Raw genomic sequence first — 72,089 nt, 5'->3', positions numbered from 1 at the left:
TGTCAAAGTACCTAAACCTCTGAGTCAGAGTTGGACTCTCTGTCACGGTGCACAGCTCTCTCACTCTAGGAGAGCTAGGCAGAGCTAGAGCTACGTCACAGCTGCACCCCTCCTCTTCACAGCAGATGCTCTAGATATAACTTTGTGGAATAAATTATTTACATGGCCTCCATCATTCTTAAATGGAAGAAGTTTGGAACCACCAAGACTCTTCCTAGAACTGGCTGCCCGGCCAAACTGGAGCAATCGGGGGAGAAGGGCCTTGGCGGTTCCAAACGTATTCTATTTAAATATGATTGAGGCCACTGTGTTCTTTGTTAACCTTCAATGTTGCAGAAATGTTTTGGTACCCCTTCCCCAGATCTGTGCCTCGACACAATCCTGTCTCGGAGCTCTACGGACAATTCCTTCAACCTCATGGCTTTGTTTTTGCTCTGACATGCACTGTTAACTGCCTTCGACCAGATGAAAGCCCCTCCTCAGTAAAAGGCACATGACAGCCCACTTGGAGTTTGCCAAAAGACACCTAAAGGACTCTCAGACCATGAGAAACAAGATTTTCTGGTCTGATGAAACTCTTTGGCCTTCATACCAAGTGTCACGTCTGGAGGAAACCTAGCACCATCCCTACGGTGAAACATGGTGGTGGCAGCATCATGCTGTGGGGATGTTTTTAAGCGGCAGGGACTGGGATACTAGTCAGGATTGAGGGAAAGATGAACAGAGAAAAGTACAGAGAGATCCTTGATGAAAACCTGCTCCAGAGCACTCAGGACCTCAGACTGGGGCGAAGGTTCACCTTCCAACAGGACAACGACCCTAAGCACACAGCCAAGACAACGCAGGAGTGGCTTCAGGACAAGTCTCTGAATGTCCTTGAGTGGCCCAGCCAGAACCCGGACTTGAACCCGATCAAACATCTCTGGAGAGACCTGAAAAATTACTGTGCAGCGACGCTCCCCATCCAACCTGACAGAGCTTGAGAGGATCTGCAGAGAAGAATGGGAGAAACTCCCCAAATACAGGTGTGCCAAGCTTGTAGCGTCATACCCAAGAAGACTCGAGGCTGTAATCGCTGCCAAAGGTGCTTTAACAAAGTACTAAGTAAACGGTCTGAATACTTATGTAAATGTCATCATCCCGTTTTTTTTGTTTTAAAAAATTTGCTAACATTTCAAAAAAACTGTTTTTGCTTTGTCATTATGGGGATTATGACATTTACATAAACGGGATTATGATGTTTACATAAGTGTGTAGACTGATGAGGGAAAAAAAGGCTGTAACGTAACAAAATGTGGAAAAAGTCAAGGGGTCTGAATACTTTCCGAATGCACTGTATCATAATATATTAATATAATATGCAATTTAGCAGACGCTTTTATCCAAAGCGACTTACAGTCATGCGTGCATAATTTTTTTTGTGTATGGGTGGTCCCGGGGATCGAACACACTACCTTGGCGTTACAAGCGCCGTGCGCTACCAGCTGAGCTACAGAGGACCACCCATTCACAAGGATCATATTTGTGCCTCTGTAACTTTCTCACTCATCATTATTCACGATTCATTCAGGATTATCTGTAATCATGGTACCATCCACATTAATGTAGAAGTGTTTAGAAAAAGATTATACTCTTATTTACAATAAAAGTGACTCCAAAATGACACTAAATTATTTAACATGAATTTCTATTGGGCACAAAATAATCTGAAACACAACCAAACAAACAGCAAATGCATCCAACGAATGTGTAGAGTCACAAGCTTGATGTAGTCATTGTGTGCTATGAATATTGGACCAAACACTTAACTTTTTGCTACTTCAATAAACATAAGTGAATTTGTCCCAATACTTTTGGTCCCCTAAAGTGGGGGGACTATGTACAAAAAGTGCTTTAATTTCTAACTGGTTCACCCAATATTGATGAAAATACCCTCCAATTAAAAATGACTGTCTGCACTTTAACCTCAGTAATTGCATCATTTCAAATCCAAAGGGCTGGAGTACAGAGCCAATACAACAAAACATGTTTTTCCACTTTGACATTACAGAGCATTGTGTAGATCATTGACAAAAATGATAAATCCAAAAGTCAAGGGGTGTGAATACTTTCTGAAGACACTGTATAACTTTATGAGCTGGATTGCCTGGCTTTGCAATTCATTTATTTTGATTTGCGCTCGTTCACGTACTTAGTTAGCAACCTCCATGGAAATGTACTATTACTTGTGCTATTTTTTGTTTATTTGTCTTCTTGCGTCCCTTTGTGTACTAAGCCGGTAATACCCTACATCCCGGGATGAGAGAAAGGCGGTATATCGATATGAAAATCTGAATACTGCTCAACCCTAATTGGTTCAGATTAGGTCCCGTCTGGACGGGCCGTGGTTTCAACGTCCACAGACGTCAGGACCGGATCAAATCTGAACCAGTCATAGATGTCTATGTTTCGGCCAAATCGAGGTCGGTCCGGACAGGACCAAACCTGAACCAATCATAGATGTCTATGATTTTGGAGAAATCGAGGCCGGACCGGACAAAGTCTGAATCAAACATATTGTGTAACACTTTACTTGACACCCAGCGTCATAACACGTTATGACACGATCATAACCATGTCATAATGTCGTAACAGCTAGCATAACTTGTCATAGCCTCTTATAATATGGTCATAACACTGTCATGACATATACTTAGACCTGTTGTGACATATTTTGCGTTATTTTATGGCTGGTTAAGACACCTACATAAGAGTGTCAAAACCCACAAAACCTACCACGGTAGTTATTTTATGGCTGGTTATGACACCTACATAAGAGTGTCAAAACCCACAAAACCTACCATTCCATTACACCATAGCCTACGCGTCAACAGTATGTTTGTTATATATCTTTTTTTAATTGACCATGTTCAATTATCATTGTAATTGCGCACACATTGATGTCAGACATGCACCGACCCCAATGCTCTGTTGCTGATGTCTAGGATGAATGCAGGAGCAGATTTCAGGAGTAGGACAAGACACCCTCTTTGTGACTGATGACTGATATAAGGGCATGTACATGATAGGCATATCTAGCTTATATGATTATGATGGTCATAATGCATCTTGACAGTGTCATAAAGTGTATTTTCTTAGTCCAAGTAAAGTGTCACAGGATGGTCATAATGCTTCATGAGTGTCAAAGTGCATTTTCTACAAGTTATTTAAAATATGATGAAAAATCATGACTAAAGAATTAATTACAACAACAACAAAGATATATGAAACAAACTCTCAAACGAAAGGAAACTTCTTGGCAGGGAAAAACTAATTTGAATAGAATAATACAATATATGTCACAACAGGTATAAATATATGGGTCATGACAGTGTTATGACCATATTATGACAGGTTATGACCGTGTCATAACGTGTTATGACTCTGGGTGTCAAATAAAGTGTTACCACATGTTGTCTATTATTAGTTCAGATTTCGTCTTGTCCGGACATCGGTGGACGTTGAAATCAAAGCCAGGGCCGACGGACCAAATTTTATCGTTCATGGATGTCGTCGGACGGTGCTCTCTGGGTATCTTTGCATTACCCAGACCTGGCACCAGGATAAAGTGACTAAGGGAGCAGTTGAAATTGGTGAGGGGGCACAATTTTGGGGGTTCTTGCACTGGAAATATATAGAATTCTGCTTATTTTTACATTTCTTAGTCATTTAGCAGACACTCTTATCCAGAGCGACTTACATACGGTAGGTGCATACATTATTTTTGAATTTTTCATACTGGCCCCCCTTGGGAATTGAACCCACAACCCTGGCGTTGCAAACGCCATGCTCTACCAACTGAGCTACATCCCTGCCGGCCATTCCCTCCCCTATCCTGGACGACACTGGGCCAATTGTGCGCCGCCCCATGGGTCTCCCGGTCGCAGCCGGTTACGACAGAGCCTGGATTCAAACCAGGATCTCTAGTGGCACAGCTAGCACTGCGATGCAGTGCCTTAGACCACTGCGCCACTCGGGAGGAGCTTATATCACGCTATACCACAATAAACATGAAGATCAAATGCAGAGACTCCGAGACCATTGATTGAGTGCTTTTGAAGTGACATGTTGACGTGAAATCTGTAGCCTATCTCCGCTGCACTGTATCAGCACAATAGATAGCGCCCTACACAGTAAAGCAAGGCTGGTTTGGTAATGAAGATAGGCTACAAGATAGATAGGGTAATTCACCTATTACAAATAGCCTATGTGAATGCAGCTGTACACACAGCTGTCTTACCAAAAATTATGCAAACTAAATGCTGAAAGTAGTAGCCTAGTTATCCTCTTAAGGATCGGATCCTTTTTTTCAATTTTCGCCTAAAATGACATACCCAAATCGAACTGCTCAGGACCTGAAGCAAGGATATGCATATTCTTGATATCATTTGAAAGGAAACACTTTGAAGTTTGTGGAAATGTCAAATTAATGTAGGAGAATATAACACATTAGATCTGGTAAAAGATAATACAAACAAAAAAACATGCTTTTTTATTATTATTTTTTGCATCGTCTTTGAAATGCAAGAGAAAGGCCAGACAGTGATGTAGGATTTCTATATGTAATTTAGATGTTGTCCACTGGATGGCAGCAGTGTGTGTGCAAAGTTTCAGACTGATCCAGTGAAGAATTACATCACTACACAATATTTTGTATCAAGTCTGCCAGGAGTTTTCCTAAATGTACCGAATTGGTTTCCAAGTACAAAACTATAGAGAACATACAAAAATGCTATGGGAATACAAAATTTTAGTTTGCACACTCCCAGGAATGTCATACATGATGGATCATTAGCTTCCCTACAGAAAAGACACTAACCGTCACACATCTAGATGGGTGTGTGTGTGGAGCCAGAGGTCAAACTGTAGAACCCAGTTCCTACATTTTTCAAACAAAACTACACTACATTTTATCTCTGGGACCCTCAGGATGACAAATCAGTGCAAGATTACTGAATGTAAGTACATTATTTACCTTCAGAGGTGAATGTACCAAACCAGTTGCCGTGATAAAAGTGTTTTGTTGTTGTGCACTATCCTCAAACAATAGCATGGTATTTCTTATCTGTAATAGCTACTGTAAATTGGACACTGTAGTTAAATGAACAAGAACTTAAGCTTTCTGCCCATATAAGACATGTCTATGTCCTGGAAAGTTGTTTGTTGTTTACAACACCATTCAAGTCACATATCGCATATTGAGCAGCAACCGTCCCATATAAGGGACACCGATCATGTTTCATCATCAGGTTTTTCATGCATGCAAACAAAAATACTGAATAGCAGCTTGGCTTAGAATACCGACACAACTGCAAATGCGAACAAATGAATGCGAACAGAACAAAACGGTGGTACCAAGTAGGCCTAGTAAACTAAATATCAGATCGATAAAGGCATGACAAAATCTATATTTAGGCTAGTTACATTAACAGTAAACAAACGCACTAAAAAACTAAAGGCGAATGGAGATCCAAAAAACCAAAACATAGCCTACTACAGTGAGATGCAGCCATGCACAGCTGTCTCGCCTAATAAATAGGCCTATAGGCCTGCTTCAAACATGGAAAATAATGGCGCTCATGAGTTCAGCAACACATTTTGATATGGCTCAATCCACTTCTGTGGATCACATTAGACCCACATAATCAATTAAGCAATACCAGCCTACCGTAAACACATTTCCAATACTTACAGTTCCATTTACAACCACGGAAACCAATAGGCTACCAAGAAAACCATAATAGAATGTATCCATTTCTATGATGAAACACACTGATATGTAGCTATACCCAGGGGCGTCATTTGGGTTCTTGCATTGGAATTATTTTGAATTCTGGTTAAATCACGCTATACCACAAATAAAATAAAAGTTCAAATGCCGAGACCATTGAGTGCTTTTGACCAAGAAGTGACAGGTTGGCGCCAAATCTCTATCAGCAACATGGACAGCGACCTACACACTAAAGCAAGGCCGTTGGAAATCTAGGCTGGTGGCTAAGGAAGTGATTTTGCCATTCCATACCCTAGGTTTTTGCTGAAATGACCCCACTGACTATACCACTAAGATTTTGATAAAAACCAACCAGCTAGATTGTTTCTCACCTTTTCAGAAGAGCTGTAGCCTGCTTGATGCCAGTGGTGTGTATTCATGGATGCCAAGGGAAGCCAGGCTTCCCCAAAAAATTGAACAAGAAAAAAAGAAAACAACAAATAATGTATCTTTCGTCTCTGTGTTTTATACATTTCCTTCACTTCGCAAGAGGCTGAATGCCTCCAAGATGGCGTAGTAGTGCAGTCCTGTTTTTGTCGTGTGTCTGTAAATAGCCTGTAAATACCCTGTTTTTTTTGTATTTTTCGTTCATATTTCCCTATCAGACTTTTCATCCTTCTACAAAATATACTTTCCTGCAACCCGCCTCACTCAATGTGGAACGGATTCTATTATTGACTTACCTTTTATCTAGAATCTCCAGTCGAAACTAGCTGGCCAGCTAACTAGCTACTTGCTATTAGCCACAGTTAGCGGTATTTCACCCAGAACATTGGATTTTTTCTGCGAGAATAATTCAATCACTGGACATTAATCACCGGATCGCAACTAGCTAGCCGCAACCGAATGGATGTTGCTGTCTGGCTAATCACCACTGCCCCCGATGCAAGCACCAGTTAGCCTCGAGCTAGCCTAGAGCAAGGCTCATATCTACCTCTAGGTCTACCGGACGGGAGTAGCCAGCTAACTAGCTACTTGCTATCAGCTACCGTTAGCGTTTTTTCACCATTGTCCGTGCCTGCACCACCCACCAGCCAGCTCTAGTCTGGACTATTATTCGGCCAGTCTGCACTGTCTGCACAGCGCGTTATCGACCCAGAACATATCAGTTTTTCTGCCGGAATCACTGAATCACTGGACCTTTAACTCCGGATTCATCGCTACCAGCTAGCTGCAACAAAATGGACGTTGTGGTCTGGCTAATCATCCTGAGCTAGGCCCATCTCCCGGCTATCTACCTCTCTGTCAACCGGACGGGACCACCTAGTGTTGACACGGAGCCCCGCCGATCCTACACGACTGGTCTGCCGACGAAATCGTCTGGTGTGGTTACAACAGGCTTCCCGTTACGACGTCGACCACGAAGATTCCATCTGCTAGCCCCGGCCCGCTAGCACACGCTAGCCGTGGCCTGCTAGCTAGTGCTATAGCTACTCCCGAACTATCCTATTGCTGTTCACCGGACCTTATGATAACTCAGCTATACAGCTGATGTCTGCTGGACTGTTCCTTTTTACGGTACCGCATCCTGTTTATGTTTTAGCCTCAGCCCAAACTGTGTCGTCATTACCAGCTGTTGTCTTAGCTCTCTCAAATTACACCCGTGATTGCTTTATGCCTCTCTCCCATCTCAATATGCCTTGCTTATTGTTGTTTCGGTTATTTCTAATTGTACTATTTCACTGTAGATCCCCCAGCCCAGCTAAACCTGCCTTAGATAGCTCCTTTGTCCCACCCCCCATACACGCGGAGACCGACTCAATTGGTGCCTCCAGTGATGCTATCTCTTTCATTGTTACCCAACGCTTAGGTTTACCTCCACTTTACTCATATCCTTCCATATCGTTGTCTGTACATAATGCCCTGAATCTTTTCTACAACGCCCGGAAATCTGCCCCCCTTTATTCTATGTACCCAACGCACTAGAAGACCAGTTCTTAAAGCCTTTAGCCGTATCCTTATTCTAGTCCTCCTCTGTTCCTCCGGTGATGTAGAGGCTAACCCAGGCCCTGCAGCCCTCAGTATCACTCCTACTCCCCAGGCGCTATCATTTGCTGACTTCTGTCATCGCAAAAGCCTTGGTTTCCTGCATGTAAATATCAGAAGTCTACTTCCTAAGTTTGAGTTATTCACTGCGTTAGCACACTCCGCCAACCCTGATGTTCTAGCAGTGTCTGAATCCTGGCTTAGGAAGGCCACCAAAAATTCTGAAATTTCCATCCCCAACTATAACATTTTCCGTCTAGATAGAACTGCCAAAGGGGATGGAGTTGCAATCTACTGTAGAGATAGCCTGCAGAGCTCTATCATACTATCCAGGTCTGTGCCCAAACAGTTTGAGCTTCTACTTCTAAAAATCCACCTTTCCAGAATTAAGTCTCTCACTGTTGCTGCTTGCTACAGACCCCCCTCAGCCCCCAGCTGTGCCCTGGACACCATATGTGAATTGATTGCCCCCCATTTATCCTCAGAGTTCGTACTGCTTGGTGACCTAAATTGGGATATGCTTAATACCCCGGCCATCCTACAATCCAAACTAGATGCCCTCAATCTCACGCAAATTATCAACGAACCTACCAGGTACAACCCTAAATCCGTAAACATGGGTACCCACATAGATATCATCCTGACTAACTTACCCTCTAAATACACCTCCGCTGTCTTCAACCAGGATCTCAGCGATCACTGCCTTATTGCCTGCGTCCGTAACGGGTCCGCGGTCAAACGACCACCCCTCATCATTGTCAAACGCTCCCTAAAACACTTTAGCGAGCAGGCCTTCCTAATTGACCTGGCCCAGGTATCCTGGATGGATATAGATCTCATTCTGTCAGTAGAGGATGCCTGGTTGTTCTTTAAAAGTAATTTCCTCTCAATCTTAAATAAACATGCCCCATTCAAAAAATTCAGAACTAAGAACAGATATAGCCCCTGGTTCTCCTCAGACTTGACTGCCCTTGACCAGCACAAAAACATCCTCTGGCGTACTGCATTAGCATCTAATAGCCCCCGCGATATGCAAATTTTCAGGGAAGTTAGGAACCAATATACACAAGCAGTCAGGAAAGCAAAGGCTAACTTTTTCAAACAGAAATTTGCATCCTGTAGCACTAACTCCAAAAAGTTTTGGGACACTGTAAAGTCCATGGAGAATAAGAGCACTTCCTCCCAGCTGCCCACTGCACTGAGGCTAGCAAACACTATCACCACCGATAAATCTACAATAATCGAGAATTTCCACAAGCATTTTGCTACGGCTGGCCATGCTTTCCACCTGGCTACCACTACCCCGGCCACCAACTCTGCACCCTCCGCTGCAACTTGCCCATGCCCCCCCCGCTTCTCCTTCACACAAATTCAGACAGCTGATGTTCTGAAAGAGCTGCAAAATCTGGACCCCTACAAATCAGCTGGGCTAGACAATCTGGACCCTTTCTTTCTAAAACTAGCCGCCGAAATTGTCGCAACCCCTATTACTAGTCTGTTCAACCTCTCTTTCGTAACGTCTGAGATCCCCAGAGATTGGAAAGCTGCCGCGGTCATCCCCCTCTTCAAAGTGGTTGACACTCTAGATCCAAACTGTTACAGACCTATATCCATCCTGCCCTGCCTTTCGAAAGTATTTGAAAGCCAAGTTAACAAACAGATCACCGACCATTTCGAATCCCACCGTACCTTCTCCGCTATGCAATCCGGTTTCGAGCTGGTCATGGGTGCACTTCAGCCACGCTCAAGGTCCTAAACGATATTATAACCGCGATCGATAATAGACAGTACTGTGCAGCCGTCTTCATCGACCTGGCCAAGGCTTTCGACTCTGTCAACCACCGCATTCTTATTGGCAGACTAAATAGCCTTGGTTTCTCAAATGACTGCCTCGCCTGGTTCACCAACTACTTCTCAGATAGAGTTCAGTGTGTCAAATCCGAGGGCCTGTTGTCTGGACCTATGGCAGTCTCTATGGGGGTGCCACAGGGTTCAATTCTTGGGCCGACTCTTTTCTCTGTGTATATCAATGATGTCGCTCTTGCTGCTGGTGACTCTCAGATCCACCTCTACGCAGACGACACCATTTTGTATACATCTGGCCATTCATTGGACACTGTGTTAACAAACCTCCAAATGAGCTTCAATGCCATACAACACTCCTTCAGTAGCCTCCAACTGCTCTTAAACACTAGTAAAACTAAATGCATGCTTTTCAATCGAACGCTGCTGGCACCCGCCCACCCGACTAGAATCACCACTCTCGACGGGTCTGACCTAGAGTATGTGGACAACTACAAATACCTAGGTGTCTGGTTAGACTGTAAACTCTCCTTCCAGACTCACATTAAGAATCTCCAATCCAAAGTTAAATCTAGAATTGGCTTCCTATTTCGCAACAAAGCCTCCTTCACTCATGCTGCCAAACATGCCCTCGTAAAACTGACTATCCTACCGATCCTTGACTTCGGCGATGTCATTTACAAAATAGCCTCCAACACTCTACTCAGCAAATTGGATGTAGTCTATCACAGTGCCATCCGTTTTGTCTCCAAAGCCCCATACACTACCCACCACTGTGACCTGTACGCTCTTGTTGGCTGGTCCTCACTACATGTTCGTCGTCAAACCCACTGGCTCCAGGCCATCTATAAATTACTGCTAGGCAAATCCCCGCCTTATCTTAGCTCATTGGTCACCATAGCAGCACCCACCCGTAGTCTGCGCTCCAGCAGGTATATCTCACTGGTCATTCCCAAAGCCAACACATCCTTTGGCCGCCATTCCTTCCAGTTCTCTGCTGCCAATGACTGGAACGAATTGCAAAAATCTCTGAAGCTGGAGACTCTTATCTCCCTCACTAACTTTAAGCATCAGTTGTCAGAGCACCTTACCGATCACTGCACCTGTACACAGCCATTCTGAAATTAGCCCACCCAACTACCTCATCCCTATATTGTTATTTATTTTGCTCTTTTGCACCCCAGTATCTCTATTTGCACATCATCTCTTGCACATCTATCATTCCAGTGTTAATACTAATTGTAATTATTTTGCACTATAGCCTATTTATTGCCTTACCTCCATAACTTGCTACATTTGCACACACTGTATATATATTTTCTGTTGTATTTTTTTTTGACTTTATGTTTTTTACCCCATATGTAACTCTGTGTTGTTGTTTTTATCGCACTGCTATGCTTTATCTTGGCCAGGTCGCAGTTGTAAATGAGAACTTGTTCTCAACTGGCTTACCTGGTTAAATAAAGGTGAAATAAAAAAAGAAACAAAAATGTATCTCACCGGAGAAAGCAACTGAGCGAGAGAAACAGCGCCCCTCTATCTCAGTATGTGTAGCGTATCAATCTGATGCTGTCTGGTCAAGAAGAGTATGACATTGTTGCCGGCCCTAGCGTTGAATGCAAGGGAAGCCAGCGAGCATTTGGCCTCCCTTGATAGTTTTTTAAAGAAAATAATATACAATCAGCGTTGCGCTAAACTGAGTGAGGTCAGCTGTGAATGGTCCTGGCACACCACAAAAAAGTGTCAAGGAAAGCCAGTTTGGATTTGGCTTCAGATCAATCACATCAGAAGCCAAATGTCATTGACAGAAAAAACTTGAATTGTGGCGTCTCGTTGTGTCATTGTCCTCCAGTGGCTAGCTAACTACCTAAAATCGTCCCTTTCCTAAATTAGCCATGGATGGAGATAGGGATTTGGAGTTGTGGTTTTACTTAATTCTCCGTACTGGCCAATGATTATAACGGTGATTCTGATCCAAATATAAATTCATACATTGTGTCCCTGGCCTGAGAGGATGGAAGTTCAACATGTAGCTATTTGTAGTATGCTAATGTTAACTAGCTGGCCTGGCGCATCGTTGCCCATGAAAGGAAGTTAGGCTAGCGAGCAAGCATTTTAGACAGGTAGCCTAGGACAACAAAGACTAAAAGCGTGTACTGTATGATGGAGTCATAGACCGTTTAGGCAACATGAAAGAGGAGGATTGCATTGGCGTTTCTCTACAAGTAGGGTGAGTCATGTTTTTTCTACTTGCAGGCACACCACACACACACACACACACACACACACACACACACACACACACACACACACACACACACACACACACACACACACACACACACACAGAAATCAGTACAATGGACAGCCACATCATATTTAGCTCACGTTGATTGGACTAAATAGTTGTTGGTATCTTTTAGTTGTCACTTTATTAGACTAAGCGTAGGTGATTTGATTATGTTGAAATGTTGAACTTGAAATGGTGCTGGAATAGTGGAGGCAGCTCCTGTTTTCTTTGTGACTTGCAGTAACTCTCCATGGTTCTATACTGAACAACAATATAAACGCAACATGCAACAATTTCAACGATTTTACTGAGTTACAGTTCACATAAGGAAATCATTCAATTTAAATAAATTCATTAGGTCCTAATCTATGAATTTCACATGCCTGGGCAGGCGCACAGCCATGGGTGGGCCTGAGAGGGCATATCAAATCAAATCAAATCAAATTGTATTTGTCACATACACCAGTGGCGGCTCCTGAAAAAATTCTCAGGAGGGGCAATTTTTCTGATGATTTAGGTGACCTACACACATTTTTAAAAATATATGTCCAGCAACAACATGAAGACAGGGGCAGCATATAAGTCAATACCAGAATCATTTATTGACTGATCTCAGGGAGTGCTCCTAATCTCAGCTTGTTACCTGTATAAAAGACACCTGTCCACAGAAGCAATCAATCAATCAGATTCCAAACTCTCCACCATGGCCAAGACCAAAGAGCTCTCCAAGGATGTCAGGGACAAAATTGGAGACCTACACAAGGCTGGAATAATAATAATAATAATAATAATATGCCATTTAGCAGACGCTTTTATCCAAAGCGACTTACAGTCATGCGTGCAGTGGCGGCTCCTGAAAAAATTCTCAGGGGGGGCAATTTTTCTGATGATTTAGGTGACCTACACACATTTAAAAAAAGATATGTCCAGCAACAACATGAAGACAGGGGCAGCATATAAGTCAATACCAGAAGCATTTATTGACTGATCTCAAAAGTGTTGGCTTACCAGGGTTGGTGGAGCCCTCAGTTTCATCTTTGCCTCGCAAAGCTAACTCAAACACTCCGCAAAACTTCACACACTGGATTAGCCGGCTGAGGATGTGGCGGTTCTTGCTAATGTCGTAGTAAATATATTTGTTATAGTGAATATGGAATATGATATGTTGAGTAAAATGTTGTGCTAAGATCTATTTAGGTCAGGAGCTGGTTATAAGTTCTGTTCCTATCCAATAACAATGGACAAAAGGGTCCTATCTTGTCAGCCTTGTCAGTTTCAGTTCTCCAGTAAACTTGTGATTATCAACACTAACCTCATCGTTGTGGCGGCGGACAGCTAGCCTGTATCCCTCATCCAGTTGAGTGGGAATGTTCACTCTCCCCAAAGAAGACAATCTCAAACAGCTATCCATGTGGGTCTTTGACAGCTCATGTTTCTTAATCTTTCCTGAAAGATGGTGCATGTCCGTTACACACCAGTCGCTGTCCAAGCGGTGCTGTCTGCCGTGCCGCCTTCAGGGTGAAAGAGTAAGCAGGGGGTAGCAGAAGACTGCATTAGCTACATCGCAGCCTGCTAGCCAGGTTTTTCGTTCGTACCAATTTTTGGAAAATCCTCGGGTGTAGGACTTCCCCCCTTTAGTAGAAACCTGTTGAATTATTAAATTTGGTCTGGGAGGTCCTAATTGTTTCGTTGCCAATTTATCTTCATTTGTTCGCCGACAAAAATGAACTTATTTCAAAGACACAATCGAGTTGCACTGAAGCCTAGCCATTTTGATAGTAGTAGTGAATTGATTGATGCTGCTACCCGCTCTTTTCTTAGTTACGTTCATGGTTATGTTACGTATGACGAAAGCGCGTAAGTGCAAGCCCTCAGAAACCCATAGAGATTGTATTGAAAGCTCTGATATTTGAAAAAAATAGATTTTACATGGGAGTCTATGACAGACTTCTGGGCGATTTTCAACCTGACTGAAATCGCCCCAAAAGGGGGGGGGCCATTTGAAGCACGACTTTAGCCTGATTGGACATTTAGTGGCACTGTGGCAGATCAGACGTCTAGATTACAACACTGATAACTACTGTTGCCGTGATATAATTGATTAGAAAAAAAATCCCTTCCTTTTCCCGTTTGGCAGTGCGTCGCCCATATCGCCCTATTGAACACACCGCCCCTGGTAGGGGTTATAATGCCTGTATATAAACAAAACACATTAACCACATAACATTGTTCATTGGGTCCACATTAATTAGGTTAAATGTAATAAAGTCATTGACTTGTCAATTCTTTCATGTTAGGCAATTACATAAGCTATAAAGTGGGAATATTGAAACATGATTGAATCTTTCTCATCCTTGGTGTCTTCACATATTTAGACTTAAATCATTTATTTTCTTACATTTATGTGTGTGTTTGTCATTGCCCACAGCATCATAGTCTATATATATTGTATTAAACATTTATAGAACATTTTATACTGCTTGGTAAGAAACCTGATCCCCATTTCTGTACGCAGATCTCGGAATTGCACTGTAATGGCTTTACTTGTGTCTCCTTATGCATTATTATTGAAATGTAAAAAATGAATAGCCTACCCTTATTTTCCCCTCCACACTGTTTGCTCAATCTTGTCCATTGACACACACACAACAGTTCATTTATGGCACTTATCACCCCTCTTAAGGATAGGGCGCAAGCGTGTAAGGGGGGGTGTGTTTAAGTGTGGATCAGTCTGAAACACTTTATGAATACCGGACCTGGCGACTCCTCATGATGAGGCTCATGATTTCTAAGTTAAATTCTTAAAGAATCAATTACTATCTTTAATCAGTGCTTGACTTGGACTAAAATATGTTCCGGTACTGATTTATATTTAGGTGCAGGAGCTCCACAATACTTTTGAACATATCATCTATAAGAGGAACAGGAGCTCCAGCCCAAGTCAATTACTGTCTTTAATTGAAATGACCAATGAACTGCAAGAAATAGAGTTGATTGTGGCTTGAAGCACTCTGTGCAGACTGCAATGTCAAAATCTGAAGCAAATCTGACTATGAAACGTCCACAGCTTGCCCTTTCTGACAAGAGTTCTGCCACCCCCAGAACTAATTTCTAATCTTTGAGTAATATAATTCCAATTTGTTTTCAAATCATATGGTTACCTGAGCTGTACATGTAGGCCTACACATGAATAGAATTCAAATTGTTCTACAACACAAATATGAACTCAAACAATGACTGTTCAAACCTTCACCGGCTTTATTTCATGAATAAATAAGTGCATAAATTAACAAATAGTCAATATGAAAGCCTTGGAATGCTAACCCTACCTAAACTGTACTTAGATAGCTTCTGCTGTCGAGGTACAGCGCTAGGAACATTGCACTCTGCTTTCGAGTGCCATCCATCCATCCATCCATCCATCCATCCATCCATCCATCCATCCATCCATCCATCCATACATCCATACATCCATACATCCATACATCCATACATCCATCCATACATACATACATACATACATACATACATACATACATACATACATACATACATACAACTATAGAGTAGAAAAGTAAATAGACCTATGCATTTAAATTACATCCACCATGCTTACTCTCCTCTGTTCTTACGCTAAACACATGGTTGCCATACACTAGGATGCAGTTTTCACACTGGGAGAGAAAATCACATACAGGATAGAGAATGAGCTAGGGTTAGGCAGTCCCCTGATAAGGTTTAGGGAGAGGAGGGGGATAATAGATGCCTAATTTGGAACATTTCACAAAACATACATAAATAATAGATCTAAGTTGGCTACTTTGGTTTCTTCCTTCTTCTCTATCATCTGGCCTCGTATTGGAGCAGAACTAAGGTGGCGGGTCCAACAGGCTTGACTGAGGGTGGGAGTGGCTAGCCTCGGGACTCCAGAGACCTGTGTTAGGGAAAATAGAGAGAAAAAGAGAGCGAGAGAGAGACAGAGAAAGAGAGAATTACACGAAAAACAGACGTTTGCTATTAAAAGTCTGTTTCTGTTTGTGTGTGAGAGAGTGAGCGTGCTCACGTACTTGCTTGTTTGTGCGTGTGTTTGTGTGTCTGTGTGTTCCCTCACGAGTAGCTTGTGTGCTGCTGGCGTCTTCTGGCGCTCCTCATCTTCTCAAAGCGGGCCTCCATCTCCTCCAGCACCTTGGGCGTGTACCTGACCACTAGTTTCACTGAGCCCTGGGCAGCCTTCAGCAGCTCCACTGCCTTCTCATGGTGCTCCCCCTCCACACTCTGCAATACACACACACACGACCAAAAGTATGTGGACACCTGCTCGTCGAGCATCTCATTTCAAAATCATGGACATTAACATGGAGTTGGTCCCCCTTTGCTGCTATAACAGCCTCCACTCTTCTGGGAAGGTTTTCCACTAGATGTTGGAACATTGCTGCAGGACATTCAGCCACAAGAGCATTAGTGAGGTCGGGCACTGATGTTGGGTGATTAGGCCTGGCTCTCAGTCGGCCTGCCAATTAATCCCAAAGGTGTTCAATGGGGTTGAGGTCAGGGCTCTGTGCAGAACAGTCATGTTCTTCCACACAGATCTCGACAAACCATTTCTTAATGGACCTCACTTTATGCACGGGGCCATTGTCATGCTGAAACAGGAAAGTGCCTTCCCCAAACTGTTGCCACAAATTTGGAATTTAATTTAATTTATTTCACCTTTATTTAACCAGGTAAGCCAGTTGAGAACAAGTTCTCATTTACAACTGCGACCTGGCCAAGATAAAGCAAAGCAGTGCGATAAAAACAACAACACAAGAGTTACATATGGGGTAAAACAAAACATAAAGTCAAAAATACAACAGAAAATATATATACAATGTGTGCAAATGTAGCAAGTTATGGAGGTAAGGCAATAAATAGGCTATAGTGCAAAATAATTACAATTAGTATTAACACTGGAATGATAGATGTGCAAGAGATGATGTGCAAATAGAGATACTGTGGTGCAAATGAGCAAAATAAATAACATGGGGGTGAGATAGTTGGGTGGGCTAATTTCAGATGGGCTGTGTACAGGTGCAGTGATCGGTAAGGTGCTCTGACAACTGATGCTTAAAGTTAGTGAGGGAGATAAGAGTCTCCAGCTTCAGAGATTTTAGCAATTCGTTCCAGTCATTGGCAGCAGAGAACTGGAAGGAATGGCGGCCAAAGGAGGTGTTGGCTTTGGGGATGACCAGTGAGATATACCTGCTGGAGCGCATACTACGGGTGGGTGTTGCTATGGTGACCAATGAGCTAAGATAAGGCAGGAATTTGCCTAGAAGTGATTTATAGATGGCCTGGAGCCAGTGGGTTTGGCAACGAATATGTAGTGAGGACCAGCCAACAAGAGCGTACAGGTCACAGTGGTGGGTAGTATATGGGGCTTTGGTGACAAAACGGATGGCACTGTGATAGACTACATCCAATTTGCTGAGTAGAGTGTTGGAGGCTATTTTGTAAATGACATCGCCGAAGTCAAGGATCGGTAGGATAGCCAGTTTTACGAGGGCATGTTTGGCAGCATGAGTGAAGGAGGCTTTGTTGCGAAATAGGTTCTAGATTTAACTTTGGATTGGAGATTCTTAATGTGAGTCTGGAAGGAGAGTTTACAGTCTAACCAGACACCTAGGTATTTGTAGTTGTCCACATACTCTAGGTCAGACCCGTCAAGAGTAGTGATTCTAGTCGGGTGGGCGGGTGCCAGCAGCGTTCGATTCAAGAGCATGCATTTAGTTTTACTAGTGTTTAAGAGCAGTTGGAGGCTACTGAAGGAGTGTTGTATGGCATTGAAGCTCGTTTGGAGGTTTGTTAACACAGTGTCCAATGAAGGGCCAGATGTATACAAAATGGTGTCGTTTGCGTAGAGGTGGATCTGAGAGTCACCAGCAGCAAGAGCGACATCATTGATATACACAGAGAAAAGAGTCAGCCCAAGAATTGAACCCTGTGGCACCCCCATAGAGACTGCCATAGGTCCAGACAACAGGCCCTCCGATTTGACACATTGAACTTTATCTGAGAAGTAGTTGGTGAACCAGGCGAGGCAGTCATTTGAGAAACCAAGGCTATTTAGTCTGCCAATAAGAATGCGGTGGTTGACAGAGTCGAAAGCCTTGGCCAGGTCGATGAAGACGGCTGCACAGCACTGTCTATTAGTGATCGCGGTTATAATATCGTTTAGGACCTTGAGCGTGGCTGAGGTGCACCCATGACCAGCTCAGAAACCGGATTGCATAGCGGAGAAGGTACGGTGGGATTCGAAATGGTCGGTGATCTGTTTGTTAACTTGGCTTTCAAAAACTTTCAAAAGGCAGGGCAGGATGAATATAGGTCTGTAACAGTTTGGATCTAGAGTGTCACCCCCTTTGAAGAGGGGGATGACTGCGGCAGTTTTCCAATCTCTGGGGATCTCAGACGTTACGAAAGAGAGGTTGAACAGGCTAGTAATAGGGGTTGCGACAATTTCGGCGGCTAGTTTTAGAAAGAAAGGGTCCAGATTGTCTAGCCCAGATGATTTGTAGGGGTCCAGATATTGCAGCTCTTTCAGAACATCAGCTGTCTGAATTTGTGTGAAGGAGAAGCGGGGGGGGCATGGGCAAGTTGCAGCGGAGGGTGCAGAGCTGGTGGCCGGGGTAGTGGTAGCCAGGTGGAAAGCATGGCCAGCCGTAGCAAAATGCTTGTTGAAATTCTCGATTATTGTAGATTTATCAGTGGTGATGGAGTTTCCTAGCCTCAGTGCAGTGGGCAGCTGGGAGGAAGTGCTCTTATTCTCCATGGACTTTACAGTGTCCCAAAACTTTTTGGAGTTAGTGCTACAGGATGCAAATTTCTGTTTGAAAAAGTTAGCCTTTGCTTTCCTAAATGCTTGTGTATATTGGTTCCTAACTTCCCTGAAAAGTTGCATATCGCGGGGGTTATTTGATGCTAATGCAGTACGCCACAGGATGCTTTTGTGCTGGTCAAGGGCAGTCAAGTCTGAGGAGAACCAGGGGCTATATCTGTTCTTAGTTCTGAATTTTTTGAATGGGGCATGTTTATTTAAGATTGAGAGGAAATTACTTTTAAAGAACAGCCAGGCATCCTCTACTGACGGAATGAGATCTATATCCATCCAGGATACCTAGGCCAGGTCAATTAGGAAGGCCTGCTCGCTAAAGTGTTTTAGGGAGCGTTTGACAGTGATGAGGGGTGGTCGTTTGACCGCGGACCCGTTACGGACGCAGGCAATAAGGCAGTGATCGCTGAGATCCTGGTTGAAGACAGCGGAGGTGTATTTAGAGGGTAAGTTAGTCAGGATGATATCTATGAGGGTACCCATGTTTACGGATTTAGGGTTGTACCTGGTAGGTTTGTTGATAATTTGTGTGAGATTGAGGGCATCTAGTTTGGATTGTAGGATGGCCAGGGTGTTAAGCATATCCCAATTTAGGTCACCAAGCAGTACAAACTCTGAGGATAAATGGGGGGCAATCAATTCACATATGGTGTCCAGGGCACAGCTGGGGGCTGAGGGGGGTCTGTAGCAAGCGGCAACAGTGAGAGACTTATTTCTGGAAAGGTGGATTTTAGAAGTAGAAGCTCAAACTGTTTGGGCACAGACCTGGATAGTATGATAGAGCTCTGCAGGCTCTCTCTACAGTAGATTGCAACTCCACCCCATTTGGCAGTTCTATATAGATGGAAAATGTTGTAGTTGGGGATGGACATTTCAGAATTTTTGGTGGCCTTCCTAAGCCAGGATTCAGACACTGCTAGAACATCAGGGTTGGCGGAGTGTGCTAACGCAGTGAATAACTCAAACTTAGGAAGGAGGCTTCTGATATTAACATGCAGAAAACCAAGGCTTTTACGGTTACAGAAGTCAACAAATGATAGCTCATGGGGAGTAGGAGTGATACTGGGGGCTGCAGGATACTAGGGGCTGCAGGAAGCACAGAATCATCTAGAATGTAATTGTATGCTGTAGCGTTAAGATTTCCCTTCACTGGAATTAAGGAGCCTAAACCTTGAAAAACAGCCCCATTCCTCTTCCACCAAACTTTACAGTTGGCACTATGCATTGGGGCAGGTAGCGTTCTCCTGGCATCCACCAAACCCAGATTAGTCCGTCGGACTGCCAGATGGTGTAGCGTGATTCATTACTCCAGAGAACGTGTTTCCACTGCTCCAGAGTCCAATGGCGGCGAGCTTTACACCACTCCAGCCGACACTTGGCATTGCGCATGGTGATCTTAGGCTTGTGTGCGGCTGCTCGGCCATGGACACCCATTTCATGAAGCTCCCGACGAACAGTTCTTGTTCTGACGTTGCTTCCCGAGGCAGTTTGGAACTCGCTAGTGAGTGTAGCATCCGAGGACAGAATATTTGTACGCGCTACGCTCTCCAGCACTCGGCGGTCCCGTTCTGTGAGCTTGTGTGGCCTACCACTTCGCGGCTGAGCCGCTGTTGCGCCTAGACGTTTCCACTTCACAATAACAGCACTTACAGTTGACCGGGGCAGCTCTAGCAACTGTAAGCATACACACACGCACACCACTCCCTCCTCCCAATCCCCCTCTTACCACTCCATTGACGGAGAGCAGTTGGTCACCCCTCTTCAGCCCCCCCTGCCGGTCTGCCACTCCCCCAGGGATGACCCTGGAGATGTAGATTGGGGAGTTCTGCTCCTTGCCCCCCATGATGTTGAATCCCAGGCCCTCCTCTGTCTTGGGCAGCTCCACCACCCGTGGGTGGGCATGTCCCTCGCTGGCCGCAAATGCAGCCACTGTGGCCTGGATGAAAGGGTGAAAGTGAGATTGAACGAGATGTTGGACGCCATTGCGCTAACATGACTGTTACAGGATTGTGATGTTTATTCTTTCCTGGAGTGTACATTTTCTGTATGTGTGCATGTGCGCTAAATGTTTGTTGTCATTACCTTGGCAGTTGCCTGGGCACGAACCTCAGGCCCTCCCACTATGTCAAGAGTGTCATAGAGCTGTTCATACACCTGTTGGGAAAAAGTAGAAGAGGAGAGAACATGAGGGAAACCAAGATAGAGCCAAATCATGGAGATATTGGCACTTCAATGAGTTTCACCCGTTTATAAAACACAGATTATAAAATGTATAAAAAACAGATGATAAAAAAGTAAATTCATAAACAAAGTGAAACCTGACACAATGTATCAAGATGGTGTGACCCACACAGAAGTGAGGTGGAGAGTGGACTGAGATATGTAGTGTAGAGTAGTCTACTTGATGTGAAAGGTATGAAACGTGATACAATGTTTATAGATGTGGGTGTGGTTGGTATGACACAGAATTGAGTGTAGTGAAGTGTATTGTATTGAAGTGTACTGTAACAGCATGCAGGCAGACATACTAGCTAGGTAGGAGATGCAGCAAAGAGTATAACTTGTGTGATACACAGGGTATGTCAATGTTACAGTATTGAATATAGGGTGCAGGGTAAGGGTTTTCAAATATAAACTTTGAATATGGTCTTTAAATAGGCGGTATGGTACCTAAGAATGATCTAATATGGATGTTGTAACTAGGGCTGTGGCGGTCATTACATTTTGTCAGCCGGTTATTGTCATGCAAAAGCCTGCCGATCTCACTGTATTGACTGTTAATTAACATTAACACACTTAGCATCTCAAGGCCACCATGCATACAAGCTGCATACATGCCGCTGATGCACACCATTCGAACATCTACATAAAAAAAAAAAGTCTAATAAATCTGCACTGCTCAAAAAAATTAAGGGAACACTAAAATAACACATCCTAGATCTGAATGAATTAAATAATCTTATTAAATACTTTTTTCTTTACATAGTTGAATGTGCTGACAACAAAATCACACAAAAATTATCAATGGAAATCAAATGTATCAACCCATGGAGGTCTGGATTTGGAGTCACCCTCAAAATTAAAGTGGAAAACCACACTACAGGCTGATCCAACTTTGATGTAATGTCCTTAAAACAAGTCAAAATGAGGCTCAGTAGTGTGTGTGGCCTCCACGTGCCTGTATGACCTCCCTACAACGCCTGGGCATGCTCCTGATGAGGTGGCGGATGGTCTCCTGAGGGATCTCCTCCCAGACCTGGACTAAAGCATCCGCCAACTCCTGGACAGTCTGTGGTGCAACGTGGCGTTGGTGGATGGAGCAAGACATGATGTCCCAGATGTGCTCAATTGGATTCAGGTCTGGGGAACGGGCGGGCCAGTCCATAGCATCAATGCCTTCCTCTTGCAGGAACTGCTGACACACTCCAGCCACATGAGGTCTAGCATTGTCTTGCATTAGCAGGAACCCAGGGCCAACCGCACCAGCATATGGTCTCACAAGAGGTCTGAGGATCTCATCTCGGTACCTAATGGCAGTCAGGCTACCTCTGGCGAGCACATGGAGGGCTGTGCGGCTCCCCAAAGAAATGCCACCCCACACCATGACTGACCCACCGCCAAACCGGTCATGCTGGAGGATGTTGCAGGCAGCAGGACGTTCTCCACGGCGTCTCCAGACTCTGTCACGTCTGTCACATGTGCTCAGTGTGAACCTGCTTTCATCTGTGAAGACCACAGGGCGCCAGTGGAGAATTTGCCAATCTTGATGTTCTCTGGCAAATGCCAAACGTCCTACACGGTGTTGGGCTGTAAGCACAACCCCCACCTGTGGACGTCGGGCCCTCATACCACCCTCATGGAGTCTGTTTCTGACCGTTTGAGCAGACACATACACATTTGTGGCCTGCTGGAGGTCATTTTACAGGGCTCTGGCAGTGCTCCTCCTGCTCCTCCTTGCACAAAGGCGGAGGTAGCGGTCCTGCTGCTGGGTTGTTGCCCTCCTACGGCCTCCTCCACGTCTCCTGATGTACTGGCCTGTCTCCTGGTAGCGCCTCCATGCTCTGGACACTACGCTGACAGACACAGCAAACCTTCTTGCCACAGCTCGCATTGATGTGCCATCCTGGATGAGCTGCATTACCTGAGCCACTTGTGTGGGTTGTAGATTCCGTCTCATGCTACCACTAGAATGAAAGCACCGCCAGCATTCAAAAGTGACCAAAACATCAGCCAGGAAGCATAGGAACTGAGAAGTGGTCTGTGGTCACCACCTGCAGAACCACTCCTTTATTGGGGGGTGTCTTGCTAATTGCCTATAATTTCCACCTGTTGTCTATACCATTTGCACAACAGCATGTGAAATGTATTGTCAATCAGTGTTGCTTCCTAAGTGGACAGTTTGATTTCACAGAAGTGTGATTGACTTGGAGTTACATTGTGTTGTTTAAGTGTTCCCTTTATTTTTTTGAGCAGTGTATTTATATACACCGTCACAATAAATCCATTATTCATTTTAGTCAGGTCTAAAGAAACATTATGATATGAAGAAAATGTATTTCCGAAGAACAGAATATGATCTGGCCTACTGTATGTTATCTGGCTATGCTCCATGTCATAGGCTGTAGGCTTGTTCATTTAGCTGACAAGATATGCTTATAAGTTCCGTGCCATTATTTTTTATTATATGATTTTATAGTAAAAATAATATAATTGAACTTAGCTGAATAATCAAGCTTTGATCATTTTAATCAGCTGTGTAGTGTTAGGGCCAAATCCTAAATGTGCACCCTTTGGGGTCCCGAGGATCGAGTTTGGGAAACGCTGGGTTAGAGGGACAATAGAGCCCTGAGTACCAGGCCATTAGGACCTAATGGTCATTAGAAAGTTGGGAACTACCAAAGCATGTCCAGGGTGCATAAGAGGAGATTACTGTGATTCAACGGTCACGTGGAATTTTACTGCGGCCATGACTCATGACTGCCGGTGTGGCGGTAATACGGTCACCACAACAGCCCTAGTTGTGACCACTGTAAATATGAAACCTTTTCATGTAAATACGTATACAGTTATATGTATAGCTCATGATAATATAATTTTTTGTGACATCACGATAAACCTAGTCTGTTTGGAATTCAGTACCAAAGTATGCATGTTATATACACATCAATAAAAACCAATCTAGAAACAATATAGCTAGATCAGACATTGTGGGTTTAGGTAGCCTGTCCTACCTCTGATGGATATACAGTGGGGAGAACAAGTATTTGATACACTGCCGATTTTGCAGGTTTTCCTACTTACAAATCATGTAGAGGTCTGTAATTTTTATCATAGGTACACTTCAACTGTGCGAGACGGAATCTAAATCAAAAATCCAGAAAATCACATTGTATGATTTTTAAGTAATTAATTTGCATTTTATTGCATGACATAAGTATTTGATCACCTACCAACCAGTAAGAATTCCGGCTCTCACAGACCTGTTAGTTTTTCTTTAAGAAGCCCTCCTGTTCTCCACTCATTACCTGTATTAACTGCACCTGTTTGAACTTGTTACCTGTATAAAAGACACCTGTCCACACACTCAATCAAACAGACTCCAACCTCTCCACAATGGCCAAGACCAGAGAGCTGTGTAAGGACATCAGGGATAAAATTGTAGACCTGCACAAGGCTGGGATGGGCTATAGGACAATAGGCAAGCAGCTTGGTGAGAAGGCAACAACTGTTGGCGCAATTATTAGAAAATGGAAGAAGTTTAAGATGACGGTCAATCATCCTCGGTCTGGGGCTCCATGCAAGATCTCACCTCGTGGGGCATCAATGATCATGAGGAAGGTGAGGGATCAGCCCAGAACTACACGGCAGGACCTGGTCAATGACCTGAAGAGAGCTGGGACCACAGTCTCAAAGAAAACCATTAGTAACACACTACGCCGTCATGGATTAAAATCCTGCAGCTCAAGCCAGCGCATGTCCAGGCCCGTCTGAAGTTTGCCAATGACCATCTGGATGATCCAGAGGAGGAATGGGAGAAGGTCATGTGGTCTGATGAGACAAAAATAGAGCTTTTTGGTCAAAACTCCACTCGCCGTATTTGGAGGAAGAAGAAGGATGAGTACAACCCCAAGAACACTGTCACAACCGTGAAGCATGGAGGTGGAAACATCATTATCTGGGGGATTCTTTTCTGCAAAGGGGACAGGACGACTGCACCGTATTGAGGGGAGGATGGATGGGGCCATGTATCGCGAGATCTTGGCCAACAACCTCCTTCCCTCAGTAAGAGCATTGAAGATGGGTCGTGGCTGGGTCTTCCAGCATGACAACGACCCGAAACACACAGCCAGGGCAACTAAGGAGTGGCTCCGTAAGAAGCATCTCAAGGTCATGGAGTGGCCTAGCCAGTCTCCAGACCTGAACCCAATAGAAAATCATTGGAGGGAGCTGAAAGTCCGTATTGCCCAGTGACAGCCCCGAAACCTGAAGGATCTGGAGAAGGTCTGTATGGAGGAGTGGGCCAAAATCCCTGCTGCAGTGTGTGCAAACCTGGTCAAGACATTGTACATTTACATTTTAGTCATTTAGCAGACGCTCTTATCCAGAGCGACTTACAGTTAGTGAGTGCATACATTATATATTTTTTTCATACTGGCCCCCGTGGGAAACGAACCCACAACCCTGGCGTTGCAAACGCCGTGCTCTACCAACATCCCTGTCGGCCATTCCCTCCCCTACCCTAGACGACGCTGGGCCAATTGTGCGCCGCCCCATGGGTCTCCCGGTCGCGGCCGGCTACGACAGAGCCTGGATTCGAACCAGGATCTCTAGTGGCACAGCTAGCACTGGGATGCACAGTGCCTTAGACCACTGCGCCACTCGGGAGACCTACAGGAAACATATGATCTCTGTAATTGCAAACAAAGGTTTCTTTACCAAATATTAAGTTCTGCTTTTCTGATGTATCAAATACTTATGTCATGCAATAAAATGCAAATTAATTACTTAAAAATCATACAATGTGATTTTCTGGATTTCTAGATTCCGGCCCTCACAGTTGAAGTGTACCTATGATAAAAATTACAGACCTCTACATGCTTTGTAAGTAGGAAAACCTGCAAAATCGGCAGTGTATCAAATACTTGTTCTCCCCACTGTAGGCTACAACTATATCAGACATAGTGGATAAGGTAGCATAATATCTACCTCTCTGATGGCAGCACAGAACTTGCTCTGCAGGACTCTCTGCAAGGCCTGGAGTTTGGGAGGAGGAAGCTCACCGCTTCTCTGCAGCCGGTCCAGCAGCTCTATCACCCTGCACACATCTAGAGAGGAACGAGGAGGAGGGAGGAGAGGGTGAGTTAAAAAAGGGTAGACTACCCCTTCTCCTGGAGAGCTACTGGGTGTCCAGGCTTTCGCTTCAGCCCTGCTCTGACACACCTGATCTGGCTAATCAAAGTCCTGATAGGCAACTGATCAGTGTTGGAGCAAAAGCCTGCATACCCAGTAGCTCTACATACCCCTACTTCCAATGGCTTTGTACATGTCCTGTATGAATGGCCACAAAGGAGAGGAATCTGCACACTGTGATATGCTCCTCAATATGTCTCATGACTAAAACATTGCAACAATTAACACATTTGGGAATATATTACAGTGAGTGGGTCCCTCCATTTTGAGGATCTGTAGAGTTAGAGCACTGGAATACATATTGTAGCCCTTAAATGAACACTAACGTTACTCATAGTGTTACTGTAAAAATGATGTTTCATTCTAACAGTAGTTATTAAACATATGTATTATCAACAGATCAGGTGAATGATGTAGCTACAATGTAATACGTTGTGGCACCATTATTCAATCAAATGTTTCAATGGGAATCCCCCATGAATCGACCGAACAAGGGGGTTCTATGACACACCATCTCAAATCAACCAGAGCTGCATTTATCTGCCTACATTTTGCAGCGCTTTTCCACCCAATTTGGGCATAAAAAGTAATGATATAAAAATGCGCACTATTGGGCATTACAACTTCAGGTGTCATCAGCGTGGTCGTGATAGGGCTATGCTATGCATCTACTATATACACTGATAATGAAAATAATAAAGTACATACACCAAAGTTATGTTAGGCTAAGCCTATATAAAAACGTCAACTATAGCCTACGCTTCGACCGGACGCTAATCCGCAATATTCGTAATAGGACTTCATCTAAATAAACCTACAACAAATGTCCTATAAAACACCAGTGCGTTTATCTCAAGATGCGTCTGATTTTGGTACGATGTAGCGCCCGGGTTGTGCTATTAACACATGCTCTTCTGTGTAGTTACCTCTTTCTAGGCAGAGCGGCTCGGTCATCGTCGCCATGTCTGTTTCCTTTCCCGAATGATAATATGATGACATCATTGAGAGGCTCCTTGTCTGGCACTGCCGTGAAGTGGGTGGACGTTTCTCGCCGACTGGACGCGATTGGGAGAGGGATTGATTTACGGCGTTTTCTTATTCGTCGCACTGGTGGAATAATAGAATGGCGATAAGGCTGTCCAGTCTGACCCGCAGTAAAAACAGATGGCGCGATGCAAGAAAAACACGTTTTCGGCTAGCCCACAAATAACCCAACCGCCTGTGCCAAGTGTCGCCGGAGAGAATAGACTGACATAATTACGCAACCCGCTACGTAAGAACAATGAGCGTTTTGATTCGTCCGCAGTCCAGTCATTCACTGTCAAATCATACAGTAGGGGTTGTGCTATCTGGGGTCCTTGGGACGTCCCTTCCCATCTTTTAGTTCAACGGCGTAGTGACGTCCCAAGGATTCTTGATACCGTGTCTACATTACAACGCCTTAGTTTGACCTGGTAGTTTAGTCCCAGCCCATGTGGGGGTAGAGGGGAACGAGGCAAAAAACCTGATATGGACAGTGATGGTGCAGAGACAAACAATTGAAAGCTAAATGTATAGAATTGTAAACAAAAATAATGACATCAAAAGCAAAACACCAAAACTTGCAAGCAAATAATTTAAAGCGAGAGCAATTTAATTGTTTTACGAATGCAAACATATTTTTCAGTTAAACTTTCCCAACAACCAATCGAATCCATTTTGCCTACGGTCTTGCCTGCATTTTACTACCTTTTGGTTACTCTTATCTTTGCTTTCATGTCTGTTTCTTTGCTTGCACAGCCAGTTTTTTCGATTGGGAGTTTTGGCATTTTATTTTCAGTGAAGGGCGGGGCGGGGTTTAGAGGGAGGCGTAGACAATGAGTGTCCATTGGTTGACTAGTTTTGGAGTGACAGTTCATCTTAACCCAATCAATGAACATAATAGACAGGCTTTTTTTTTCACATTTTGTTATGTTACAGCTTTATTCTAAAATGGATTAAATTACAAAAAAAATCCTAATCAATCTACACACAATACCCCATAATGACAAAGTGAAAACAGGTCTTTAGAAATGTTATAAAATGTATGAAACATAAAAAACAGAAATACCTTATTTACATAAGTATTCAGACCCTTTGCTATGAGACTCAAAATTGAGCTCAGGTTCATCCTGTTTCCATTGATCATCCTTGAGATGTTTCTACAACTTGATTGGAGTCTGATATGACGAATTTTATACAGTATTAGTTTATTTTTTGAATATTGAGAGCTGCATAAGGATTTGGAGGATGAGGACATTCCATGTAAAAAACACAAAGGGATTGTTTGATGTGAGTACCGAAGGATTTCTAACGTTCCATATGGACTATGTGAAGATATGAAAATATGATGAATTTGATATGTGTATAATCGATTACTAGGGAGTTGATAAAGTAATAATTAGAATAATTGTTATATATTAACTTGCTCACCCAAACGTAGACGTACGTCGGGTGGGAAATAATAAATAAAGGTTTTCTGAGTTGGTGCCGTTAATGGATCATTTGATAGAGATAAGGTTTAAGAAATGAACTGCCCATAAGGAGTGGAATTTATTGACGTAACTTATGACAAAGTACAAAGCCAATTTAGGGTTTCCATTAAACTAATTATCATTGCGTAGCTAAGGTGATGAAGTGAATAAATTTCATTTTGTAGCTCAGTTGGTAGAGCATGGCGCTTGCAACGCCAGGGTTGTGGGTTCGTTTCCCATGGGGGGCCAGTATGAAAATGTATGCACTCACTAACTGTAAGTCGCTCTGGATAAGAGCGTCTGCTAAATGACTAAAATGTAAAATGTAAATTTAGATGTTAAGACGACCAACCATTGTAATTGGGCTATTTGCGGGATTTCTTTGTCATTTAAATAGCATTGGGTCAATGGCATAGAGTAAAATCTGGGTTTCTGAGTGTAATTCAACTGTTGGTATGTTTTTCTGAGACAGATACTGCAGCCAGTGTTTGGTTTGGTGATGTAGAATGGACGATTTAGCAGCGTGCTTGGTTCAAATTGAAAGACTCACATATGCCATCGGAATAGTGAGACGATTTCGAGGTAGTCCTTTTTTGAGTTGCCTAATGGTTAGCTAGTTTAAACTACTGTGAATGGAGTCGTAATTTCAATAACTAAATTGAATTTTAATACTATGGATACAAATTGAATATAAGCTTGTCAATTACAGCAAGTGTTTGTTTTACTACCTGTAGCCTAATCAGAAAGGACAGTTACCTAAATCTGCTGACTTCTAATAATGGTGGATTAGTACTTTCATAAGAGCTGTGGCTATGATCTTAGTTGATAACAGGGGAAAATAAGGGTATAGTGCCGAAGCACAGGGAAGCAAGTGTCTTATCTTAATGGGAAGTGAAGCAAGGGAACAAAGAGAATAAAAATAGTATTAAAAAACACCAGGGATAAAAAAGCAGTGTTGGAAAGAAGCAAAGTAGGAAAGATACCATTAACTGAGGAATATATAAACTTTTAGCTGAGATCACTACAGAAATATTACTGACCCAATATCGTAACAGAGACACTGAACCAAACATGAAGCTACAACAGCAATCTAGGACTGTGAAAGTTGTCAAGTTAGTTTTTAACCCTACGATAGAGGTAAATGCAGAACGCTGTTTGAGAATGGGTTTTATTTGTTGTCTGGAGAGTTTCCAGGTGTTGGTCTGCGGGTGTTAGCAACTGGGGCTCGCTGAACTCGAGCGAGCTGTAAGGGACATAATGGTTAAGTTTGGTGTAGCCGGATCACAGGTTGCTGCGGAAAAGGAGGAAGTCAAAGGGGGGTGAGTGTAACCGGTGTGAAATGCAGTGGCGGCTGGTGAAAAATATTCTCGGTGGGGCTGTGCCATACTTTTTTTTTCCTGTAACCATCGCGATATATTTTAACACAAACTGCAGGACAGCAGTGCTCAGTGAAACATTCAGTAATTATTTAATGCCAATATTAAAAAGTTGAGGCATTCTTACACAAAAACATATTACACAAACCCAAGCCTTTCATTTGCATTTAAAGTGAACTTTTCACCATTGGTAGTAAACAGGCAACGCAACAGGCATGCTGTCAGAACAGAGTGGAAAGTGGACAATAACATGAAATTATTATAAAGTTTATAGGAAATCTTACACTGTATAAAAGGATGTATAATATAGAAATGGATATCAAGTGGATGAACTCAAACCTTTGACTGGAAGAATAGCATACAGTATTTTATGATCATACTAAATGTGACTAATTGTTAATGTGCTCCAGAACTGCAACAATTAATTGATACAAAACAACATATATACAGTAATATTAGCAAAGACACTATTAAGACTTTCTAGAGTACCATATATAACTGGATTTTTTATGCTAAGGTCAACTATATACAAAGAAACATGCGGCCAGAGCTGCTCTGTGTGTGTGTGTCTGTCATCTTATTTGTACAGGAATTTTGCCCGTCTGTCCTTCTGAGTGGCAAACCTCTCAATGACCCTTTGATTAAAGTCAGGAATGTCCCTGACAAGTTTCTTCTCCATGGAGAGCATGGCCAGAGCGTTCAGGCGATCCTGTGTCATGCTGTTTCTCAGGAAGGTCTTGATCCTTTTCAGTGTAGAGAAGCACCTTTCTGACTCAGCAGTTGTCATGGGTGTGGTGATGAGGATCTTGAGGAGGCTGGCAGTCTCTGTGAAAGTGCTCTGAAGGTTGTTCTCCATGAAGAACTGGTACAGGGGCACTGCACCACTACAAGCCTTGAACTCACTGTTCTCATAGATGAGGGACAGTTCGGTTTTGAGCTTGGCCTTGTTCAACATGGGGTACGCCTCCACGGTTGTTTCAAGCGCTGTATCGGGGAACTTCACACTGTGTTGTGGGAACAACTCTCCGTGCAATAGTGTTGCGCTGATGAGGTGCTGGGTGAAGGAGAACCTCTCTTTGGCATGACTCAGGATGGTATCACATACCTGTAAAAGATACATCATCAGCTTTAATTTGCAATTAAGCTATTTTGATGCAAGTGATCCTGACTGACACATGCCTATGTCCAACTCAAGTATATGATTACCAAGGTGCTGATTGTTCAGGGTTTTGGCTACATACTACCAGGCCTGAAAAAAGTTCTAGGGGGAAACACTGACAATTACATCACAACTTACCTCTATAGCCAACCTCTGTTGTTCTCCTGGTCCCAGCATCCTCCGTCGCTTGATGGGCTGTTGCTGCTCGTCAGATGCGCTGTCCCCACACAAAGAGGGAATTGAGGCCCTGGGTCCAAAAAATAAAGTTTAATTTGATAACTTGCAATCAGACTTCTTAACTCACTGTAATTCCCCCTCAACACACAACCAGTGACTTTATATATATATATATATATATATATATATATATAGACAGACAGACAGACAGACAGACAGATAGTGTGTATATACACACAAACTATGTCTAGTAACTGCTTTTAACCTGTGATGTACATAATTAACTGATGTTATTACGTTTTAAAGCCTTTTTCTATTACATTTGTGAGAGGGATGCAACATCATTTTGTTCTGCTGTGCACTTAGCAATAAAGTTAATCTTCAATAACAACTAGGCCTCTTCTAGAAATTGACCTGGTGGACACCTGAATAATTATTACAAACTGTGTAGTACTTTCCTGCATTATTATCAACGTCTGATTGTGTCTTCTCTTTCCTTTTAAAATACTAAAACAAATATAATTGTGACGGCTCTATGATAATCACTCACTTTGATGACCAGACACATTTAGGCTTTTAAACTGTTGTAAGTGAACTATTCATCTTTCTAACAACATCTTTATCAGCCAATAGTAAATATAGTTATTTACCTGATTGTTAGCATGCTGTCTGTGAACCTCTGGACAAGTGCTTTAATGAAGACAGGGTCGATGTTCCTCTTCTGCAGCTGGCTGAAAAGCATGTCCACATTTGGCATGATCTTGTGGAACAGTGCCAGGAAAAAACAGAAAGCCTCGTCTTCGAGCATCCTCACAAAGCCCCCCGCCTCTCTGACAGTCGGGGCATCAAAGTTCCCAGAGTCTCTGATGGTCTGGAAACACGTTAGGAGGTCATCCCTGTACTCGTACACAGTGTTTACAGCGCGACTGTGGAAGTTCCACCGTGTTGTAGAGGCTCTGGGAGTCTATGCGCAACCACTTCGTCAAGCACGGTGGTTCGCTTGGGAGACCTGGAGAAGAAAGCAGAAAATCCTGCAAGGTCGGAAAAGAAAGTGCCGATCCTGGGGATGCGTGAAGTAGCCTGCTGCATGATGAGGTTCAGCTGATGTGCATAGCAGTGGACGTAGTGCGCATTTTCGTACACATCCACTATTTTACGCTGCACTCCGCCGGTGGCTCCCCTCATCACACTTGCTCCGTCGTAAGCCTGGGCAATAAGTTTGGCCTTTTGTCCATGTGAGAGTATGGTGCTGAGCCTCTCCAGCAGCGCTGTAGCGATGGTGTCGGCGGTTGCGTTCTCGATCAAAATGAACTCGAAAAAACGCTCTTGGGACGTTACTTTTAGCATCGATGTAGCGTATCACAAGCACCAACTGGCAGTGGGTGGAAAGCGTCAGTCGTCCTCGTCAGCTTGAATGGCGATAAAATCAGCACTCTTTACTTCCTCCAGGATGTAATCCTTAAGCACTGACAGCATACAGTCCAACAGCTCGTTCTGTATCGTCTTTGACGTGCCCTTAAAAACGGTAGCTGTCTTCAGGTGCTCCTCCAGCACACTGTCGAGGGAGGCAACAAAATCCACTAAGCCCCGGAAAATGCCGGGGTTGTCCGAGAGTCAGTCTCCTCGTGCCCACGCAAGGCCAACTCAAAAGCCCCACAGAACTTCACACAATCGATAATTTTGGATAGAATGTGCCTGTTTTTATCCACCTCCTCATTGTGTTTCCTCACCGCAATCCTGTGGCCGTCATCCAGCTGCGTAGCAATGTTCACCCTTCCTAATACAGCTAGCTTTACAGAGTTGTCCATGTGTGCCCTGGTGTTCTCATGTTTCTTTACCTTCTCTGACAGGTGCTTCATATCCCTCACTCCGGTACCTGTCCATGCTGAATCTGACCCCGTCGTTTTTAAAAAGCAAGCACGGAAAGCAAAATAAAGCATTAGCATCAGTGCACCCAGCTAGCCAAGCCTTCCTGGTGTACCAGCTACGGGAGAAGCCGCGCATATACTGCTTCCCTTTCTCGCTAGCCTGCTGTCTGATTGAGAGGTCAGGTTGATCTGGGCCCAGCTCTTTCACCCGAACTTTCTCTGACAAAGTTCTCCTCTCAAACGGATCTTGGAGGAGAGATTTCACCGAGTTAGGGTTGGGTCTTGGAGGAGTAACGTTTGCGCTCGCCATTGTCGTCTAGTAAAAATGGCGCCACTGGAGCCCGGTCCTTATTTTATCAGGGGCGAGCTTGGGGCGATAAAATAATCGCCCTCCTTGGATTCGAATTAAAATCGCTGATTAGCTACATTTTATGTCATACATTCATATCTTAAATTAGCAATTGGCTTAACTGCTACGTAGACCCGCCTCCTCGGGGCACTTTCTGTATCGCCCAGAGCTGACGAGGCGTTTGACAGGCAGAGGAAAGGTTGCGAATATGATTTTCTATCATATCTTACACATATTACTGTGTGCATTCCATATTTCAAACACACAAATATTGACATACTGATGTTTTTATTATTATTATTATTATTTTTATTTATTTTTTATTTTATTTTTTAAAATAATTTTATTTAAGGGGGCGGCGCCCTAGCGCCCTCTATCGGCCAGCCGCCACTGGTGAAATGGCTAGCTACTAAGCGGTGCGAACTAGTAGCGTTTCAATTGGCGACCTCGCTCACTCTGAGACCTTGAAGTAGTTGTTTGCCTTGCTCTGCAAGGGACGCGGCTTTCGTGGAGCGATGGGTAACGGTGCTTCGAGGGTGACTGTTGTTGATGTGTGCAGAGGGTCCCTCTGGTTCAAGCCCATGTAGGGATGGGAGCGAAACGGTTACAGTGATGATGTTGACCCGGATCACTGGTTGCATTGATTAGAATATACGAAAGGGATTGTCCTACCAACCCATGGCGGCCTAGGATAACATGGTAATTAAAGTGGCCTCCCTGTGAATAGATGTTTTGTTTGTTTTGACTATAACTTAACAATAATTTGTCACCTCCTAAAGTAACATTGGATGGAAAGACAAAGGTAGCGGATAATAGAGATTGTAGAGGGTTTTCTGGGTTAAAAGGAAAGTAGGTTAATTGGGAAATGAGAAATGTCGAATTGGATTGTTTGAGTAGACTGGTATTAAAATAATGCTTTCTAGTAATGTGAATGCAAGTATGTTATTAGGTAGTAGTGGTTTGTGGATAGAATTGATTAATGTCATGATTTAGTCAGCGGGTGAAAGAGAGTCGTTCTCGCTGGGCTATATCGGGATGTAAAGGATACGGGATAATGTGAAGCAGAGATCTGAATAGTTAAATAGGAAAAGTTCTTTGACCATTTTAAATTATTATTATTACTCAATTCTATAGTTTTCGTAAGACCAGTGAGTTATGTAGACAGTTAATTCTAAAACGATAATCTGTTTCTGTTACTTTGAAATTAGGGGATGGCAGGTAGTTTTCACCATTACGCTGATGGGGCAGCACTAACGTTTTGAAGGTTCTAGATTTGTTGGTTAACAGGTTTATATTTTTACTAAATCAGTGCAACAAGTTGCGATGATTACATTACCGGAAAGGGGTTATAGGTTTATATTAGAAGGTGTAGTCAACTTAATGAAACGTGGTATTATCTGATGTGTTTTGAGTAGGATTATTTTTTATAGGATTGGTGGAAGTACCCTACAGTATATATGTGTTATGATGTCAGGGCATAGAATCGTGAGGACCGAGGTAGAGTTACGAGATAATTGGTTTGGTTCCACTGAGTCTACATTCCTTATGTCAAAGGAGATTACTGATGTTTAGGATAGCATGATTGATGGACAGGATACTGACTTGGGGCAAAGGGTAATAACAACTGAGAAAGGGAGTGCCTATGATGGTTGCCAGATGTATGTGAAAGGAAGGATAAACAAGAGTATAAAAGCTGTGAGATTTGTGTGTGTGGGCAGTTCAAATGACAAAGGGCAGAGCTATGTCTGTTTGTTAGATGAACCCACGGGCTCGTGATCCAATAAATACTTGGTATAAAATCTCCACAGAATGTCTAAGTACATTCTTACATCTTGAACTTCTCAATACCAGAAACTCGTCATAACAATATGTTAAGGAAGACATAGGAGATCACATCTCAAACACCTTTTTATTAGACGCTTGGGCTCAAATATCACTGATTCTTTATGTGTAGTAATTGATTATATTTGCGAATGACTAAAATATTACATTTAGAGGGGTGACAGGAACAATCTAAGGGGAAACCGATATTACCTATGTCGTTGGACAGTGATCCAGTAACGATACCATGATAATTTGATATGGGATCAAATGGAGCCAATTTTGGGGTTGAATAATCATTGTGGGAATTACTGAGGATGAAGTCTAAAGGGTAATCTATTAAAAATACTCATTGTAAACTCAGAGAAACTTGAGTGGTTTTCATCTTTTGAAAGATTTTATGTAATCTTCTTCTGGAGTAGTTATGAGGAATTAGATTGAAACAAACCATTATTGATGTGAGGTATGACAGTGTATACAGTGGGGAGAACAAGTATTTGATACACTGCTGATTTTGCAGGTTTTCATACTTACAAAGCATGTAGAGGTCTGTAATTTTTATCATAGGTACACTTCAACTGTGAGAGACGGAATCTAAAACAAAAATCCAGAAAATCACATTGTATGATTTTTAAGTAATTAATTTGCATTTTATTGCATGACATAAGTATTTGATCACATACCAACCAGTAAGAATTCCGGCTCTCACAGACCTGTTAGTTTTTCTTTAAGAAGCCCTCCTGTTCTCCACTCATTACCTGTATTAACTGCACCTGTTTGAACTCGTTACCTGTATAAAAGACACCTGTCCTCACACTCAATCAAACAGACTCCAACCTCTCCACAATGGCCAAGACCAGAGAGCTGTGTAAGGACATCAGGGATGGGGCATCAATGATCATGAGGAAGGTGAGGGATCAGCCCAGAACTACACGGCAGGACCTGGTCAATGACCTGAAGAGAGCTGGGACCACAGTCTCAAAGAAAACCATTAGTAACACACTACGCCGTCATGGATTAAAACCTGCAGCGCACGCAAGGTCCCCCTGCTCAAGCCAGCATATGTCCAGGCCCGTCTGAAGTTTGCCATTGACCATCTGGATGATCCAGAGGTCATGTGGTCTGATGAGACAAAAATAGAGCTTTTAGTTCTAAACTCCACTTGCCGTGTTTGGAGGAAGAAGAAGGATGAGTACAACCCCAAACACACCATCACAACCGTGAAGCATGGAGGTGGAAACATCATTCTTTGGGGATGCTTTTCTGCAAAGGGGACAGGACGACTGCACCGTATTGAGGGGAGGATGGATGGGGCCGTGTATCGCGAGATCTTGGCCAACAACCTCCTTCCCTCAGTAAGAGCATTGAAGATGGGTCGTGGCTGGGTCTTCCAGCAAACACACAGCCAGGGCAATGAAGGAGTGGCTCCGTAAGAAGCATCTCAAGGTCCTGGAGTGGCCTAGCCAGTCTCCAGACCTGAACCCAATAGAAAATATTTGGAGGGAGCTGAAAGTCCGTATTGCCCAGCGACAGCCCCGAAACCTGAAGGATCTGGAGAAGGTCTGTATGGAGGAGTGGGCCAAAATCCCTGCTGCAGTGTGTGCAAACCTGGTCAAGACCTACAGGAAACGTATGATCTCTGTAATTGCAAACAAAGGTTTCTGTACCAAATATTAAGTTCTGCTTTTCTGATGTATCAAATACTTATGTCATGCAATAAAATGCAAATTAATTACTTAAAAATCATACAATGTGATTTTCTGGATTTTTGTTTTAGATTCTGTCTCTCACAGTTGAAGTGTACCTATGATAAAAATTACAGACCTCTACATGCTTTGTAAGTAGGAAAACCTGCAAAATCGGCAGTGTATCAAATACTTGTTCTCCCCACTGTATCTGCATCATGTTTTGTGTGTAATTACTATTTTTGGATTGCTGATTATAACTGAATGTTAACGAAATGTATACTTTCTCTTCCAGGAAAATTGGGATTTCCTTATCTCTCATTGGAATGTTTCCAAAGTCTGTGGGCTGGGGGGAGCAGTTAGTAAAATTTGGCAGTCTTATAATTAGGTTGTAAGAGGGAGCTACCAAATTAAATTTTTGTTTGTTGTTTTCCAATATGGTTTTTCAAATAACCACACCCAACCCACCTATTATAATGCTTATATAGGGATTTTATTTTGATTTTATGGGGTTTTAACGGGTTAGAGATGATAAGTCTTAAAGGGGCACACACATGGAATTTTCTGAAATTTTTGTTTTATGAGTGAGTTTTGGGTAAACACGTGATTTATTTTGGGAAGAAATATAATGAGGACTTACTGTACACTTGATACAAAATGTATTACATGTTTTGACTGTTGTTAATGATTAGTTTACTATAGAATGAAACCCTTCTTTGAAGGGTTTGAATGACCTCTGACATCTGTCCTGACTTTCTAGTGTGATTTGATCACCCACACTGGAAAACCGAGAGACATAGGATGAGGAATTTAAGGTAATTTATTATACCGAGTTGAGGGTCATTTATAATACTGATAATTATGAAGAAGTTTATAATTTGGCAATAGTCCTATATATGATTCGGACCATGACATGGACAGAGTGAGAGAGCTAGTCCTGAATGAGGGACACCTGTCGCTAGTCAATTTTCCTATTCCTTGAATAACCTTATGGGATACAATTAAGTTAAGGTATTATCAAAGGTTGTCATTTGAATTTCATTTATTATTTTGATTTAACAGGCAATGTTGTTGTTTTGGTTTTTGAACGCATGAATCACGATATGAGTCATTTGTCCAAAGGGGGGAAGTACTGGTCGCATGGGGCTTTTTGGTAAATATGCAAATTGTATTAAGAATATGAGCAGTAGTAATTCATGTGTTATGGGTTAGATTAAATGTTTTATGTGCAAGTATATTTGTGGTAGGAGGCAGGGTGTAGAGGAGGCCTGTCTCTGAAACTAGTGACCTATAACAAGCTGCAAGATTGAGCACTTCCTAATCTAAAGGTGTCTCCTGACTGATAAGAAGACAGGGTATAGTAGCATACAGTGTCTCACCTAACAATGTTCTTAAGACTTTCTTCAAACGGGTGAAGGCTTCTCTGCCCAACCTAGCAGGAGAATATGAGCGTTGTCTGCGCCCTGGAGACTGGAGGTAAAGGATTACAGAAGTAAGAGCTGAACAGACTCTAGGTGGGGAGGTTAGTACTAGGTGTTGCTGGCTACCTCGATGGAGGGGAAAGTAGCAGAGAGAGATACCTGCATCCATGTGTCCCACTGTAGGAGTGTTCCAACCCAGAGGAGGAAGATGGCACCGCCAATGCGGAGCATTGTTTTCTTTTGTGTCTATCTGTGTCTGTGTGTGTTTGCAGCAGTGACTCTCAACTTCCCTATTGGTACGCTGCCAGAAGGACACACTCCACAGAACGATGTTGATAAATGGAGAAGGACTGATCCGAGACCCTAGTGACGGAAGAAGGTTCAGAGCTAAAGGGACCATACATCATCACCCAGGCTACACCAATGGATGTACGGATAGAGGGGAGATCAACCTGGTATCATCTAAACCACTGCAACAGAGTACTACGAGGATACCGACGAGGGAGCTGAGGACTCTGGAGCTGACCAGAATCAGGTGATGGGAGACGATGGCTAGGGGAATGCTACTGATGAGCAACGTGCTCTGGCTGAGTCCCTCGGCTGAGGGACAGACCTCCAAGAACATCCAAGAACTTCAAGATCTTCCAGAAGTTCAATAATCACCTGACTTTCACACCATTAATTTCTCTGTCTGTGGAGGGTTTCCCTAACAGAAATTGGGGAGTATATTAGAAATTGTTATTAAGAATAATTCGTAAAACATAATAATTTGTCACATATTCAATGCTTATATGGATTTCTTGGATTAGAAATGAACTCAACTAAACTGTTATGTTCTGTCTTCTCTTGAGGTAAATACAGATGGTGTCTTGATGCATAGCAGGGATAATTCGGCCTAGAAAGTTGTAAACCCCCCCAAAAAAAACATTCTAAACCGGCTGAAGATTAACATCAGAGGCGTTGAGGACGTTCCTGTACAGCACCACTTCTACCTGCAACCGGTCTACAAAAGCCAATCGAAGCTATCAACGGATTTTCTCTCATGGCTTTTTTTCTCAGGAATGGGACAGGAGTCCACGAGGAGTGAGGATGGAGAGAGATCTGTTCAAATACAACATTTCTCATGTTGTTGGTATACTTGTTGGCAAATGGACAAGACAGAATGGGGTGTAGAGATGGTGGTGACTCGGATGAGACATTGAAGTTGGGACGTTGTCATGGGAAATTCATTTTGAACTATGAAGTTGTCTGAAGAACATAATGAAGAGACGCCAGAAGATTTAAGTGCTGGGGAAGGAAGGGGTTGGTCAGCTGTGTCCACAATTAATTTGGATATATCTAAATGTATAGTAATTGGGATTAAGAATGCATTGATATAATGATCTGTAGTTATTCTCATGATGAGGAAGGTAATACTAGCATTCTGGATTGTTATACTTTATGTAATATACAGTGGGGGAAAAAAGTATTTAGTCAGCCACCAATTGTGCAAGTTCTCCCACTTAAAAAGATGAGAGAGGCCTGTAATTTTCATCATAGGTACACGTCAACTATGACAGACAAATTGAGAGAAAAAAAATCCAGAAAATCACATTGTAGGATTTTTAATGAATTTATTTGCAAATTATGGTGGAAAATAAGTATTTGGTCACCTACAAACAACCAAGATTTCTGGCTCTCACAGACCTGTAACTTCTTCTTTAAGAGGCTCCTCTGTCCTCCACTCGTTACCTGTATTAATGGCACCTGTTTGAACTTGTTATTAGTATAAAAGACACCTGTCCACAACCTCAAACAGTCACACTCCAAACTCCACTATGGCCAAGACCAAAGAGCTGTCAAAGGACACCAGAAACAAAATTGTAGACCTGCACCAGGCTGGGAAGACTGAATCTGCAATAGGTAAGCAGCTTGGTTTGAAGAAATCAACTGTGGGAGCAATTATTAGGAAATGGAAGACATACAAGACCACTGATAATCTCCCTCGATCTGGGGCTCCACGCAAGATCTCACCCCGTGGGGTCAAAATGATCACAAGAACGGTGAGCAAAAATCCCAGAACCACACGGGGGGACCTAGTGAATGACCTGCAGAGAGCTGGGACCAAAGTAACAAAGCCTACCATCAGTAACACACTACGCCGCCAGGGACCCAAATCCTGCAGTGCCAGACGTGTCCCCCTGCTTAAGCCAGTATATGTCCAGGCCCGTCTGAAGTTTGCTAGAGTGCATTTGGATGATCCAGAAGAGGATTGGGAGAATGTCATATGGTCAGATGAAACCAAAATAGAACTTTTAGGTAAAAACTCAACTCGTCGTGTTTGGAGGACAAAGAATGCTGAGTTGCATCCAAAGAACACCATACCTACTGTGAAGCATGGGGGTGGAAACATCATGCTTTGGGGCTGTTTTTCTGCAAAAGGACCAGGACGACTGATCCGTGTAAAGGAAAGAATGAATGGGGCCATGTATCGTGAGATTTTGAGTGAAAACCTCCTTCCATCAGCAAGGGCATTGAAGATGAAACGTGGCTGGGTCTTTCAGCATGACAATGATCCCAAACACACCGCCCGGGCAACGAAGGAGTGGCTTCGTAAGAAGCATTTCAAGGTCCTGGAGTGGCCTATCCAGTCTCCAGATCTCAACCCCATAGAAAATCTTTGGAGGGAGTTGAAAGTCCGTGTTGCCCAGCGAAAGCCCCAAAACATCACTGCTCTAGAGGAGATCTGCATGGAGGAATGGGCCAAAATACCAGCAACAGTGTGTGAAAACCTTGTGAAGACTTACAGAAAACGTTTGACCTGTGTCATTGCCAACAAAGGGTATATAACAAAGTATTGAGAAACTTTTGTTATTGACCAAATACTTATTTTCCACCATAATTTGCAAATAAATTCATTAAAAATCCTACAATGTGATTTTCTGGATTTTTTTTCCTCATTTTGTCTGTCATAGTTGACGTGTACCTATGATGAAAATTACAGGCCTCTCTCATCTTTTTAAGTGGGAGAACTTGCACAATTGGTGGCTGACTAAATACTTTTTTTCCCCACTGTAAGTGTACATTCTGAGAGTAGTGATATGTGCTAAGTTGAGGGTTAACTTTGATTGATAAGGCCCATGTGAATCACTAAGCATTGCCATTCTAAATTTGGGTTGAATAATTCATTTGTTATATGTTGATGATTTTTCAGTAAACTATAGTTACATTTATTCAAACTCAGTGAACTATAACATCAACATAGTTAATCAGTGAACACTAAGATAGGGTTACATCTATGTTGATATGCAATAACTTAATTGGTTCCTATCATGGTGTTTGGTGTGTGTGACATAGGAATGTTTATGCTATTTTCATCTGATCTGACCTTTTGGTTGAATTCCTCAATCCTAACTAGTCCAAGGCTGTACTGATTTATCTCTCCTCAGGCATATTATGGGAACAGAGTCAGGGTTGAAATATTAGAGAAATGCAGGATGGGATTAGTGATTACAGCTAGAGATGTAACTTAGAAATTGTCATGAATCAAGGTATTTTCTGGGATGATGTCATGAGGTTAGGAATTCATTTGTATGTTTGGTTCAAGTAATGTTATATCTGTGGAATTTTACTTTCAACAGAAAAAGAATAAAAATGGGGGATTGATATTACGTATTTTATACAGTATTAGTTCATTTTTTAAATATTGAGAGCTTCATAAGGATTTGGAGGATGAGAACATTCCATGTATTTATTTCTGTCACTGGTGGGTGCCAGAAGGTATGCGGGCCAAGATAGCTGGGGGGCCACTGGTGCTAATCTTAGAAGGAGTACGTGATGGAATATACTGACTAGGTTGCAACACGATACCATATAGGGGGATGCTATTGTAGGTGATGAGTGACACTCAATAATGGTTGGCAACTGTTGGATGGAATTAGCTTGCAAAACAGTATATAAACTGATATATTTTGTATGCTTTTCATTCAGATGACAATAGGCTACGCCCATACCGCTTGTTATGCTGAATCCGGTACTGTAATATGAAATACTTTGAACCAACTCTCCATCTGGTGTTTAACTATTCTCTTGCAAACTGAATTACTTGATGCCAGAGAAACTCATCAGCGTCCACCTGTGGTAAATTCAATTGATTGGAAATTATTTGGAAAGGCACACCCCTGTCTATATAAGGTCCCACAGTTGACGGTGCATGTCAGAGCAAAACCCAAGCCATGAGGTCAAAGGAATTGTCCGTAGAGCTCCGAGACAAGATTGTGTCGAGGCACAGATCTGGGAAAGGGTACCAAAACATTTCTGCAGCATTTAAGGTCCCCAAGAACACAGTGGCCTCCATCATTCTTAAATGGAAGAAGTTTGGAACCACCAAGACTCTTCCTAGAGCTGGCCACCCGGCCAAACTGACCAATCGGGGGTGAAGGGCCTTGGTCAGGGAGGTGACCAAGAACCCGATGGTCACTCTGACAGAGCTCCAGAGTTCCTCTGTGGAAATGGGAGAACCATCCAGAAGGACAACCATCTCTGCAGCACTCCACCAATCAAGCCTTTATGGTAGAGTGGCCAGACGGAAGCCACTCCTCAGTAAAAGGCATATGACAGCCCGCTTGGAGTTTGCCAAAAAGCACGTAAAGGACTCTCAGGCCATGAGAAACAAGATTCTCTGGTCTGATGAAACCAAGATTGAACTCTTTAGCCTGAATGCCAATCGTCATGCCTGGAGGAAACCTGGCACCATCGCTAGGGTGAAGCATGGTGGTGGCAGCATCATGCTGTGGGGATGTTTTTCAGCGGCAGGGACTGGGAGATTAGTCAGGATCAAGGGAAAGATGAAAGGAGCAAAGTACAGAGAGATCCTTGATGAAAACCTGCTCCGGAGCGCTCAGGACCTCAGACTGGGGAGAAAGTTCACCTTCCAACAGGACAACGACCCTAAGCACACAGCCAAGACAACCCAGGAGTGGCTTCGGGACAAGTCTCTGAATGTCCTTGAGTGGCCCAGCCAGAGCCCGGACTTGAACCCGATCAAACATCTCTGGAGAGACCTGTAAATAGCTGTGCAGTGACGCTCCCCATCCAACCTGACAGAGCTTGAGAGGATATGCAGAGAAGAATGGGAGAAACTCCCCAAATACAGGTGTGCCAAGCTTGTAGCGTCATACCCAAGAAGATTAGAAGCTGTAATCGCTGCCAAAGGTCCTTCAACAAAGTACTGAGTAAAGGGTCTGAATACTTACGTAAATGTGATATTTCTGTTTTTGCTTTGTCATTATGGGGTATTGTGTGTAGATTGATGAGAAAAAACAAACAATTTAATCAATTTTAGAATAAGGCTGTAATGTAACAAAATGTGGAAAAAGTCAAGGGGTCTGAATACTTTCCGAATGCACTGTAACTCATAGCCCATACAACGCTGCCTCTGTTTTATTATACCGCAAGATGGCTGATTTGGCAAGTATACAAAACTGTCCAAAATGGTCTTTCAACAGATAAAGCTTTGTAATATTTGTTGGCATAGAAGGCTTCTTAAGAAAGGTAACCGATTGATCTCCCATGGTATTTGAAGTTGGTCATGTTTGTCTGACTCAATGTGGATAATCCAATGCTTTCTATTCAAAATGGGTTTGAATTATACAACAGCCCAGCTCTTTTTGTATTACACAATCAGTTTCATAATGATATCCTATAGGTCATGTAACTCGGTGCAGCAACCAACAATAAAGCATCAACTGCCCTTGGTTTCTTCCTGGAGTCTGTAGAGAAGCATGGCTTTCCATTAAGGTAATGGCATCATTCCCTCAGTAGTGCTGTGTGGAATCAGGCATTTGTTTGTATATGGACACTATTGGTTGCTTTGTACACTGCTCAAAAAAATAAAGGGAACACTTAAACAACACAATGTAACTCCAAGTCAATCACACTTCTGTGAAATCAAACTGTCCACTTAGGAAGCAACACTGATTGACAATAAATGTCACATGCTGTTGTGCAAATGGAATAGACAACAGGTGGAAATTATAGGCAATTAGCAAGACACCCCCAATAAAGGAGTGGTTCTGCAGGTGGTGACCACAGACCACTTCTCAGTTCCTATGCTGGTGGTGCTTTCACTCTAGTGGTAGCATGAGACGGAGTCTACAACCCACACAAGTGGCTCAGGTAGTGCAGCTCATCCAGGATGGCACATCAATGCGAGCTGTGGCAAGAAGGTTTGCTGTGTCTGTCAGCATAGTGTCCAGAGCATGGAGGCGCTACCAGGAGACAGGCCAGTACATCAGGAGACGTGGAGGAGGCCGTAGGAGGGCAACAACCCAGCAGCAGGACTGCTACCTCCGCCTTTGTGCAAGGAGGAGCAGGAGGAGCACTGCCAGAGCCCTGCAAAATGACCTCCAGCAGGCCACAAATGTGCATGTGTCTGCTCAAACGGTCAGAAACAGACTCCATGAGGGTGGTATGAGGGCCCGACGTCCACAGGTGGGGGTTGTGCTTACAGCCCAACACCGTGCAGGACGTTTGGCATTTGCCAGAGAACACCAAGATTGGCAAATTCGCCACTGGCGCCCTGTGCTCTTCACAGATGAAAGCAGGTTCACACTGAGCACATGTGACAGACGTGACAGAGTCTGGAGACGCCGTGGAGAACGTTCTGCTGCCTGCAACATCCTCCAGCATGACCGGTTTGGCGGTGGGTCAGTCATGGTGTGGGGTGGCATTTCTTTGGGGGGCCGCAAAGCCCTCCATGTGCTCGCCAGAGGTAGCCTGACTGCCATTAGGGACAGAGATGAGATCCTCAGACCCCTTGTGAGACCATATGCTGGTGCGGTTGGCCCTGGGTTCCTCCTAATGCAAGACAATGCTAGACCTCATGTGGCTGGAGTGTGTCAGCAGTTCCTGCAAGAGGAAGGCATTGATGCTATGGACTGGCCCGCCCGTTCCCCAGACCTGAATCCAATTGAGCACATCTGGGACATCATGTCTCGCTCCATCCACCAACGCCACGTTGCACCACAGACTGTCCAGGAGTTGGCGGATGCTTTAGTCCAGGTCTGGGAGGAGATCCCTCAGGAGACCATCCGCCACCTCATCAGGAGCATGCCCAGGCGTTGTAGGGAGGTCATACAGGCACGTGGAGGCCACACACACTACTGAGCCTCATTTTGACTTGTTTTAAGGACATTACATCAAAGTTGGATCAGCCTGTAGTGTGGTTTTCCACTTTAATTTTGAGGGTGACTCCAAATCCAGACCTCCATGGGTTGATAAATTTGATTTCCATTGATAATTTTGTTGTCAGCACATTCAACTATGTAAAGAAAAAAGTATTTAATAAGATTATTTCATTCATTCAGATCTAGGATGTGTTATTTTAGTGTTCCCTTAATTTTTTTGAGAAGTGTATATGTTCTCGAATCAGACCATATGCCAGGTCTGCCTGAGGCCTTGTCTATCAACACAAATATATATTTATGTTGACCAAGTTTCATACACCACATAGAGGAGAGTGATTGAATTACACCTTGAATTATGATGAACAGTTGTCTTGATTATAATCCTAGTGTCTGTGTCTGTCTGTATGTCAACATCTACGGAGAGAGCAGACCAAGGCATGGAGAACGTGGGGATCGCAAGATGCATGTTTCATGTCCATGGTTGTGGCAGGGGAAGCTTTTTCTCTGGTAAAAGTGTTCACAACCAACAGTAATTTCCACTACTATTTGTGTGTGTGCTGAATACTTAGATCATGACCACATGTTATTCAAATTTGACCAGTACTATACTTTCTAGAGTATAGTTAGGCAGGTGGCCTACACCTAAATTATAATCCCTGCACTGGGTCGAGAAAACAAGCTGTGCTGTGTCATGCATAACTGGTATTTAAATGTTTTGCAAAAGAGTGCCTTATCAAAGCAAGGAGTGCCTTGTAGACCAAGTTTCCATTCGTATTTTAAAAAACAAATGAGAAAAGAGGCAGTCTCTAAACCAAAGGAATGTGCTGCTGAAATGTATCAGCGTGCAGCAATGTCCATCAGCCGGTGTGGAGAATGACAAGCCTCCGAGGACAGGCCATTCATTCGCCGAGAACAACGAGTCCCCGTTCGCTGATTCTAGCAGCGAAGAGTGCAAACCGGAGGAGTCCGAGCCATGCACTTCCACTGATGATGACAGCTCTCTGGCTGGACAAGAACAGGTGGTTGCACCAGGCCTAGCCACACCTCCAAACAATGCCGGCGAAGACCCTACTATCTTGGACCCGGACTCAGATTCGTCGCTCCCCGTCCGCAATGACAGTGGTGGTGCTGCTGCTAAATCCAACTCTCAGACAAAAAACATAAAAGATCCCAGTGAGTGGCCAAAATATATGAATGGATATTTATGGGATATGTTAGTGCAGGCTGGGCCACATCAGGATAAAGAGGGGAATTTCCCAAGATAGGAGGATGGCGAACGGGGAGAGAGTGGAGAGACCATGGCTTGTCTATTCCAAGCAAAACAATGCAGCCTTCTGTTTTTGCTGCAAACTTTTTTCACACCGAGTGCAAATCTGCGCTGGTCAGGGATGGAACCAGGGACTGGAAGAATCTGTGCCACCTCCTCAGCTCGCATGAGAAGTCGCATGACCACCTAGATATTTTATGTAATGATGTCATGTCATAGTACTGTGTGGATCAGGGGAGAGTTAGTAGATAAGTGGTTTACTGCCACGGAGTCTACATTCCGTTATGTCAGAGGAGATTACTGATGTTGATCTTAGAAATGATTGATGGACAGGATATATGACGTGGGGGTAAAGAGTAATAACATCAAAGAATGGGAGTGCCCATGTTGGGTACCAGATGTTCGTGGAGAGACTTGTACAGTGGGGGAAAAAAGTATTTAGTCAGCCACCAATTGTGCAAGTTCTCCCACTTAAAAAGATGAGAGAGGCCTGTAATTTTCATCATAGGTACACGTCAACTATGACAGACAAAATGAGATTTTTTTTTCAGAAAATCACATTGTAGGATTTTAATGAATTTATTTGCAAATTATGGTGGAAAATAAGTATTTGGTCAATAACAAAAGTTTCTCAATACTTTGTTATATACCCTTTGTTGGCAATGACACAGGTCAAACGTTTTCTGTAAGTCTTCACAAGGTTTTCACACACTGGTGCTGGTATTTTGGCCCATTCCTCCATGCAGATCTCCTCTAGAGCAGTGATGTTTTGGGGCTGTCGCTGGGCAACACAGACTTTCAACTCCCTCCAAAGATTTTCTATGGGGTTGAGATCTGGAGACTGGCTAGGCCACTCCAGGACCTTGAAATGCTTCTTACGAAGCCACTCCTTCGTTGCCCGGGCGGTGTGTTTGGGATCATTGTCATGCTGAAAGACCCAGCCACGTTTTATCTTCAATGCCCTTGCTGATGGAAGGAGGTTTTCACTCAAAATCTCATTATTTCCTTTACACGGATCAGTCATCCTGGACCCTTTGCAGAAAAACAGCCCCAAAGCATGATGTTTCCACCCCCATGCTTCACAGTAGGTATGGTGTTCTTTGAATGCAACTCAGCATTCTTTGTCCTCCAAACACGACGAGTTGAGTTTTTACCAAAAAGTTATATTTTGGTTTCATCTGACCATATGACATTCTCCCAATCCTCTTCTGGATCATCCAAATGCACTCTAGCAAACTTCAGACGGGCCTGGACATGTACTGGCTTAAGCAGGGGGACACGTCTGGCACTGCAGGATTGAGTCCCTGGCGGCGTAGTGTGTTACTGATGGTAGGCTTTGTTACTTTGGTCCCAGCTCTCTGCAGGTCATTCACTAGGTCCCCCGTGTGGTTCTGGGATTTTTGCTCACCGTTCTTGTGATCATTTTGACCCCACGGGGTGAGATCTTGCGTGGAGCCCCAGATCGAGGGGAGATTATCAGTGGTTTGTATGTCTTCCATTTCCTAATAATTGCTCCCACAGTTGATTTCTTCAAACCAAGCTGCTTACCTATTGCAGATTCAGTCTTCCCAGCCTGGTGCAGGTCTACAATTTTGTTTCTGGTGTCCTTTGACAGCTCTTTGGTCTTGGCCATAGTGGAGTTTGGAGTGTGACTGTTTGAGGTTGTGGACAGGTGTCTTTTATACTGATAACAAGTTCAAACAGGTGCCATTAATACAGGTAACGAGTGGAGGACAGAGGAGCCTCTTAAAGAAGAAGTTACAGGTCTGTGAGAGCCAGAAATCTTGCTTGTTTGTAGGTGACCAAATATTTATTTTCCACCATAATTTGCAAATAAATTCATTAAAAATCCTACAATGTGATTTTCTGGATTTTTTTTCTCTCAATTTGTCTGTCATAGTTGACGTGTACCTATGATGAAAATTACAGGCCTCTCTCATCTTTTTAAGTGGGAGAACTTGCACAATTGGTGGCTGACTAAATACTTTTTTCCCCCACTGTAACAGAGTGTATATATAGAGAGAGTGGATCTTTGTTCTGGAGTTAGGAAGATGGCAGAGGCAGGGCTATGTCTGTTATAACTAACCATGGTACCATATTAAATATATTATATGAACTCCCCATCAAAAGTGTCTAAGTACATCCTTACATTCGTAATCACTTGATACCCTAGAAACTCATCATAACAGTTTCCAAAGATAGAAGGAGCTGGAGATCAGGCTGGCGTCCAAGCAAACTATCGATGCCCAAGCCCAACGGCTATTGACGGAGAGACTCCACTGGAAGCAGGTGCTGCAGAGGCTCATAGCCCTGATACGCGTAATGGCCACCCAGAACATTGCGTTACATTGGACCACCGATAGGCTGAACGAGCAAAATAATGGGAAGCAAAACTTCACGGCGTAGTGTGTTACCAATTGTTTTCTTAGTGACTATGGTCCCAACTGCCTTGAGATCATTGACAAGATCCTCCCATGTAGTTCTGGGCTGATTCCTCACCATTCTCATGATCATTGCAACTCCACGAGGTGAGATCTTGCATGGAGACCCAGGCAGAGGGAGATTGACAGTTATTTTGTGTTTCTTCCAACTGTTGTCACCTTCTCACCAAGCTGCTTGGCGATGGTCTTGTAGCCAATTCCAGCCTTGTGTAGGTCTACAATCTTGTGCCTGACATCCTTGGAGAGCTCTTTGGTCTTGGCCATGGTGGAGCATTTGGAATCTGATTGATTGATTGCTTCTATGGACAGGTGTCTTTTATACAGGTAACAAACTGAGATTAGGAGCACTCCCTTTAAGAGTGTGCTCCTAATCTCAGCTCGTTACCTGTATAAAAGACACCTGGGAGCCAGAAATCTTTCTGATTGAGAGGAGGTCAAATACTTATTTCCCTCATTAAAATGCAAATCTATTCATAACATTTTTGACATGCGTTTTTCTGGATTTTTTTGTTGATGTTCTGTCTCTCACTGTTCAAATAAACCTACCATTAAAATTATAGACTGATCATGTCTTTGTCAGTGGGCAAACGTACAAAATCAGCAGGGGATGAAATACTTTTTTTCCCTCACTGTACCAACCTCACCATCTCGAGACTATGGACAAGATATTTAAAATGTAAAAAGAAAATATTTATGCATCTGTTTTGAACTATGTGCTAGTACTTACTGAATGATCCATCGATACCTCTGCTTGATACAGTCGCAAGGAATATCTGTCTGGTCCAGTAATTTTTAATTGGCTGATTTTGATTGGGTACTAATGTTGTGTAAAATTGTATCCAAAGATTAAGGCAGAGACTATTTCATCTTTAATCAAGCACCTGCAGGGGAGATCTACCTCTGATTTCACAGGGAAGAAGAGGTATACGCGAGTTTTAAGTGTGCGTCACTATGTATCAGAGAGAGCATGTCTATTAAATCGTATTGTGTCTGCAAACGTGTAAAGTACCAAACTAAGAACTACCAACTTTGGATGCGTAACAGTTTCAATGTGTATGTGTGAGAGAGAGGTATGACAATGCGAAAAATAATACATAATTTACAGATTATTGGCTGAATTCATCAATCATCAAAACAGGGGGTAGACAGCAAAATTACACATTTCCTGTATTCTGGGACTATTGATATGCACTTGGCCATCTCCTGGTTACTGGAGGAATGCAGCTGTCTCTGGGTCTGTCCCTGCACCTTTGTCTGCAGATGATGATGATACCCCTGAACATTCAATTGATGCACCTGAGCTTGCTGATGCAATGGCACATGGACTCTGACGCTGATTAATAATCTGGGTCAGCACAGAGATGAGGCTGTGTACCGAAAACACCTCTGAATACTCTCGCTGCTGAACAAAACATGAACATAAGTTGGATATAGGGACAAGGGAAAAGTATTAACCGACTTGACCAAATTTGAATGTCTATATCTTAAATAGCCAGCTAGTCCAGAACATTTTACTAAGGGTAATTCAGGTACAATCAGATATGTATGACTAGTTTGAACGTATGCTTTCCGTAAACCAAGGAGCTGTCCATAAATGGCGAAATGTGATTTAAATCTCATGATGTAAGGGTTGCCGACTAAACTATGTAGTTAAGTAACATACTTCAAAATTGTCACGGGTCAACATACACTGAACAAAAATATAAACGCAATATGTAAAGTAATGGTCCCATGTTTCATGAGCTGAAATAAAAGATCCCAGAAATGTTCCATATGCACAAAAAGCCTATTTCTCTCAAATGTGTTTACATCCCTGTTAGTGAGCATTTCTCCTTTGCCAAGATAATCCATCCACTTGACAGGTGCGGCATATCAAGAAGCTGATTAAACATCATTGCACAGGTGCACCTTGTGCTGGGGACAATAAAAGTCCTCTCTAAAATGTGCAGTTGTCACACAACAATGCCACAGATGTCTCATGTTTTGAGGAAGTGTGCAATTGGCATGCTGATTACAGGAATGTCCACCAGACCTGTTGCCAGATAATTTACTGGTCATTTCACTACCATAAGCCACCTCCAACCTCATTTTAGAGAATTTGTTAGTACATCCAACCGGCCTCACAACCGCAGACCACGTGTATGGCGTTGTGTGGATGAGTAGTTTGCTGATATCAATGTTGTGAACAGAGTACCCCATGGTGGCAGTGGGGTTATGGTATTGGCAGGCATAAACTACGGACAACGAACACGATTGCATTTTAACGATGGCAATTTGAATGCACAAAAATACCGTGAAGAGATCCTGAGGCCCATTTTTTAAAAGATATCTGTATTCCCAGTCATGTGAAATCCATAGATTAGCGCCTAATGAATTCATTTCAATTGACTGATTTCCTCATATGAACTGTAACTCGGTAAAATCAATGAAATTGTTCCGTTGCATTTATATTTTTGTTCAGTACACTAAGCGTATCTTTATACAATACATCAGGCAAGATTGGGTCTAGGCTTCAGGTATTATTATGGGAATAGCTATTCGTGGTTGTCGCTGTTTTATCTCACTCTCACGCTCGCTCGCTCACTAACTCTGGGCAAACATACGGGCAAACGTTTCACTATGGCTGGCAGTGGCTAGCTGTAACGTTACAGGCATGCAGTCTTGCAATTCATTCCATTTCCATTTGGCTAGTCTGATACCAAAGCCAGCCAACTAAGCTAACGTACTTCAAAATTGTCAGTCAGGGGTCAATGATGTACAGATATTAGAAGCGTGTCTAATATATTTAATGACAAACCATGTAACTACTTCGGTAAACATTTATTACCTGTTGCCCAAAGTTCGGCGCAGGTGTTAGTAACTGATTCGCCATGTTCAGAACATTCGGCCACAGGGGGAAAGATTTGGCGTTTAGTTGTGACGTCAGACCATCTGGTTAAGTAGCCAATAAAAAATAAAAAGCCTGTATATCATGTTCATTGAACCGTCACTCCAAAACTAGTGGACCAAGGCACATTGTCTACGCCTCCCTCTAAACACCGCCCTTCACGTGGGAAAAAAATGTCAAATCTAGCAATCGAAAAAAAATGCCAAGATATGAGTAGCATAACCAAAATGTAGTAAATGCAGGCAAGAGCGTAGGCAAAATGGATTCAATAGGATTGGTTGTTGGAACATTTAACTGAAAAACGATTTTTGCATTCGTTTTTTAATACGTTTTTCAAATGTTTGTCATAGAATTTCGATCTCGCTTTTGTTGGTGTTTTGCTTTGATATCTTTTTTTACAATTGTATACATTTAGCTTTTAATTGTTAAGGTTTTTGATTTCAACATCCATTATTTGACCTTTCCTCAAATATCATGTTTACATTATCAACTTTATTTTTCATGTTTACGATTTCTTATTTTAAATGTAATACATATGGCGTGAAATTGGTTCCATAAGGTCTAATTGATTTAGTTTCTCCCAGTCTCTGGCCCACACTCCAGTACAGTAGGTGGCGGTAATGCACCATAACGTTGTCAACCGACGATACACCCCACCGAAGAACCTGGTAGTTTAGATTACTGAACAGATGACACGCTGACTAAATGTTCAAACAAAACAAAATTTTATTTCAGGAGAATCAGAACAATTCCATTGAGTGTTCCTCAGTCTTGCTTTACAGAATAAAATGAGAAACATTTGTCGAATCTTGGACATGCACATTGCAACACATTTCCTTACTCCCCCCCCATTTTCAATCTTATCAATAACCAGGTTTCCATCCAACCTTTTATTGCGAGTAAAGTGATTAGAAATCAATGGCCACTTTAATAATGTTTACATATCTTGCATTACTCATCTCATATGTATATTCTGTATTCTATACTATATCTTAGTCTATGCTGCTCTGACATTACTCGTCCATATATTTATTTGTATATTCTTAATTCCATTGCTTTACTTAGATTTGTGTGTATTGGGTATATGTTGCGAAATTGTTAGATATTACTTGTTAGATATACTGCACTGTCAGAGCTAGAAACACAAGCACTTCGCTAAACACGTGTATGTGACCAATAAAATTTGAAGTACGTCAGATAAAAAGTCCTTACAGGCCTGATGGAAACAGAACAATTTTGGGTAAATTATCCAAACGTCAATAAAACACACTAGACAAGGTGGAATCTTCTTGTGTCGGTAAAACGAATTATGCGAGAAATGTCAGTGGAAACGCTTTTATGCGCAAATATTGATACAATAACCATCATATCGAAGTAAACTTGGAGTCACGCGATGACGTGTGGTCCTCCCACACGCTGTTCATTAAACTACAGATGAAATAAATTATATAGACTTCACAGGGTGGTGAAAGTGTAAGATAATTAGCTTGATGCTACTTTCCAATAAATATCTAGGGTCTTATTCTGGTGACAATTTATGCTTGGCTGCTGTTTGAAAAAATTAAATAAAAACAACTTCTCGCACTTTTGTCCATATAATCTTAGCATGTAGGCTATATGTGCACACATGCCAATACCAAAGTGGGCACACTCGCTATATACAGCAAAGTCTAATTTAGTGACAAACCATCAGTAGAGTTGAAAATGTGATGAAACACATTTAACTTGCTTTTTGTTTTGGGTACATAGTAATCTAACCGCAAAATGCATTTTTATTTGCACTGCATCATCACGCACAGCTTTTTGTTTTGGGTACATGGGAATATAACCACAAAATGCATTTTTATTTGCACTGCATCATCATGCACAGCCTTTTATTTGCAACAAGTCAATTGGATGGAAACATCTCTGGTGGGAAATTGCACATAATGTTTTTATGCAGATTTAAGAATATTTGCATGAAAATCTGTCGCCAATTGGATGGAAACCTAGCTAACGGTGTACATTTTCTTGAGGGTAGAAGTATAGGTCCAGACAGTTGACGTTCTCAGGATTGTACCCCCCCCCGAATGTCAAGGGTCAGTGAGCACAGTTATCAGTTTGATAACGAGGGACGGTTTGAAATAATTATTTTGTGGCGTGGACCTAGTCCTGGGGGTACAGAAGAAACAAAATCCTACTTAACCCATAAAACTGACAGTTTGTTTCTTATGCCTACACTGACCTGTTGTGGTTTCTAACAGGTCAGCAGCTCATTACAGTATCATTCACACAAACAGGTAAGGGGTTTGGGGTTTGGGGTGGGGGGTGTGGGTTTGTGTTGTATAAAAAAAACAGGAAATGAGTAAAGATGGCAAAACCCCTCTTAGTACTCGTCTGCCTGGGTCTCCATCTTGTAGCCGTTCTCGTTGGAAACATAGCCCTCCCCCGACTGCACCGACTCCTGGTCCATCAACCCATCCTGGCTGTTCTCCTCTGGCTTGGGTGGCGCGTCGCCCTCCTCCCCGTTACCCACGTCATCCTGCTTGGCCGAGGGGAGCAGGAGAGAGCCATGCCGGTCCTCCCTGCGCTCCCCGCCACCCCGCTCCCTGTCTCTCTTATGCTCCCTGTCTTTCTCCCTATCCCCCCTGTGCCTCTCCCGGTCCCTATCGCGGTCCTTGTCCCTGTGGCTGCGCCTCCGGTCACGGTCCCGCTCCCTCCCGCCGCGCTCCTCTCCCACCTCTCCCCCTTCCTCACCCACACTAGGCTCTTCAGGCATCCTCTCTCCTCCCTCCCCCATCATACCTTCTCCTAGCCCCATGCCCTCATCCCCCTCGCCACCCTTGCCTCTCTCCCGGTCTCGCTTGCGCTCTCGGCTGCGGCTCCTCTTCTTCCTTTCGCCCTTGTCTCTGCTCCTCTCCCTGCTACGACTGTCTCCCCCTGGCCCTCCTCCCCCCCGCTCCCTCTCTCGGTCTCTCCTCCTGCTACCCCCTACGCTCTCCTCTCCGGGCACTGCCAGGCCCAGACCCCTGTCACCCCTCTCCCTCTCTCTGGAGCGGGAGCTGCGCCTGCGTCTTTCCCGGGACCGGGACCTCCGTCTCTCGCCACCGCGCTCTTTCTCCCCCCCCCGTTCGCGTTCACGGCTGCGCTCTCTGCGCTCCCCTCTGGGCTCAGGTCCACGTTCGCGCTCTCGTTCCCTGAGGTGAAGAGAAGGGCAAAAATAAGTCAACTGTCAAACCTCTACAGAAAATATCAAGTCAGTCAAACCACAAAATGTCCAATCCCAAATCTACCACTAGCCCATACCCTCTAGACTTGCATAGATCTAAAATAATTGGATATGGTAGTAAATCCATCTTGCTGTCAGATTATTTCCCCCATAAATTGCTACATCTATCCAATTATTTCAGGTCTAATGGGTAGGGCCTATTTGGAATAGGGTGACAACCCTCCCTTAGTAGACCACCCCAAGGGCCCAGTGTAGTTACTCACCCTCCAATTGGGGGGTGGTCATCGTAACGTGAGGCGTCATCTCTTCCAGAGTGCTTGATGTTGACGTCAGCCCCGCCTCTCCTCGTCCCACCAAGACCACCACCTGGTTGGAGACAGAAAACAGGGCTCATTGTGATGCATTCATTTCCTGTCTATGATTTATGTATTTAAACTGACAAATAAAATATTTTAAAGGATTCATAACCGGCAAATGCCAATTTGAAGAGAATCAGCTGTTCCAAAACATTCAGTGAATTCAGTGTTAAGATTTTAAAAAGGCATGACTGTAGTATGGATAATTATGCAGTCACAGAGATAATGTTCAGTTCCTCACCTAGCCTGCGGGGCTGCCATCCCTTCACAGTGCGGCCTCTCTCCACATCCACCAGCACTCTCTTCCCGTCGATCTTCTTCCCGTCTGCATGCTTGTAGGCGGCTGGAGGGGGAGGGGGGGGGTGATGAAAGAAAAAGGTAGAGAAGGATAAGTTGGAGCTCTGCCATTTCAAAAAGGTAAAGATAACAAAGAGTGCATGCATATACTGACCAGGAGCAGGTGAGGTAGTGTGGAGCTGCTCTCTGGGCAGACAGACCATGTAGTAGTAGACCCTTTTCCCACCACTAAATGCAGCATTTACCTGCACATCTTTCTTTTTTTTTTGAAGATGTACCACCGTTTAAGTATTTTGTTGTGAAACACTTTATTTCCGTAAATCAATTTTGAAACGCTAAAGAGGGATAGAATAAGAAATCCATTCTAGCTGCAAATTACAAGTGAGCCGGTATAGTAGATAAAAGTTGACCAAAAACTGTCTTCCAAAATGTTCAAACAATTCAAATTCAAACAAAACATTGAAGTCAGGCCTATATGATTGCTCTGTGTCATGTATGGTTTCTGTGGAGCACCAGAGACCGAAAATCATTTAAATCTTACTTAGGTCAAGTAGTGACCACATTAGTTGAAGAGGGTCAACCTCTTACTGTTGCATGGCTCATTTAACCTTGAAGCTAAAAGGTTAGTGTTTATACCCGGGGTACCAAGCAGTTGACAGTACTTTGATGTGGAGTGCGTTTGAGAGCCCATCACTTGAAATAAATCAGATGACAATAATTAAATATCCAAATTGATGAGAATTGCATTTGTGCATGTTCACAGTTGTCACATTTACAACCTCTTACCCAGAAGGAACAGTGAATAGGAGTCACCCCCATGGGCCAGACAGACACCCACTTCACTTACAAAAGCACGTCTAACCACTTATAGGTGGAATTGGGGATTTTCTACCAGTAGCTAGGATTCCATCCAATTGCCGTCAGATTTTAATGCAAATATTCAAAAATCTGCATAAAGAAAATGTGAAGAGTACTTTTTCCGCTTAAGTTGTCATGTATTGAATTTTAAAAAATTAAAACGCTTTTTCAACTACCGACGGTTGTCACAAATACTGTTGCATTTAATATCAAATGTGCCTACGCTGGTCTTGGCACATGCGCGCTAGCCAACAGCTCGGGTAGGCTAGTCTACACAAGAAAATGGATAAGAGAGAATATTTTGACAAACGGCAGTCAAGTATCGATCATCATGTCACCAATATAAGACCCTCGATATTTATTGGAAAGAAGAATAAAGCTCATCATCGTGCACTTTCACCACCCTGTGAATTTCATCTTCCATATATTTTATCTGTAGCCTAATAGTGGGAGAACCACACACCATATCGTCGCTTGACTCCAAGTTTACTTCGATAAGATGCTAATTATTTCAATATTTGCACATAAAGGCATTTTCACCGCCATTTCGCACATAATTAAATTTTACAGACACAGAAACGCTGACGCTTTGAACACACCGACTGCGCCATTGCGTTTTGGTACACCAGAAGCACATTAATTTCCAATGGAACGCTGCATTTGCCTTGCAGCATTGCGTTGCAGATGCAGTTGCAGTGCGATCTGTGTGGTGCATACATTGGAATTATCAAACGTATGCGTCAAACTGTATGCGTAAACGAGTTGACAGAAATGGTAGCAGAAGGTGAATGTTTTCCTTTTGTTGCACACATATCTAGATTATGCTGCATACTATTTTGCGCAACGACAGTCGGTGTGTTCAAAGCGTAACACCTTAAGACACGTCCTGCGACAGCCGTCGTCACTGGCACAACCACACACCACTCCTGTGTTCTTACCCCAACCCCTTCCCGGTTCAGTGAGAAATAAAATACCAGTGACACATTGGTTTGAGTTTCTGAATATTTACTCTGATTGCCAGAATACACAGCCTTGTATGGTAATGCTGCTTATTACACCAACATCTTCTTACCCAATACATGTTGTGCTTCAGACTCTAGTGCGGCTAGTGTACATTTGGTTGCCTTACATACAACCTCTGACCTGCTTGTAATACTTGTCTGGAGGGGGAGATATAGGGGAGGGGGGCATCGCGATATGAGCAAATGTGTCATGAGTTAAATGTGACCATGTGCACATACCTTAGTTGGGGCTTTATGGGCTGCTGTGTTTGTTTTTCCACCAACTATCTTACCACCGCCTGGACACGAGCGCAGTGTCGAACTTAGAACCTTCCGGAGCATAGGGCTTCCAGTTGCCAGTCAACATGGCAGTCTCCTGCTTCTGCCAGATTTAACACCAGTCTGCAACTTCTGATTCAAACTCAGAACACACACAAATATATATACTCCCTTGGCCCAGACAGTCTTGGGATCAGTCTCTTATGACCGAAGAATTCGGCGAGATCCACGATGACCCATCCTGGCCTCTACACTGGTGGAAGACGATCCAATGGGAAACGGCACAGAGGTCTCTTTTCCTCTTTATATCCAATCAGAGGGCCTTACCAGAACCACTCGCTTAACCATTCAAAAGGCCTTACCAGAACCCCTCGCTTTTATAGCCAATCAGAGGGCCTTACCAGAACCCCCTCTAAAGCACAGCAAATTATCACTGTACTTTCATGACACCTCACAGGTGTATACTACCAAGGGGCCTTACCACAACCCCTCACTAACCTAACCAATCCGGGTTTGTCTTACCACAAACCATAACCTTCAACCAATCAGAGATGACTTCACTCAAAAAGGGGGGTTGCCTTACCTCAACCCCCAAAACGACTTGAATACAAGGCCTAAATACAATCTTACTATACAAGCACACATATGGTGCATATCAAAAGGTTCTTTTAAGAAACAGAAAGGTATGCATCTAGAGAAAATGAGAAGTGTTTGGTGTAGGCTAGAATAAAATGTAGGCTAGTTCCAGTGGTGACATGTTTCCTCCCTAGACTGGTTCTATTAGCTGTATACACCTGATCCTTAATATCAGCTGTGGTAAAGAAGATCTGGGGGTGAGATGACTGCCATGTCTGAATGAACTATCGCTATGCTCTTGTTGGCATCTGCTCTTGCCTAGTTATATAGTAGGGGCAAAGCTACATGTGCATAATTATGTGCCTTGCTGTAAAAGTGGTTAGAGTCCCGTGGTAAGCCTATTCCATTAAAGCCAGCTCGACGCACACAAGAAAGGACCTTAACTTACAATGCTAGGGGATTTTGTCTTGGGCATGTGATCTTTTTGACGCAACGTTATGCAAAAGATTGTCCTTTTCTTAATGATTATGCAAGAGACAACTTGCTAAAATGCTGTTGTTTCAGACAACTAAAATAATCCAAATAGTAAAAGCTTAGGCCAATATGTAAAAGTGCTAAAAGGGATACATCGGAGGTGGCTTTAACACAAAAGGAAAACTCACAGGGCACCCATTAACTGACTAATGGCCTGGGGGTGCGTTCAATGGTCAAAGCACCAGCTCTGTCTTACCAATGTCAATATTGTTCAGGCAACATTTAAGCAGCTTCAAAAATGTGCTTTGCCCATTGAACGTAGCTCCTCTTCCCTAAATAGGAGGGTGGAGGGTGGAAAGAAAGCTTACCCATCATACAAACCCATCATACCAACCATATACTGAGCTGTGGTAGTAGGGTGTAGATGTATCATAACCATCATCATCTGCAAGCCAGCTCTGGCCAATAGCCATCACAGATAGGCGGCTGCAGTGGCAATGAGAACAACAAAACAGTTAATACACTACAGAGCCAGCATAGACATCCCCTCACAAGTCAACCCTCACCTGAGTCACATCATACCAAGGGTGGGCGACCCTGGTCCTGGGGAACACTATTCCCTGCCTGTTCATTGCACCCTGGATGCATGACCCCAAGTGTTCCAGCAATGAAATCAGTGGCCACGTTCCAGGCAAGCTACATTGCAGTCGCGCTGTGCAGATACCTGCCTCGTCACCAACTAGCAGTCAAGCATCAGATTCTTATTTTATATGATTTGGTTTTCTGATATGTAAAACACCTTCCCAGGTGTTGCGAGATCTGGCAAGTGACTACAATGTAGTCGGCCTGGAAGGTGGCCAGTAAGCAGCAATCTTAGTGAGCAACCGATTTACACCTGGAACACCCGTCTGCATGATCATTGAAATAAATTAAATCAAATGAGAAAAATACCAGCGGGCATGGTAGCTCGCCAGGACCAGGGTTGAGGACCACTGATATGAGCTGATAGAAATGGCCTAGTGTCACACAAAAGCACAGAGATGAGGGTACCCAAGTTAACCAGACAAGTTAGGGGGCACTAGCCTGTTGGTGACTGTAGCTTACAGTTGGTGGTCCAACCAGGAAACCCACCTGTTCCACAGATGACTTAGCACTCCTAACTATTACAGGCCTAACCTACAGCAAGCAAAGGCATTCAAGGTGACCAAAAGAACAAGGCTTAGTTGTTTGTGCATACAAAACATAGGCCAAACCTTCCCACCCCTCCCACCGCCACATAGGAGAAGTGCCATGGCTGGACTAACTGCACTCACTCAGACAAGTGCAGTACAGAAACCCTTTCACAGCCGTATTTGAGTTAGTCAAGAGATCATCATGCACCACAAACACGACAAACATCACACAACCCTCACGCAGCACCTTGTTTCCCCTAATTAATAACATTTCGCCATTCTAAACTCAAAGTTTTGAAAATAAAAAGGATGGATGGATTTTGGAGACCCTTGTGTTCAGACTTGTATCTTTAACTTGTGTGGACTGTGGGTTCATATTTTTAAACCCCTTGCCAGTAGGCTTGGGTGGTATACGTATACCAGGGTTTTTGGAAAAAGCCACAGGATGGTTTGTCAATACCGTCAGAAACTATTTATTTGAAGTTGTATTAATCGATTTGAATATTTGTAGCTACGTAAGTAGATACCTGCAGTCAACTTGTGCAATATTTTAGGAGATAAAGAACATTGCGTTCATTTCACCAGTCACATTATTATGAAGCTTACGGTAGTCCCCAGTCACGTGGTGTTTGTTTACAAGCAAACTACGAGACCGGAGCCTTGTGAGTCACTCACTGTTGTGCTACATGCAACAGGTGATCTAATTACAGTATGGTAAGTCTAAATGTTAAGTCTAAAATGTGCTAACTGTTCTGCAGTTTTGCGTTGGGTTTGCTAATTTAGTAGCTAGTTAGCTATCTAGCTAAGTGGTTAGTTTCTTCCAAAATCAAGCATTCACTTGGTAAAAGCAGAGAATCCCCTCCTGGATCAAGAGCCTTGCTGGCTAATATTGGTTTTGTGCATGCAGCAAACTGTGTAGCATTTGAGTTACTTGTATAGTTTAGGTCAGAAACTGTACAAAATGTTCGCAATGTGGTCATTAGCATTTTCTATGGCATTTTACATGTACTTGTTAGCATTGCTAACCTTCAGATTACAGAGTATGAGTGGGGTTTGAAAACAGCGCCCCTTGTGTTCAGTACCGGTTATTACCGAATATCCCTGTATGGCACAAGGTTGGTATGAAGGTATGACAATCTGGATACCGCCCAAGCCTACTTGCTAGCTAGTTCTCCTTCTCTCACCATTGTGCCAATCCAAACCATACTCTGCTGGCTTGGATACTTTCTCTTCACCATGTCCTCGCAGCGTAATCAGGCCAGCGCAGTACAGCACGGTGTGGCTCAGCAGTGTGAAAATTTTATTTTTATTTTTGGCAGATATTAAGAGTTGGCCTAGGACTATGGATAAATGTGACACCATCGTCCATCATGGCCCTTCAATGGGAAAATCACACCAAGGACAGCATAAGCTGCTAGTGCAGTACAGAAAATAACCACATTTTAAAAACAGAGCCTAGTCAGTTTGCTCCTTAAAAAAAGGTGCTACTCAGTCAAGAGGGTTCCTCCTACACTAGGCAAGAGTATAAGGTGCTGATGTTAATTAATAGTCAGCAACACCAACTGCTACAACTTGTAAAGCTATAGTGAAATTACAACAATTTTTGTAAGCTCCCAAAATTGATCTGGTGCATTTCTTTCGGTACCTTCTTGTTCATGTCTCGCTCACACGAATCCTTCAACAAATACTATCCCACCTACGTACCCTCCCAGCATGCAGACTCCCATTTGAGATAAGGTGGGTTATGAGGGGGTTGGTCTCTCGTGGTACTCACAGTGCATGTCTCTCTCGTGCTCGTACTCTATGAAGGCGTATCCTCTGGGCTTCCCTGACCGCTTGTTGTAGACGATGTAAATCTGGAAGAGAGAGCGACTATAATAACGCTAGCTGCACAAGCTGGGGGGGGGAAGCAGAGGACCAACTGCCAAAAATGGACAATAAGGACCCAAAAGATGGTTTAGGAGACCAAGACAACGTACCCTTTTGATGGGGCCGTAGACCTCAAACTCACGGCGAAGCTTGGATTCTGTTGTGTCATAATTCTGCAGCAATGATATCACAGTTAACATCTATCCATCAGAACTTGGCAGGAAAACTCTTTACAAATAAAATGTTATTTGTCACATGTACGAAATACAACAGGTGTACACTTCACTGGCAGTTTGGTCTTAGAATTGTCTTCAGAAAACACTTCTGGGCTACATACCATCCGATAGAAAATATAAGACATGCTTCAAGAAGTGGATGCTTGGTTTTCATTTTATTGTGGTGTACGTGTGCTTCATTTGTTATTATTCACTACCCGGTTTTAGTCTGTGGCCAAGACAGGATGGAAGAGAAGGTAAAGATGCCATGGGACATGGAAGGCAGCCTGTATAATACACACTTACCACGCGAGCCACAAACAGGGTCTTGAAGGCATCCCCCTGAGCATTGGGGTCATTGTGTGGATCCCCTGGAAGAAGGCAGAACCAAATATAACAACCTGACCAACTTTCAGTAAATCCTATGAAATGTCACAAAAGCTCATCCATGTCAACTTACAGAGCTTCAGTTCTGTCTCCACAACCGTCTGCCGCCTCTCGATCTTCTCCCTCCTCTGTAAAACAGAAACGAGTTAGCTAGGCCCCTCACTCAATCCACAAATGGTTACTGTACATGTAAATTAAAGCCATGTACTAGTACACCATACTGAAGATTTCCACTTATCCAATCTTATTCAGATATGCACTGAAGGTTTCAGAGACTAAAAGTGAAAAGAAATGGCCACAAGGGGGAATGACCCCTCTTCCAATTGTCTCACCTTTCTCTCCAACCTCTCATCACGAGTTTCTGCCCTAGTAGGGGGAGGGGCATCTCTGGGGTCCTATCAAAACAGTCCAAAAGTTAGGCTAATAAAAAGGTAGAGGGCCAAAGGCATTCAATCAAATAATATACCAAATAGCCAAATATCCATCTCATTCATGAAGAGTAATTGTACAAGGGCTAGGTAGGTACCTCAAAGTGCCTGATGAAGGGAGCAATGCCACAGTATGGCTGGTTGTGGTGTTTCTCATGGGGCAGCTTCTCCAACTGCGTCAGAAATGGTATGGGGTCCCGCGGCGCAAATAGGGCCAGCAGGTTGGGGGGTAAAAACTGGGTCATCTTTCACCTGTAGCGAGAAAGAGATTTAGTTTACAAACTACATAGTTACTGATAATATGCAGACAGAGTTGCATCAGTGTTGCCATTAGGCAGTGTGGACAGAGCCACAAAGGCTTGGAAGAACATCGTGATAACCATGTGCAGCTCAATTTCTGCTGCAAAGCTACCTAAATTACTTCCACGTAGCTAGCAAGGTAAGGTAACATCTTATTTTCATGTGTGGAACAAGCTTTGAAGCTAGTGTGTAAGAGAATTGATCAATGTTGCCAAACAATGCTCAATCTTCCCTTACCTGGAGGCTTCAAGTTAAATGAAGGCTGGAAAGTCACAAGTTAACTCGTCAACATTTACAAGGATAGCTAGCTAGCTGGAATAGTGAATGTTTTAGGTTGATTACTGGTTATATACACATACCACACAAAGAAATATAAAAACGCAACAATTTCAAAGCCTTCATTGAGTTACAGTTCATAAGCAAATCAGTCAATTGAAATAAATGCATTAAGCCCTAATCTATGGATTTCACGACCAGGAATACAGATGCATCTGTTGGTCAGAGATACAAAAAAATAAAATTGAGGCGTGGATCAGAAAACCAGTCAGTATCTGGTGTGACCGCCATTTGCCTCATGCAGCACGACATTTCCTTTGCATGGAGTTGATCAGGCTGTTGATTGTGGCCTGTGGAATGTTGTCCCACTCTTCAATGGCTGTGCGAAGTTGCTGGATATCAGCGGGAACTGGAACACTCCACCGTACACGTCGATCCAGCGCATCCCAACATGCTCAATGGGTGGCATGCCTGGTGAGTATGCAGGCCATGGAAGAACTGGGACATTTTCAGCTTCCAGGAACTGAGTACAGATCCTTGCAACATGGGGCAGTGCATTACGCCGAAAAATGAGGAGATGGCGGCAAATGAATGGCACAACAATGGGCCTCAGGATCTCGTCACGGAATCGCTGTGCATTCAAATTGCCATCGATGAAATGCAATTGTGTCAGTTCTCCGTAGCTAAATGCCTGCCGATACCATAAACCCACCACCACTGTGCACTCGGTTCACAGCGTTGACGTCAGAAAACTGCTCCCCCACACACGCTGTCTGCCATCTGCCCGGTACAGTTGAAACTGGGATTAATCTGTGATGGGCACACTTCTCCAGCATTACGACGCCGAACTGCAGTCAGGTCAAGACCCTGGTGAGGAAATTATTCGGTTGTGCAAACCCACAGTTTCTTCAGCTGTCCGGGTGGCTGGTCTCGGACAATCCAGCAAGTGAAGAAGTCAGATGTGGAGAACCTGGGCTGGCATGGTTACACGCGGTCTGCGGTTGTGAGACCAGTTGGACGTATTGCCAAATTCTCTTAAAACGATGGAGGCAGCTTATGGTAGAGAAATTAACATTCAATCTCTGGAAACCACTCTGTTAGACATTCCTGCAGTCAACATGCCAATTGCAAGCTCAAAACTTGGAGACATGTGGCATTATGTTGTGTAAAAAAACTGCACATTTTGTCCCTAGCACAAGGTGCAACTGTGTTATGATCATCCTGTTTAATCAGCTTCTTGATATGCCAGACCTGTCAGGTGGAGGATTATCTTGCCAAAAGAGAAATTATTACTAGCAGGGACGTAAACAAATGTGCACAAATTAGAAAATAGCTTTTTGTGCATATGGAACATTTCTGGGATCTTTTATTTCAGCTCATGAAACATGGGACCAACACTTTACATGTTGCGTATATTTGTTCAGTATAGTTAGCAGCCAACTAAATGCAACTCCACAATTTACTATCGAGTTGAGCTGTGACTAGTGTGGGTGGACTGAAGCGCCAACATCACATAAAATGAAGTTATCAAAAACCACCAATTTCAGCACCCAAAGAATAGCCCACAATTACGGTCTGAGGAGGAAGCGGACCAGGTGTGATGACAAGAAAGCGTAAGAATGCTGCCAAGATCACCTTCGAGTACACACACGGTGCCGTCGGAAAGTATTCAGACCCCTGACATTCTCCACATTTGTTACGTTACAGCCTTAATCTAAAATGGATTAAATTGTTGTTGTTGTTGTTTTTTTTTTACGCACAATACCCCAGAATGACAGGTTTCTAGATTTTGTGTGTGCACATTTAGAAATAGAAACCCCCCGGAAATATCACATTTATTTAAGTATTCAAACTCTTTACTCAGTACTTTGTTGAAGCACCTTTGGCAGCGATTACAGCTTCTAGTCTTACTGGGTATGACGCTACAAGTGTGGCACACCTGTTTTTGGGGAGTTTCTCCCATTCTTCTCTGCAGATCCGGGTCTTTCCAGAGATGTTCGATCGGGTTCAAGTCCGGGCTCTGGCTGGGCCACTCAAGGACATTCAGAGACTTGTCCCGAAGCAACTCTTGCATTGTCTTGGCGGTGTGCTTAGGGTCGTTGTCCTGTTGGAAGGTGAACATTTGCCCCAGTCTGGCTCTGGAGCAGGTTTTCATCAAGGATCTCCCTGTATTTGCTCCGTTCATCTTTCCCTCGATCCTGACTAGTCTCCCAGTCCCTGCCACTGAAAAACATCCCCACAGCATGATGCTGCCACCACCATGCTTCACTGGGGATGGTGCCAGGTTTCCTCCAGACGTGATTAATGGCATTCAAGCCAAAGAGTTCAATCAGACCAGATAATCTTGTTTCTCGTGGTCTGAGAATCTTTATGTGCCTTTTGGCAAACTCCAAGTGGGCTGTCATGTGCCTTTTACTGAGGAGTTGCTTCCTAAAGGCCTGATTGGTGGAGTGATGCAGAGATGGTTGTCCTTCTGGAAGGTTATCCCATCTCCACAGAGGAACTCTGTCAGAGTGACCATCAGGTTCTTAGTCACCTCCCTGACCAAGGCCCTTCTCCCCTGATCGCTCAGTTTGGCTGGCGGACAGCTCTAGGAAGAGTATTGGCCACTGTGTTCTTTTGGACCTTCAATGCTGCAGACATTTTTTGGTACCCTTCCCCAGACCTGTGTCTGAACACAATCCTGTCTCGGAGCTCTACGGACAACTTCTTTGACCTCATGGCTTGGTATTTGCTCTAACTTGCACTGTCAACTGTGGGACCTTATATAGATAGGTGTTTGCCTTTCCAAATCATGTCCAATCAATAGAATGTACCACAGGTGGACTCCAATGAAGTTGTAGAAACATCAAGGATGATCAATGGAAACAGGATGCACCCGAGCTCAATTTTGAGTCTCATAGCAAAGGGTCTGAATACTTAAGGTATACGTTTTTAAATTCTAAATTAGCACCCTGTTTTCGCTTCGTCGTTATGGGGTATTGTGTGTAGATTGCTGAGAAATAAATAATATTTTAGAATAACGCTGTAACGTAACAAAATGTGGAAAAGGAGGCCTTTCTACGGACTCTGAAAAACACCAAAAGAAAGATGCCCAGGGTCCCTGCTCATCTGCGTGAACGTGCCTTAGGCATGCTGCAAGGAGGCATGCAGTTGTGGCCAGGGCAATAAATTGCAATGTCCGTACTGTGAGACGCCTAAGACAGCGATACAGGGAGACAGGACGGACAGCTGATCGTCCTCGCAGTGGCAAACCACGTGTAACAACACCTGCACAGGATCGGTACATCACACCTGCGGGACAGGTACAGGATGGCAACAACAACTGCCCGAGTTACACCAGGAACGCACAATCCCTCCATCAGTGCTCAGACTGTGCTCAATAGGCTGAGAGAGGCTGGACTGAGGGCTTGTAGGCCTGTTGTAAGGCAGGTCCTCACCAGACATCACCGGCAACAACGTCGCCTATGGGCACAAATCCACCGTTGCTGGACCAAACAGTACTGGCAAAAAGTGCTCTTCACTGACGAGTCGCGGTTTTGTCTCACCAGGGGTGATGGTCGGATTTGCGTTTATCGTCGAAGGAATGAGCGTTACACCGAGGCCTGTACTCTGGAACGGGATTGATTTGGAGATGGTCTGTGGCAGTGTGTCACAGCATCATCGGACAGATCTTGTTTTCATTGCAGCCAATCTCAACGCTGTGCGTTACAGGGAAGACATCCTCCTCCCTCACATGGTACCCTTCCTGCAGGCTCATCCTGACATGACCCTCCAGCATAACAATGCCACCAGCCATACTGCTCATTCTGGGCGTGATTTCCTGCAAGACAGGAATGTCTGTTCTGCCATGGCCAGCAAAGAGCCTGGATCTCAATTCCATTGTCCAGGAACTTGCAGGTGCCTTGGTGGAATTGTGGGGTAAAATCTCACAGCATGAACTGGCAAATCTGGTGCAGTCCATGAGGAGGAGATGAACTGCAGTACTTAATGCAGCTGGTGGCCACACCAGATACTGACTTACTTTTGATTTTGACCCCCCCCCCACCCCTCCTCCTTTGTTAAGGAACACATTATTCAATTTTTGTTAGTCACATGTATGTGGAACTTGTTCAGTTTATGTCTTAGTTGTTGAATCTTGTTATGTTCATACAAATATTTACACGTTAAGTTTGCTGAAAATAAACGCAGTTGACAGTGAGAGAACGTTTCTTTTTTTGCTGAATTTAGTTAGCGACGCCGTGTGAAAGCTTGCTAGTTAGCTAGCACACAGTGTCGCCCCCGCGTACCGGAGACAACCGTGCCCGACAGGCGAGGGCGATGACTCTCCCCGCCACCCACTAGCACAAGCCCCCACCTCCCGTGTACCAAAGTCCTCCTTAGGGTTAAACTAGTACACAGTGTCCTTTACTCCCGCCTGCCGAACACCTACCCTCGCCGTTAAATGAACGGCAGGAAAACATGTTTCAAGCAGACCTCTTTACCAGTGTACGGCTAGCTAGCTACCGTGGTCACCACCGCCCCTTCTGTGAGTTTTATCTGCTGTTGGCGTCCAACGTTATTGTTCATTAATTCCACCTACTGTACTGGAGCGCCCCCACCTCCCGCAACTTGAAAATTGACCAATAAAAGTATAGGTGTTCCTGCAGATGTAGGAATGCCCATTTGCAGGAACGCCCCGAATTGCGGGCCACAATTGCACTGTTGAAGAAAAAACAAGTCACAAAATGTCATAATATACGCACGAACTGTTCCGAACTGTTTCAGATGAGAATCATGACGACGCCTTTAGAACTAGTTGTCTGGCTTCCGACTAGACATCACTGTGGTGGGCTAACTGAGGCTAACGTTAGCTAACAACGCAGTCAAACAATGGACCCACCTGGCTAACGTTAGTTAGTCAATCCACCAAAGCTTTACGCTAATTAATTGCAGTATGACGAGATATCTAAAACGAAATATGGTGCAAATATGGTACAGTATAACAGCTAGATTTTAGTTAACGTTACATATTCCAGTTTAGTTATCTAGCAAACCGCTAACCACTATCCAGCGTAGGCCTCGTGCCTCAACTCAGACTCAGGGGCACTACACATTTCTGTCCCACTCACCTCAACTCTTCATTCAATCCCTTTAAAACTCCGAGAGCCCAAATCAGGCAACGTGGAATAAGAGCGTGCACTCTCCTTGTTCAAAGCAAGTTGTTTTCCCACAGATGAATATACTTCAGCCAAAGTGAAAGATAAAGTGGCTTCAGCTTGGTTAGCTTCTCGCCAGGAGAAAAAAAGATTTTGTCCTCAACTTAAAATGGCGGGACGCTGTAAATGGACGACACTGTCGCGACAGTTCCTCTAGTGTTTCACGACACGTCAGGCTAATTTACTTGAGACCTTGGTTTCCACAGAGAGGAAGGAGGAAGCCCAACTCGGAGGAAAATCTGTCTCTTTCCAGCAGGTGGCGTTTTTTCGTTGTTTCGCCAATCAAACAAGGAGTTTTTGTATGGAGGTAAATGCAAATAGCCATTTGATGAATTGTTCAGCAGTTTCATGGCTTGGGGGTAGAAGCTGTTAAGGAGCCTTTTGGACCGAGACTTGGCATTCCGGTACCGCTTGCCGTGCGGTAGCAGAGAGAACAGTCTATGACTTGGGTGGCTGGAGTCTTTGACCCTAAAAATGTTTTGGGGTGGCCTTCCTCTGACACCGCCTAGTATAGAGATCCTGGATGGCAGCAAGCTTGGCCCCAGTGATGTACTGGGCCGTACACACTACCCTCTGTAGTGCCTTACGGTCGGATGCCGAGCTGTTGCCATACCAGGCGGTGATGCAACCAGTAAGAATGTTCTCAATGGTGCAGCTGTATAACTTTTTTTTGGCTCTGGGGACCAATGGCAAATCTTTTAAATCTCCTGAGGGGGAATAGGCGTTGTCGTGCCCTCTTCATGACTGTCTTGGTGTATTTGGACCATAATAGTTTGTTGGTGATGTGGACACCAAGGAACTTGAAGCTCTCGACCCGCTCCACATCAGCCCTGTCGATGTGAATGGGGGCGTGTCCGGCCCTCCTTTTCCTGTAGGTTGTTGTCCTGGTACCACAATCCCAGGTCTCTGACCTCCTCCCTATAGGCTGTCTCATTGTTGTCTGTGATCAGGCCTACCACCGTATATTTTGTGAAGTGCACCAGTCCCTCCTGCAGCAAAGCATCCCCACAGCATGATGCTGCCACCCCCGTGCTTCACGGTTGGGATGGTGTTCTTCGGCTTGCAAACATTACGGTGGTCATTATGGCCAAACTGTTCTATTTATGTTTCATCCTCTGTAGCTCAGCTGGTAGAGCACGGCGCTTGTAATGCTAAGGTAGTGGGTTCGATCCCCGGGACCACCCATGCACAAAAATGTATGCACGCATGACTGTAAGTCGCTTTGGATAAAAGCGTCTGCTAAATGGCATATTATTATATTATTATTATTATTATTATCAGACCAGAGGACATTTCTCCAAAAAGTACAATCTTTGTCCCCATATGTAGTTGCAAACCGTAGTCTGGCTTTTTTATGTGGTTTTGGAGCAGTGGCTTCTTCCTTGAAGAGTGGCCTTTCAGGTTATGTCGATATAGGACTCGTTTTACTGTGGATATAGATACTTATGTACCTGTTTCCTCCAGCATCTTCACAAGGTCCTTTGCTGTTGTTCTGGGAATGATTTGCACTTTTCACACCAAAGTACGTTCATCTCTAGGAGACAGAACGCGTCTCCTTCCTGAGCGGTATGATGGCTGCGTGGTCCCATGGTGTTTATACTTGCCTACTATTGTTTGTACAGATGAACGCGGTACCTTCAGGTGTTTGGAAATTGCTCAGAAGGATGAACCAGACTTGTGGAGGTCTACTATTTTTTTTCTGAGGTCTTGGCTGATTTCTTTTGATTTTCCCATGATGTCAAGCAAAGAGGCACTGAGTGTGAAGGTAGGCCTTGAAATACATCCACAGGTACACCTCCAATTGAGTCAAATGATGTCAATTAGCCTATCATAATCTTCTAAAGCCATGACATCATTTTCTGTAATTTACCAAGCTGTTTAAAGGCACAGTCAACTTAGTTTATGTAAACTTCTGACCCACTGGAATTGTGATACAGTGAATTATAAGTGAAATAATCTGTCTGTAAACAATTGTTGGAAAAATTACTTGTGTCATGCACAAAGTAGATGTCCTAATTGACTTGCCAAAACTATAGTTTGTTAACAATACATTTGTGGAGTGGTTGAAAAACTAGTTTTAATGACTCCAACCTAAGTGTATGTAAACTTCCGACTTACATTTACATTTTAGTCATTTAGCAGACACTAAAGTGAGTGCATACATTTTTCATAGTATTCTCTTTCAAGGCCTAACCCTCTCTCCTCAATGTCAATTGGCAAATGACAGCTTCTAATAGCCTTGCAGGAAACCACCTCACAGGAAACGGATCAACTAATCAACAAGTACATGGCTTCAAGGCAACAAATCACAATGAAGACATTCAGACAATACCATATGAATTTCCATAAATGTACATATTTCAATAACGGTGTGAACCCTTGTCAAAAGGACATTAAATGAAACCATACAAACTATCCTCCCCCGGGATAATTCCCCAGTGTCGCGCATCTCCAAACAATCTCCTTGTTTAGGTGGTCCGGGGTCCTCCCCGAGATAATTTATATGTAGAAGGACTGAGAAGCTCAGTTCTAGTGACTTTTTAAAAGGACATTCTACTCCAAAATTAATGACAATAAAATGATGCCGACACCATCTAGAAATATAATTTCCACCTCCAGAAATGGGACTTCAACTGCAGTCTATGATTCATACTTTCCTACAACCTTGCCAAAAGAGAAATGCACACAACTTACAGTAGGTGGCGACACCTCTTAAACCCTCACAAATGAAGCCGAAAAGAGCAATGTCATCAACAGGAAGTTAGTAACCATCCTCCTTTGAATGTGGTAGTAGCTATAGAAAAATGGAGACGGTAGGCTTTTGGAACTAAAGAACAGTTTAATTGTTTGTATTTACCACCACCGAACGTTTTGAAATACTGAATATACACTAGTGGCACACTTTTAGTCAAAAGAT

At 43.5% G+C, this 72,089-nt stretch overlaps 2 protein-coding genes and 1 pseudogene across 3 annotated transcripts; all 3 read right to left on the bottom strand.

The window, feature by feature from the left end:
• Positions 1-15,122: 15,122 nt before the first annotated feature.
• Positions 15,123-27,441, bottom strand: LOC123491322 (protein lin-7 homolog B). 2 transcript variants are annotated; one of them, XM_045221661.1, is made up of 6 exons: positions 27,096-27,441; positions 25,966-26,084; positions 20,842-20,913; positions 20,486-20,695; positions 15,956-16,163; positions 15,123-15,822 (listed from the first exon to the last, which is right to left on the bottom strand). In XM_045221661.1, the coding sequence occupies exons 1-5, from the start codon at positions 27,169-27,171 to the stop codon at positions 15,996-15,998; spliced, it is 645 nt and encodes a 214-aa protein (XP_045077596.1). In that variant the 5' UTR covers positions 27,172-27,441; the 3' UTR covers positions 15,123-15,822; positions 15,956-15,995. The 2 variants fall into 2 exon arrangements, with proteins under 2 accessions (XP_045077596.1, XP_045077595.1); XM_045221660.1 differs by having other exon boundaries at positions 16,000-16,163; positions 27,096-27,434.
• Positions 27,442-54,118: 26,677 nt separating this feature from the next.
• LOC123491234 (U1 small nuclear ribonucleoprotein 70 kDa-like) lies at positions 54,119-69,308 on the bottom strand. The gene is made up of 10 exons (XM_045221389.1): positions 69,086-69,308; positions 63,497-63,650; positions 63,303-63,365; positions 63,044-63,098; positions 62,890-62,954; positions 62,479-62,541; positions 62,274-62,355; positions 56,084-56,185; positions 55,750-55,852; positions 54,119-55,454 (listed from the first exon to the last, which is right to left on the bottom strand). The coding sequence occupies exons 2-10, from the start codon at positions 63,641-63,643 to the stop codon at positions 54,644-54,646; spliced, it is 1,491 nt and encodes a 496-aa protein (XP_045077324.1). The 5' UTR covers positions 63,644-63,650; positions 69,086-69,308; the 3' UTR covers positions 54,119-54,643.
• LOC123491342 lies at positions 63,708-63,786 on the bottom strand (annotated as a pseudogene).
• Positions 69,309-72,089: the final 2,781 nt, after the last annotated feature.

Source organism: Coregonus clupeaformis, chromosome 7 (assembly GCF_020615455.1).
Source record: "Coregonus clupeaformis isolate EN_2021a chromosome 7, ASM2061545v1, whole genome shotgun sequence".
Classification (NCBI taxonomy): Eukaryota; Metazoa; Chordata; class Actinopteri; order Salmoniformes; family Salmonidae; genus Coregonus; species Coregonus clupeaformis.
This window is presented reverse-complemented; position numbering and strand designations above follow the sequence as displayed.

Coding starts and splice junctions, on each gene's coding strand:
- LOC123491234 (XM_045221389.1), bottom strand. CDS start 63,643: ATGACCCAGTTTTTACCCCCCAACCTGCTGGCCCTATTTGCGCCGCGG. Junction 62,542..62,889: donor CCCTGTTTGTGGCTCGCGTG/GTAAGTGTGTAT, acceptor TCATTGCTGCAG/AATTATGACACAACAGAATC. Junction 55,455..55,749: donor GACCACCCCCCAATTGGAGG/GTGAGTAACTAC, acceptor TCTTCACCTCAG/GGAACGAGAGCGCGAACGTG.
- LOC123491322 (XM_045221660.1), bottom strand. CDS start 27,171: ATGATGTCATCATATTATCATTCGGGAAAGGAAACAGACATGGCGACG. Junction 20,696..20,841: donor GTGCCCAGGCAACTGCCAAG/GTAATGACAACA, acceptor CCTTTCATCCAG/GCCACAGTGGCTGCATTTGC. Junction 15,823..15,999: donor CAGCAGCACACAAGCTACTC/GTGAGGGAACAC, acceptor TCCCTAACACAG/GTCTCTGGAGTCCCGAGGCT.